Source organism: Convolutriloba macropyga, chromosome 6 (assembly GCF_964194025.1).
Source record: "Convolutriloba macropyga chromosome 6, txConMacr16.3, whole genome shotgun sequence".
In the NCBI taxonomy this organism is placed as follows: domain Eukaryota; kingdom Metazoa; phylum Xenacoelomorpha; order Acoela; family Convolutidae; genus Convolutriloba; species Convolutriloba macropyga.
Genome location: NC_134473.1, coordinates 47,978,926 through 48,042,495, shown reverse-complemented (window position 1 = coordinate 48,042,495; position 63,570 = coordinate 47,978,926). Strand labels below are relative to the sequence as shown.

Below are 63,570 nucleotides of genomic sequence, written 5' to 3'. Positions count from 1 at the left end.
TTGATTTATCGAATTGATTTTCTTGTAAACTTCATGTTTTAGATCATAATATAATGAAAGAAATATCACAAATGGCTAATCGGATTTTTTTCTACCAGACAGATTTTTTGACTAATCTGATTTGACGCGGTTGAATTTCCTTCCTATCGGATACTGCACAATTAAAATTTTGTGTCATAAGTTCTTTCAAATTGTTAAATTTAAAAATTAAAATTCAGATATAAGAATCCAGTATGATCTCCTCTGGGACTTGAGTTTCAGATGCTTTTCGCGGTAGAACAGCATGTTTAAAGAATAAAAACCTAATTTAGTTTTGAAACCTTGCATCAACAAAGTTTTAAAAGTTTCTTATGCGCAGACTCTTTTTGGCAGCTTTTTGTCAATGTGATTAAATTGAAGTCATGAAAATTGACCACACTAAACTTTTCACTTTATAGTCTGAAAAGTACTCATATCCCAAAATTAAGTCTGGGCAGACTAATTGTTTAGCGTGGGTAGCTTATAAGTGATAAATTCTGTAGTAGTATACAAAATTTTTATACTTTAGCTGGCTTGTAGGCAGTTACTATAAAGTCCAATTAGCTTAGTGGTTACGATATGCTGAGCAAGACAAATGTTACAAGTATCCACACGAAAGTTCGAATCTCATGTAAAGCAAACTTGTTGGTGGGAGTTAAGCCGAACATATTATTTTTCATGCTAATAATTTGCTCAAAAATCAAGAATAGCCAGTGCAATTTGTGACATGAACAGATTATAGACCATCCGGAAAAAAAGAGTGCATATAGACTGATTCAGGCTTCAACGCTGATTTGCTCTACGAACAACTCCCGTGCGCTTATCACTACTGAAAAATAATGTAGATAAGGAATCGTTTCCATAGTTCTAGACATTCAAGGTTGACAAGTTTTTCTTTATCTGTTTTAAGTTGCGGGAACAATCAACTCGTTTTGTCAGCAATGAGGGCAAAAGTTAATTTTTTTTCAAGACTCTATTCTGACTTGCTTGTTACACAACACGCTTCAGGCGAAAGAGGGGGCAAACAACACATCACAGTTGTTTGACCAGGTCGTCGAAGAAGGTGTAATCCAAGTTGCCTAGAGAACTCTTTTAAGCAACAAGATAAAAAAACAGGCCAATCAGCCAAAATGCGTGCAAGGGTGGAGACCGGTCGAACGTTGTTGCCATAAGCCGTTTTCAGCTTCACAACAAGGTGTTGGTCATCTCGTCCAGGTTAGATTTCGAGAACACGTCCGATGAGCCAAATTCCACGTGGACTCATATATTTCAGAATTCAAACCATGTCATTGACTTTGAGTGGTGTTTGGTGACTAACAATCCTTTTGGAACTCTTTCGCAGTGTCGAAATGTAATCCTTATCGAATCGTTTCCAGGTGGGAGAGAAGAGAATGAACGGTCTGTTGATTGTTGATCTGAAAGTGGTTTGGCGTGAGGGACATTTCAGTTTCTGGAAGGTCAGCGACAATTGTTAGTGGTTTTGAGTTCAAAGTTCAATATAGCTTCTTTCTCGATCAATATTGTCCTGAACACATCAAGCGACAATCTTTTGGAGCCTAGAATGATCAATAGAAAACGCTTCGCGATCTGGATAAAGCGCTCTCAACTACCGCCAAAATAGGTCCGTAGGGGGATTGGACTTCCAGGTTGTGTTCGCTGCTGCCATTGCTCTGTAGTTTTTGTCGTTGTCACGACGTTTCCCACATCTCCTCAGATACACCAATAAATGTCTTGTCATTGTCACAGAGCATTGTTGTTGGCTGGCATCTCTGGCTTACAGAACGTCGATAAGTGTTTAAACAAATGTCAGTGTTGAGAGCGGGACAAGCCTCTAGATGGACACACCTACTATCTAGGCAAGTGAAGATGAGGCCATAGTGTTTTTCAATCTGTCCTTTGGCATCTTATATATAAAAAGGTCTTAAAGGTCGACTCCGTTGTTCGCGAACGGATACTGGTTCGAGTCTGTCAGGTAAGGGACCTTTGACAGGTTAAATTTTTCGAACGGCAAAATGTCTGCAGAGAAAACGTCTGTACTTCATACTCAAACGTTTTTTTTTCTGAGCTCAACGATGTGGCTTTTTTGCTGCATAAAATATTTCACCTGATCTGTTCCTTGATAAACGCATATTTTGTATGCATGCTCTTTTAGAGTCTCGCTATCTTGTCTTCTGCGCGCAGTAAAATCGTTAATTTCTCGACGTCGAGGATATCTGGCTCAAGTTTCAATCCTCCGCATGAACGAAGGATTCCATTGTGGTTCAAATTGAGTTGCGCAAACGGATTTTGCATTTTGCTTTTATCCTGGAACCAAATTTAAAGGCTTTGATTGTTCGGAAAAAAACTGGTGTGACATTTTGATCAGCCGATTTCTTGCAAGATTGACGTCTTCGGTTAAATACTGTTGATTTTAGATCTTTGCTTTTTGATTCGAAAGACCAAATTGAAAACTGAAACTTTGCTAATTTCAGGAACAACTTGGTCCAAGTTGAAAACCGTGCTGAGTCGATTGTTTGCTCCGGCAAGCTGCATGAAATTTTGTGTGTTGTTAACACATACTTTGAAGAGTTTTCAGGAAAGCTACTCTGCCTCGTGGAAAGAAATGCCGGCGCTGTTAGCCAATTGTCTGAAATTTTGTCTGAATTGAGACCTGGGGTCCCGTTGTCAGCTGGTTTTTTGGTAATAGCGTGTTTCCATTGGTAAGCATCTGTTGAAGCATAGATTTTTTTGAGGCGATTCGGAACAAAAAAAGTTTGTTTCTTGGTTGTGGATAACCAGTCAATTACTCCTTGACTTTCTGTCTAGAGTGCAGAGCGAGTAACGTGAAACGATGACTTTTTCATGATAGTTCAGAGAAGGCGCACTCCGATTGCTGCGGCTTCCAACTCTAATTTGGGTATGCTGACTTGTTTAATCGGGGAAACTTTGCATTTGCTTGTTAAGAAACAAGTTTCAACTTCAGTTGCTATGTTAGGACCTGTTTTCAAGTATGCAACGGCTGCAACTGCTACACTTGAGGCGTCGACAAAAATATGGACTTTATTTTATTTTTCTGGTGAGTGGCAACTCTATTTGAGATTTTTATTCAATGTTACTTCTGTTGAAGAAAATTATAAATTCAAATTCTTTTGAAGTGGTTTAACAACTTGCGGGGCAATTTGTTCTTCCTATTTTCCCAACTTTCCACAGTTCTTGAGGAACTATTTTGAAACAGATTTTTGATGGCCACATTATCCCTATTGTGTCAAAAATTGAGAAGACAAGACTAACGTATTTACGTTGAGTGTACGCTGAGGCATCTTTTGGGACACCAGTGAGATGTTTTATAAGAAAGCAATCTTTCTGAAGATTGCATTTAACACCCAGAATTTCGGAAATCACCTGTTTAGGGACAATGTGTTGTTTCAAGATTTGCCTTACAGGCGTATTCTTCGGTTGCTTGTGATTGGATGTAGTCATCCATGTAAAAGTGCTCTCTGACGGCTTTGAGGGCTTCGGGGAAATGTTGACTGTTCTGTTGGCCGAAGGGTTAAGAACGTATATTGCGCACGAAGGCAACCGTTTTGCTCCAAAGATGAGTTTGGTAAATTGGTCCTGTTGTATCTCAATCTCTGCTATCCAGAGAAATTGAAGAGCGGATCGATCATTTTGCAGGATGGCGATTGGCATAAATATGCCCTCAATGTCCGCAAAGACTGCAACGGGATTTTCTCCAAATCTCATCAAGACACCTGCTCCTGTAAGAAAGTTTGAATTAAGCAATTTACGGCAGATTTCTGAAGCTGCATTTGCAACTCGGTAGACTTTTCCGGGCTTATTGACGTTTTCCACAGGATGGTCTGGCAGGAACCCAATTCTGTCTGGTTGAGGATCCTGCATTTCCACACGTTTGACCAAGTTTTTCTCGAAGTCTGTCAAAAGAGTCTTATAGAGTCTTATTGTAGCTCTCTTGCAACAAATTATTACTTTGAAGGCGTGTGTTGAGGCTTTTCACTTGGTTCAGGGCAGAATAAAAGTTGTTTTCCAAATTATTGTCTGATTTCCAGTGCAGTTTGACTTCATATCCGCCATTGTGATTGATGGAGTTTTTCACAATATCATGAAACTGTTCTCCTTGTTTTGTGTAAATTTGTTCACGGTCTTTCTGAATGACTTCTGCTTCAATATTCCAGAACTATTGAACAAGTTCGTCAAGTCCGGGTTCATCTGTTCTGTTCCTTAACACATGGAAAAATGTCTTCTTCTGCTGACTTCAGGGCTGCTGATTGGTGGCTGAGATACATTTCTCATGTTCACCGGCGAGGATCTGACCAAGTTAGTTTTCACACCAATTGTTGATTATGATTGCCTGGTATAACATGTGTAGAGTAGGTGAATGCGAATGCGTTAACATCGAGGAGTGCACCGGTTTTGTCATCGGCAATATTTGGGAAATGTATGTGAAGCAAACTGTTGAAGACGTCACAAATTTGAAAAAGTTTGATAATGTTTGGAGCTGCGACGTTCAGGGACGGGGTGCTGAACGTTCAACAGTGTTCAAACCATATTTCAGTTAACTTATATGGAGTTATTGTGACTGGCTCAACAACTTTCGAGAGGTACATGCTGTTCTCTGTATTGCGATTTTGTAGTGTTACTGACTGTTGATTATCACGAAGAAAATCAAGGAATTCAGCTATGGCTGCCAAAAAAAGCCTAATTGGCTGCCGGGTTCTATGAGCGCGTAGGTATCGGATGCTTTATTCACTTTGAGGAATGAAACAAGAATAAGCTCATGCAATTTTTCGGGGTTTCCGAGTATTGGTTATTGCTGAACGACTGGTAAAATGCAGTACCGTTTAATTTACGTCTTTGCACTTTTTGATGGCTTTGGTTGTTTAAAGTTTGGCCATAACGGCTGCTGGGGGCTTTAATTGTTTGACTTTTCTGTTGAGAAGATGTATTTGGAGTTTGAATTGAATCTCTACTACTAGATGATACTGTTGGATTGTTACTAGGAAACAATTCAGTAGAAAAAGTTGCTGTTTGTCGTTTGATTTGCTTGGCAGGACAATAAAGAATTTTGTGATGGAATCCACTGCAAACCTGACAACGTTTTTGCGATGGGCACGATCGTTTGTGGTGTTAGTTCATCAAACAATTTGTACACAAATTATTCTAGCTGACAAGCTTGTGTCGATCATCTGGTGAACAAAACTGATACTCACGGCATGTGGCAAAGCTGTTTTTTTGTTTGCACTTCTGATAATGTCGTTGTGTGTTAAAAGTTGTTTTCGGAACTTTTTGTGAAGTTGACGGCTGTTTTTGCTGAGGCGCAAAGTTCCAATGTTTTCTAATTTTTTCTGGCGATGCTTTGTTAATTAACACTGAGAGGTTGCTCTTGTACTTCTTGGCTTGCAGGTTGCTCGAGTTGGCAAAGTTTGATGCATGAGAACTAATGATTCTTTGATTGGTTTCGCGACCCACTTTGTCCAAGATTTGAGCTTGGAGCTCTGACCATTGTTGAAAATCCACAAGACTTGGGTCTTAGCTGGGTTCGGTAAAACAATATTCTGTCCGTTTCAGAACCAATTGATGCCATGTTTTCTCTTTGGCTTTCTTAATGAGTGTTGTAGACTTGAGGTCTTCTGTAAAGCCAAGGTATTGGAAGGCTTGCACAAGTCTGTTCAAAAACAAGGAGAAAACAATGAAGCTTTAGTTGAATTGATAGTTATTTTCCAGCTTTTGAGCTGGTTAATGAACGCATTGACTATTATAGTACGATCACCGAAATGTCGGATTAGTTCATTCAGTACTGTCAGGTAATAAGATGGATCGTAGGAGTAAGCATGAATCAAGTCCGTTGCTTTCCCACTTACAGAATTCTTCAAGTATGTTATACGATGGGTGTCTGTAAGTTAAGTGTTGTTGTGAATCCGTGTCTTGAAATTATCGATCCACTCTTGAATTTGGATATGTTCACAATTGTAATTCTGAAGTTTCAGAGGTGGCAATTTGATTGTGTGTTCGGAATCAATATTTCCTTTTTCCTGTGTTACATAAAATTTCGAGTGTACTGAGATAATGTGTTGATTGAGATTGATTAGTAAACCTTGGTTGATTAAATCTGGCTGAACTGATCTTGTTCAACAGGATTTAACTGTTGATTAATGTATGTTGGGGCATGGATCGTGGAAGTTATGGGAGCTTGGACGATCGATGGAACATGAGAGCCAGGAACAATTTGGTTGATACACAACTGTCTGGGTTTTGCTGCATTTTAGTTAACTGGAAAAACGCTGGCGAGGCAGTGTTGACTGTTCGCTGGTTGTGGAACTTACAGTGGAGCCTTAATTACATTTGATTGTGAAGGTACCTGGTTCGGCAGAAAATTAGGAGCTGCAGGATATAAGACGGTATTTTGATGTTCTTGTTCCATCAGAGGCACTGTAGTTGGAGGTGCACTTGAGGAATATACATCAGTTATAGGATCAATGCAACCATTGCAATGTAGCCAATTGTTTTCTGCAACTATTTTATTAGTGTTACTTGGAAGATGTGCGATTCTGTTTGCCAATTTGGGCAAGCAGGAAAGTTTTTGCAGATCACAGTTCAACAGTTGACTATCTAGGTAATCATTTGTTTCCATTTCAAATTGAGAAGGCTCAACGTTCTGTTGCAGATTGGGAAAATTAGGATACTGAGGATTTCGTTTGGCTGTTGAATCCTAATTGTTTCTTTGATTTGGCAAGTTTAATTTAACCGTTTTCTCCATTGACGAGTTATGGGCAAATACACCACTTGCATGCAGCTGAGGAGTTGGATATGCCAAATTTAAGAGGTCTGAAAGTGAGTTATTACTTGAAAGGTTCAAATTTAAAGTGTTCTGCAACAATTTGAAGTTGTTACTCAAGTTGATTTGAGCTGTTTGATTTTTGTAGATATCCCTATTTACCAGATTGGAGGCAATTTCTGATTTTCGTGATTGCGTTGGAGATATAGGTTCTCGGCTGTTATCTTTGTCAAAGCAGGGAAAGGGATTAGAAGCATTTGCTTTGTTTTCAAGGATATTTTCCGATTTTAGAAGACTTTCATGAAATTTCTTTTTAGGATTTCTTTGATGGGCTTCAAACACATGTTGCATTTAAAGTAATGGTCCATTAGATGGTTGCAGAAAAAGTGATGGTTGCTTTGGCCGTAGTGAAACTGGCGGCGGCTGATTGAAGATGTTACTATTGATCTGCTTATTTGTGGAGCGCACTGATGCTGGATTTGTTCTTCGTCGTCAGTGGGCGCAGGTTTTGATTGCCTACACAAATTTTCTCTGCTGGAGATTATGCTGACATCATCCCTAATGCGACTAAAACAACGACTGAGTTGACCATCATCGTCCTACAGATCGACTTGCAAATCCAGGTCATTGAAGCGATTTGTTGATGTCGTTTGCCGATTCAATGTTGATGATGCAGTGCTTTGACGTGGCTGCTGTCTCAAGAGTTCTTCTGAGATTTTCATGAGCACTTATTTCTGAATATTGATTTTGTTGATCATCAAAGACAAGGATTGGAAACTTTACTTCTGCACCACAGTTTTCTCAAGAAGGCCGAGCCGCTTCTTCATTGGCAATTCTGTCGCTTTGAACATATCGATGGCAAATTGGCATTCAGCGCTGTTCTGCTTCGATATTTTGGTGGCTGTTGCTTTTCCATAGCTGATTGTTGATGCTGTTGAAGAAGAGGCACGTCACTGAAGGTAAAAACGGATTTGAGAACCGGAGCGACGCACATTTTTGATGTAAGAATTTGTTTAAATGCTAATGATCCTGTTATAGTTAAACGACCAATGACGCAATTTTTCTCTAAAATAGGTGCATTAGGAAATGTTTTTGTTTGCCAAATCAGTTTTTGCTCTAAGAAAATTTAAAAAACTTGTCCGAAATTTGGCGCGTTTTAATCGAATTTTGTTTAAGAGAACAGAATAATTGATTGTTTTTTGTATAAATATTCGCTCAAATGACTGCTTCTGGGAGATTTAAGATTACGTTATGCTACTCGGTTTAACAGTCAACTTGTGTTATGCTACAGTTATTCAGTCAAACCAAAATTAGACCACAACAAATTAATTGTTACATTAAAATCCTTTTTTGTAAAGCTTCAAAAACTCGTACATTCCTCTCATGTAGGAACAAATTGCCAAACAAAAAGTCATGAAATTACAGTAAAAATCTGGTAGCTCCGTAATCCTAAGCAAACTCTTTGATTAATAAATACCTCTCACATTGTTTTGCGAATTTAGAAATTTGAAACCATTTTTTTTCTAGGAGTTCTTCTGTTGTTGTGAGGGCTAAATATAAGAAATTTGCAAAAATGCAAAACCATTAGGCAACAAGTGTTACAGAAGGGCTACTGAGTGCCAGAAATTTGCAGGGACGAGCCATATTGCGGAAGATATTAGAATTCTTTGGGATTTTGTCCTTTTCGTGTTTTAAAAAACTTTTTCGTTTTTATTTATAACAGTGTAACTTTATCTGCTCTTTTTCATTCTATGTTCGTTCTTTATAGTATGCATAGACTGTACTAAACTTTCCAAACTCTTCTCGACAGATAATGTCTGAGATCTGACTTTCAAAAAAAAAACTGAAAGTTGGAAAAAGAAAAGTTCAAATTTTCTGTTGACTACTGGAACCAAACTTGTTCAAAAACACATTTTTCTTCAATTTTCTTCTGCTAATGATAACGTCTGAAATCAATGGAGATATAGGGACTCTGCAAACGGCAACGTCTGAGACAAAGAACTCCTGCAAAAAATCAAGCTTTGGAAGTCTTTTTCCCAAAAAAAATTAAAATAGCAGTTGTTTTCGTCGAAAGAAAATTTCGATTTTTGGTATTGGCGCCTAATGATTTTCTATTTAATTCCCTATATTAAGCTGTCAAATTGATTGATAATGACTTGTTTTAGGGTTTTTTTAGTAGAAACTAGAAAAACATAATCTGTTTTCCTGATTTGTAGCTTCTTTTTAAAACACTGGTACTGGGCACTGCTGCGGCATTTACTACCTACCCCGTGTCTCTCATAATAAACTTTACTTTTTTCTCTCGAACCAGAAAAATGTTTTCTTGATTTTTCGTTTCAGGAATTCAATTTAGTCTGATTAGTTGTGGTGTCGGACTGAACTGTTGTATAATCGATTGGGGTTTTGTACTGTAGACCTTTATTGCTCTGAACTCTTTTTTTTACGGCTCTTCCTGTTTAACCCAAAAACAAGAAAATCAAATTTTTGTTTTCTGCTTTTGCGGAGAATTAAAATTTTTAAGATGCGACTGCTCGATTAGTGTTTTGAGCTTGAATAAAAGAAATAATGCGAAAAAACTTATTTGGAGAACAAATAAAAACTAGTTTTCTTGTTTCTGGGAAACTGTTTTATGCACAACGAGAGATGAACCAAATGTTTTGTCAGTCAGAAAAATTTGGTTTTGCAGAGCTCTTTCGATATATCTTTTTGTATGATATTGCAAAAAAACTGCTAGCTGTGTTTTTCTTTTTTGAAAACCGGAAAAGAATTTTTTTTGATTTCTGGTTTTTTTACCAGCAACTCTTAAATTTTTCTTTGTGATGGTCCTAACTGGTAAGACAACGAAGCTTTCTAATTGTTAGATTGCAAGTTGGCTCAACAGTTGAGTTTTCTATCCATTTTTAGAAACCTGTTCTTAGAAAGAGCAGCTCTTGTCTTCTGGTTTTTTCAGAGGACTCTATGAAGGAGCTAATATTTTTTCAATGAGGGAGTTTTTCATTTTCAACAGCAAAATCTTCGGAAACCAGAAATACGACAATTAAATTTCTTGTTTTTCAAACAAAAGTTTCTGAAAATGGGTTATGGTAGACCTTTACAGTTTTTCACTATCCCTTTTCTTTATACGTTTTTAACTGTTTTTTTTTCTGATTTTTGGAATCAGAAAAAGACTAATTTAATTTTCTTGTTCCGATTACTGCTTTTTTCAAACTTTTTTTCGCTAAACAAATCTTTAGTTTTTTTTTGAACAATTGGGAAGCGCATATTGTTAACAATGGATTGAGTCTATGTGGTTCCTAAAGTTTATGAGAAAAAACTTTCTCCAAAACAAGAAAATTGGCAACGTTTTTTCGTGTTTTTAAGTCGCACTCACGGAAAACAAAAGTTTTTTTGTAGCAACCACTCGTTGTATCGCTGACTTATTTTTTGATAATTTTCTTTCCTGTTCATATCTTGATTTTGAACCGTATTTTTTAATCTAGTTTCTTTGAGACAAGAAAAAGTTTTCTGGTGTCTGAATTTTTGATTAGAGTTTTCTCTGAGCTCTCTTCTTTCCAAAATTTATGTGAGTTCACATGAGCAGTTAAGAAGAGCAAATTGATTGTTAATAGACTAGTTTTATCTGTTTTCTGTTATTTTTGATGGCAATTCTCTTGTTTTCAATTTGCGAATTAGAAAAACATTTTTCGTTGCTAATTTTTTGGACAATCTGTTTTCCGGCTCAATCTTTTGGAATTGAATAGTTTTTGGATCCAGTTCCTCCAAAACGAGAAAAAGTGCTTTTTGTTTTCTGGTTTCTTCAGTACCTTCTTTCATGGCACTGTTTTTTTTTAAAAAAAATCAGACTCTGCTTTCATATCAATAGTTGATCCATTAACTTGAATTTTCGTCGTTTGATAAAATCAAACTAAAGTATTGATGTTTCACCTTTTTTCAAAACGAAAAATCCCTAAATTTTTTCTGCTTCTTTGAAGCCAATTTTTGAAACCAATTGAATTATTCCCTCTCGCTTGTTAGTCGGAGAAACAATTTTTAACAACCAATTTTAAGAACTAAAATGCTGAAAAAAAATCGGGGAACTTTTGACAAAAACAGGTTGTCTATTCTTTTCTCTGTTTTTTTTTATTGTCCTCGTTTTTTTTTGTCCAGCTTGCGGGTTCCTTTTGCTGTGGTTGCACTGATCGCTCTCATAGACCCTCTGATGCTTTTACGTGTCTATTTAGTCCATCGCACAAGTTGTGCAACAATAAAAATATTTGCCATTAATAAAGGAGACTTTTGTTCTCAAAATTGTTTTCGGGAAAGAAGGCAGGTTTTGTTCTTTGAACGAGGGGTAAACTATTATATGTAAGAAAAGGTAGAAAAAGATTCAATTACATAGTTCCAGACATTAAAGTTTGCCAAATTTTTGTATCTTTTTTATGTTGCGGGAACAACCAAGTCATTTTGGCTGCGATAATGACAAAAGTTAATGTTTTTTTTCAAGATTAACTACTGGCTTGATTGTTGCACAACAACTGCAATTAGGGATACCAATGCTTCAAATAGTAAACATCTGTTTCTTCAGTGGGACGATGAAGACCTAATAATTAAGCGAACGAACCTTGAGTAAAGATTGATTGCCATAAAGGAAAAATACAAAAAGTTAAATGTGTTTTTTTGGTGTTGGTGTTTGTAATTGTGTGATTTTCTTCGTTTGTGTAATGTATGTGTGTTTCTGGGGTTTGTCTCTGTCCGTTTATGTCTTCGTGAACTCCACCTAATGTCTAGAATACGCTTTTTTGTCCGTCTAAAAATAAAAAAGAAGGCATAGTTTTGTTTCAAACAATACAGGGAATTTTTACCAAGGCATATGAGTTGCTCTCGGATACTCCCAAGGGCTGTCTGACAGGCGGTAATAGTTTTTTCTTACAAACACTAGATTTAGATTGGAATATACTGTGTCTCGCACAAAACCACACGAGCCTTCTTGTTCTGTTTTAGCAAAATACCCTACGTTGATAGTTTACATGCTAATTTGTTCGTACGAAAAATGCGTAGGCGTTTTTTAAGTTTGTTATCTACGCTCATTAAATTACTATTGCATAACCAATAATAAGTTTGTCGTCTAACAGTATAGTTCTTTTAAATAGCGAGAAGAACTATTAACAGGTACAAGGCGGCTTTAATAACTAGTTGAAAACATTTGAGTTAGACCAAAATACAACGAAACGAGTTACGACCTTTACGCAAGTCTGAGTTTTGAAAGAACTAGAGCGCAGCAAAAATAAATAAAGATTCCCCAATAAATCCACATTAGACAAGTATTCAAATGAAGATTTCCAAGTTCATGCATCTGTACTGAAAAAGAATACCAAAAATGGGAATGGGAGGGTTTATCCCACAATGGGATCTTTTATCTCACTTTTATTTAAAAGGGATATAATATCCCACTTTGACGCCTATATAGGAGGCGTAGATTTATACCTTCAGTACTCCAAAATATCAAAGTAAAAGATATACTCCCCTTACTTCATTCCATTTGCTACCCATTCATGATAATCCTCATCATTACTTCTCTTCAATCTGCTACCGTTCCTGATATCCCTCATTTCTAGATCTTTTTTTGTACTCGGTCCTCGTCTTTTTTTCATAATAAAAATTTAAACCCCGCCTCTTCTTCTATCTTTAGAACATCAAAGCTAAATTTCCTTTGTAAACTCTCAACTATACAGCGAATAAAAAGTGATACCACCAGTGAGGCTCACTTACTAGATTAATAAAGTCTATGTTCTGAAGACTTTTACTTTATTTTTAACTGATATAAAATCTTTTAATATAGTTCTTTTAAATAGCGAGAAGAAATATTAACAGGTACAAGGCGGTTTTAATAACTAGTTGAAAACATTTGAGGTAGACCAAAATACAACGAAACGAGTTATGGCCTTTACGCATGTCTGAGTTTTGAAAGAACTTGAGCGCAGCAAAAGTAAAAAAGGTTCCCCAACAAATCCACATTAGACAAGTAGTCAAATGAAGATTTCCAAGTTCAAGCATCTCTACTGAAAAAGAATACAAAAATGGAAATGGGAGGGTTTAACCCACAATGGGATCTTTTATCCCACTTTTATTTAAAAGGGGAATAGTACCCCACTTTGACGCCTATGTAGGAGGCGTATATTTATACCTTCAGTACTCCAAAATATCAAAGTAAAAGATATACTCCCCTTACTGCATTCCATTTGCTACCCATTCATGATATCCCTCATTATTACTTCTCTTCAATCTGCTACCGTTCCTGATATCCCTCATTTTTAGATTTTATTTTGTACTCGGTCCTCGTCTCTTTTTCATACTAAAAATTTAAACCCCTCCTCTTCTTTTATCTTTAGAACATCAAAGCTAAATTTCCCTTGTGTACTCCCAACTATACAGCGAGTACAAAATGATACCCTCAGTGAGCTCACTTACTAGATTAATAAAGTCTATGTTCTGAAGACTTTTGTTTTATTTTTACCTAATATAAAATCTGTTGCGAATCAAAGACTTGGAAGAATATTCCAAGATGTCTCATTTCTATGTTTTGACTTGGATAAGTCGATCTTAAAACGTTTGCTTTGAATTCTGTGTTAAACTTGTGTTAGCTAATTCTAAAAAAACTGTATCTTCCGTCAGTTATCTGATATAAGCAAAAGACTCAAAAAATTTCTAAGTTCTCAATTAAAAGTAAACTGTACCCTGAAGACGTAATTCTTAGACTATCCAAAGTCGTCTCTGGTTCTTCAAAAAAAATTAAATTATAAAAAACATATTTTATCAACGCCCAAAAATTTTTAATAAAAATGATCGATGCTCCTATTTCTGTGAGTAATGTACCTTTAACTATGTTTTCAGGTACTAATCCAAGTCAGAGTGCTCTTGACTTTTAGATTTCTGTTGATCAGAAAGTAAAATGGTCGTTAAGAGTTGTTCCTACTGATGCTGATAAGAAAAAGAATTATGAAATTAGGCAGAGATCATCATTCGGTCCCTTTTAACCGATACCGCATCAGAAAGCCCTTAACTCTGTCGAAAAAACGAAAGTCCTAAATGATTAAAAGATGACTTTATTGATAAAATTTAAGGTCGTGATAAATTAAGCATACATTTGCAGTAGAAAATGCTTCTACACAAGAATGTGAATTAATAAAAATAATTTTAAATAGTCAAGCACATTTTTGATAAAGGTTGGCCAGAAGATTTCACAAATGTAGCTAATGCTAATCGAGTGCAACAAGCAGTAAAGCAATCTAGACAAGGAGAACACAGTTTTTTACGTGAGAAACGAAAGAACGCTAATCTACAGAGCAAAATCAAGTTCTTGCAAAAAGGGTAGATGAATTGGAATGATTACAGAATTAATAAACTTATAAACTTCTAAGCTTTGTTCTGCCCTTTAAATTTTATTGTCGTTTAATTATATCTATTTTTTGCAGTATAATAACATATAAGATTTTTATAAAACGTTAAAACGTGCAAACAAAATATCTAACCTGTTTGTCAACTTGACAACTTTCTATCTAGCTAGTTTAAAAAAATAATCTTAGCCGCCGGATGAGACGTATTGAAAAAGAATACTAAAAATGGGAACTTTTGTCCCAAAATAAAAATGTGAAGTTTTATCCCAAAATGGAAAATGGGAGGTTTCATCCCAAAATGAGATGTTTTATCCCACTTTTATTAAAAAGGGGAGATAATAACCCACTTTGGCGCCTATAAATAGGAGGCGTTTCAGTGCTTCAAAATATGAAAGTACAAACTATACTCTCATTACTTATCTGCCATTTGCTACCCATTCTTGATATCCCTCATCATTACTTCTCTTCAATCTGCTACCATTCATGATATCCCTCATATTGAGATTTTTTTAATTGTATTCTATCCTTCATCTCTTTTTTATAATAAAATTTTAAACGTCACCTCTTCTTTTATCTTTAAATTTCCTTTGCATATTCCCAACTAGACGGCGAGTATACATCTATTCCAGACGATGAAAGCAATTAATTATACAATTGTTATTTTGTATTTGGACTACAGTTTTGTTGATAGAATTTCATCGGCAACTTTTGGTATAAGTTTTCCGTCTTTATCTACAGCAACTAAATACTTCACCAAGTTTGAAGAATAAAAATATTGCAAATCAGGCGGAAGATCCGCAATCCAATTCCCGCATGTTTCCTGATCCAACATTACAGGAACCATTCGCTTTTTGTGCGCATCTGCTAAGCTGTTTTCGCGCATACAAGGTCCGCTTTGCAAATATTCAGTGCTAAACATTGCAAGGAATACTTTAGAGTTGATGATACCCTGGACTATTTCACCTCCTAAGGCCTGACCACCAGAGGTTTGATAAATATCGCGCCATATTATCAAATTTGGGTTTTTCTTTTTCATTTCGCTTTCAATTTTGTCCACTAGGATTTTGTTTGCATGGCAGTAAGATATAAAATAGTCAAATTGTTTCATGTCAGTTTTTGCATTGTTGGTTTCTTCGTTGTCGTCTTCAATGTTTTCGTCCAATTCTTCTTTCACTTTTTGAATAGTCGAGCTGTCTGTCTGCTCCTTGAAAAAGTGTTGCCTTTTTGAAGGTTTCGTGTCTCCTTTTGAGGGTTTTGCGATCAATTGTTTCATTAGTTTTCTGATATCGCCTTTTGAGTAGCCAAGCGCGGTGGTTCCAACCTGAGTAGGGTCAGAAGGGTCATTATCGGGAACCGAGGGGTCCGCACCGTGTTTCATAAGGACACTGACACAAGCCTGTTTGCCGTGAATGACAGCTAAATGAAGTGGAGTTTTGAAGTCGCCATCTTTTATCTCTATATCAAGAGGTGATTTTGAAAGGGTCAGGATATTTTCGAGTACATCTTTGTTTCCATATCTAAATAAACGGAAATATTAAATTAAAAATTTTAGATATGGATGACATGTAAAATACAAAGCACAATAATTGGCAATCAAAATAACAGCAGGTGTTCTTCTCAATTTGATCTAGAAAGAACAATTTAAATCAAAGTTCACACATAACTGTTTGGTAGCACATTTAAACAGAATGCTACTAAAATGGGAAATTTAGCACGGTGAATCAAAAAAGTTAGGCTGTACAGCAGAAATGTTTTCTAGTAATGCACCCACATATTAAAACCACTCGAAATTCCAAAGGCTTAAAAAAATTTACGTAAAATAGATTCACTCAATAAAACTCCGATTTGTTTTCCGATTAAATGGAAACTTTTTGGCGAAAGCCATTTTTTCAGAAAATAAAGCAAAATAACAAACGTTTTTAATCAATTTTTAATTTTTCTATTTGTAAAAGTGAAATTTTAAAACGATTGCGAAATGTTACACTGAAAAGGGTTAAGTTAATTGTTAGGTTGGCCTATCAGCAGTTGAATCACAGAAACTAAAAATGTACAGTAAATTTTGAAAAAGTAATAGGCAGACACTTTAGTACTAAAAAGGTTCTATAATAATTCTTTAACCAGACGATGATTTCTATTTTTAACTCAGAAAAAGAAAACAATAATTCAGCATTTTGTCGAAAAACATTGATTGATTGATTGATTGATTTAAATTCAGATGGTAGATGATACAGAGCATTTTATGCAGAATATTAAGTTTAATCAAATTACCACCTTGGACACCATACGAGTCAAATGACTCTACAAGAGGTGCCCAGAGAAAAAACGTGCAATACCTAAAATAACAAATCGAAAACATCTTTATTATCCAAATAATATGCCCTAAGTTTAGTTCGAATCGAAAAAATCTGTTCTTTAGATACTTGTTTGGGTAATAGACTTTCTTTAGCGAGGTAGTTGAACATTTTTATTATTGAAAATCTCAAGGATTTCTTCTGAGTCTGTGTTTTAAATTTTGGTAAAGGGATGAGTGACTTAATGGATGCCCGCGTGTTCGGCCTGTTACTGTCAACATCAAGAAAATTCAAAGGAGAAACTTTTGCAATCTGATCCAGGATCTCTTTTACAAGAGCGTCAAAATATAAGTCAAAAACTGACAGCACGTTGTAACGCTTGAAAAGATAGCATACATGGTCTCCTCTCTTTTTGAAAAAGATAGTCTTTAAAATGCGTTTTTGTAGACAGAAAATCGAACTGAATTTTGTTTTTTTTTTGCGGAACCGTAAGCTAAAATGCCGTACGATATCATTGGTTTGGCATAACTATTATACATTTGTAATAGAAAAGTTTTCGTAAAAAAGTATCTTGCTCGGAACAGCATTCCGTTGAATTTTGCTAATTTTTTGCCAACATATTCAATGTGTAGATCAAAATTGAGATGCTTATCTATGAACACTCCTAGACATTTGAATGAATTTACTTCTTCGAGCACTTCGCCTGATAGCAGATTTTTTGATTTTTGTACATTCCGGCCAAAACCAACAATTTTACATTTCTTACTGTTAATGACAAGTTTGTTTCTTGAGGACCAATTTTCAATCTTTTTCAAGTCATTATTGAGCTTTTCCTAAATTTCCAAATTATTGCCTGATGTTAAAATTGTTGTGTCGTCTGCAAAAAGTGCTATTTTTGAATTATCTTGAACAATTTGAGGCAGATCATTGATAAACAAAAGAAACAGCAACGGGCCCAAAATTGATCCTTGTGGAACACCTACATTAATTTCCATTTTTCGACTCTTTTGATCCGTGGACTACATATTGTTTTCTATCTGGCAGGAATGAAGCAATGAGTGTACTAATTTTTCCTCGAAAGCCTAGATTTTGTAATTTTTTTTATCAGAAGTGATTGATCAATTGTGTCAAATGCCTTTTGAAAGTCAATGAAGCAAGCGAAACCCATTTTTTGTGAGTCAATAACATTTCGCATCAGTTCTGTAACTGATGCGATAGCGTGTGTGCATGAGCGTTTTGGCCGGAAACCGAACTGTTCGTTTGAAAGAAGTTGATGTTTTTCGAGGAGTTCAACCATCCTTGTATTCAAGACTTTTTCAAACACTTTGCTTAGGGATGACAATAGACTAATTGGTCGATAGTTTGAAGGGTTTTCAAAACGTCCATTTTTAATAGCACCGTTTTTAATTTTTAACTTAAAAAACTACCGAAAACCAATCTTCGAACTTATTTTGTGACGGCTTCTCTTCTATCTGTGAAAAAGAAAACTTCAAAACCTCCCTTTTCTTTCTGCGGTTTCAAATCTGTTCACATACTCCTTTTTTGCAATTAGTTTTTTTATGAACTGTTTTGTCTGCTATTTGTATATGCCATTGCATTAATTGATACTCAGTTAGTCCCAAAAACTATTCATTCAGCTTCGAGGAATAGCGGATATATTTTGCTTGAAATGCCAAATAATCCAAAATTGAAACGATTAAACTCTGCTTGAGTTTTTGAGAATATTTCAAATTACAAAAAAATGAGTCACGTGCTGCTCTCTCGAATGCAGCAATAATTATGCTTTTTAATTAAGTAAAAAAAAATTGAGCGATCTTACATAAAAATTCTTCAAAAAACATTTCTTAATTCGCTTTCATAACCCAAATCTAGTCTCCGATTGGCTTCAACGAAACCAATTTGAAATTAAACTGAGCTTTGTACGTAAAAAACTAGGACGTCAAAATGACTATCTACTTCTTACAAGGCATTTCTTATATAGGAACTTTTTGCCAAGGAAAAGTTGAGAACATCAAAATTTCTTCTCGTTTTTAACAAGTCAAAGTTAATTTAAACTTTGCAACCAATAATATGATTAAAAGAAACAAGACATTTTAACATGTATTATACCACTTTAGAAATAGTTTTTCAGTACGCAGGATACCTTTAGGATAGATTCTTGCACTAAAGAATCATTCAGTAATTTATGAATGCGTGAAAATTATGATTTGGAGACAGAAAAGTAATTCAATTTGAGTTTGAGTTTCACTTCAAGTATGGTATTCATGTACTAATAATAGTTACTAACGATTTGTAATTATGGTTACTAACTAGCTTCATTTTTTTTTTGTTTTGCTATGCTGTATTACTACTTAAAATGCAATTGATTCAGTTTGCTAATTTAGCAAGCTCAGCTCCAAAATATCGAATTAACTTTTATTGCGATGAGTTTTCAATTTTTTGATAAACACTTTGGAAATCAGTAATTGTTGCGGATTCCACTTCCTTTGAAAATTGTTTGTCTGCTTAAATGTTTGCCTACACACAATTTTGCGTTCTCGCGATTGTCAATTATCAAGTTTTAAAAACAAAGTAATAGTCACCAGAGAACGTCTGGTTTCGACAGTTGTTTTTGGCAGTATTGCCAATAATTTTTAATCCGTATAAGTCTCTGCCAATTACGATGTCCCGATTGGTTATTCAACGGGCTTCACAAGTATTACAAAACACTTTTCAAAACGAAATTTTCTTTCGAAACAATTTTTAATACTTTCGTTTTAAGTGAGTTTGTTTTTGAACAATTTTAGTTTTGAGGAGAGTTTGAATATACACATTGGAGTTTGAAGCATAATATTTTGATCAATTAGAGTATTTCTTGCATAATTTGATTTAACAATGTCGCAATTTCATTCAGTAAGATATGACAAGTCAGTTCTTCTACCAAATTGGGAAAAACCTTTTGGTTGGATTCGTCACCGGGATTGCAGAGAGAATATCTATCTTAACATACATGGAAAGAACAATATTATTGGGAATTTGACATTGGACAGAAGATAAAAAATTTTGTTTGGAAGATTCTAACCAAGTGACACCTTGACATCTACCTTTCTGAAATAAGTTGAAAATTTGTTTTACTAAAATTACTCACAGTAACAACCCAAAGTAAAGACTACCAACTAATTGAGTTATTTTTTCAATGTTTATCCACTACGAGTTTTTTGAACATATATTTTTAACTGGCAACTTTAACCAGAATTTCACCATTTTTAACTTTATATGACAAAAAGCAATTACATATACAGTATATATATGCTGAGCAATGTTGCTGTTTTCCGCACAGATTAAGATAAGGAAAGTAGGCGAGAGCGAAGAAGTCCGACACGCTCGCATTTTGGTATAAACGTCCGTATATTTTTTTAGCGTGTGCAATCAAGTTACATTGTTTTTGAATCTAGCGCTTTCAGCTCGTTGCTCGTTTTCTTCCGCACGTTTGACGTCGGCGGCCTCCACTTTTTCACAAAACAGGCTCGCAGCTTTTATGGTCACCAGTTTTTGCACTTTATTTTCGGGCGTTTCGACTTTCGTTCAGTATATATTTTCCGCAGCTCTGAAGTCACCTTTTTTCGCTATTTTGTTGTCGTTGTTTTCAAATTTCGCGGATCAAAGGTAAAATGACTTATATTTTTGGAATTTGTTTCAGCTCACACCCCGACCAGTCCCAGCAGAATCCACTCTCAGATTAAGCACACAGTTTTTCAATTAAAGCTTTTTATGCTCTTTTTTTTAAAATGAAATTAGATGTTAATGGCGCTTGATCTTCTAATGAAACTGTAAAACTGACTATTGAAGTATTTTATTGAAATTAATAATCGACTTAACCTTATTCAGTTTTTAACCGAGGGATGCTCTTAAAATTTTTTCGTCAAAAATTTTTTTGTTTATGGAAATTTTTTCAGAAGTGTTTCATTTTAATTGGCCAATGACCGAAATGCTAGTTCAATAAGGCACCACGTTTGTATACGTGAAACATTCAAATAAGTTAATTTCTTAATAATCATCACGGCTGAAAATTTTTTTGCAATGAACTTTAAGATTGTGACTTCTCTCATTGAAAGTGATGGATGTGAAGGATTTTTCAAAAAAACGGTTTTGATTTTACACTTGATAAAATTGCAAAATTGTTGACATGAGAAAAGATAAAAAAATAAATTGGTCTTTTAGATTGACGCTGAACTGAACGAACGGAAAATATCGTAGAATTTTCCATAAGTATAACGTGAGGGAATTTTGGTCATGGTTGTTCATGGTTCTTTTTTTTTCAGTTGGCTGGCCAACATCACCTTGAAACAGTAATATGGAATGAACTGTCCTCGAAATATTACCCGAAGATATTGAGGGCGCTCAAGCTTCAATGACCTTTTCCCCTAGAAGTGGCGACACTGAGATCAATCAAGCTGCTTTTGAAGGTTTTGACAGGGTCAAAGCTTGGGCCAGGAAACTATGGACATTGGAAATTGAAATCTTTGTGAGGATTGTCAAATCTGGCGAAACGCGCACAAAAAATTTGGCTCCCAAAAAAGTCCTGAGAAAAAGTGAAACTGATTAACTGAAAAAGAGATATAATCTGCTGTAAGAGAATGTAGATAAGGATTCAATTACATTGTTCTAGACAGTTTGTTAAGTTTTTTTATATCAGTTTTAAGATGCGGGATTAACCAACTCGTTTTGGTTGCGATAAGGACAAAATTCAATGTTTTTTCAAGTTTCACTTCTGACTTGGTTGTTGCACGACATGCTCCAGGGGAAAGAGGAGGCCAACTAAATCATCACAGACGGTTGACCAGATCGTCGAAGAGAGTGTAACTCAAGTTGCCTAGAGAACCGTTTCGGCAAAAGGTCAAAAAAAAAATGGGCTAGCAGCCAAAACGCGTGCGAGCGCGGACACCGAGCGAACGTACGTGCCGTAGGCCGTTTTCACCTTCACCACACGGTGTTGTCCATCTCGTCCAGCGTAGACTTCGAGAACACGTCCAAGGGGCCAAATTCGACGTGGAGTCAAATCTTTCAGAATCCAAACAATGTCGTTGACTCTCAGTGGTGTTTGACCACTATCGCTCCATTTGGGCCTCTTTAACAGTGTCGGAAGATACTCCTTGACGAGTCGTTTCCAGAAATGGTTGACCATTTGCTGCACATTCTTCCAAGACTTGAAACTAGCGGGTTCTTGGCTGTCGAACTTTCCTGGTGGGAGAGAATTGAAAGGTCTGTTGATCAGAAAATGGTTTGGCGTGAGAGGCATTTCATTTTCCGGAAGGTCAGCGACAATCGTTAGTTGCCTGGAGTTCAATTTAGCTTCGGTCTCGACCAAAATTGTCCTGAACACATCAAGCGACAATCTTCTGGAGCCTAGAATGATCAATAGAGTGCGTTTCGCGGTCTGGATCAAGCGCTCCCAAAAACCGCCAAAATGAGGTCCATAGGGAGGATTGAATATCCAGGTTGTGTTCGTTGCTGCCATTGCTTTGTAGATTTTGTCGTTGTCGAGACGTTTCACAGATCTTTTTAGTTCCTCAGATGAACCAATAAATGTCTTGCCATTGTCACTGAGCATTGTTGTTGGCTGACATCTGTGACTTACAAAACGTCGATAAGCGTTTAAAAAAGTGTCAGTGTTGAGATCGGGACAAGATTCTAGATCGACACACCTAGTATCCAGTCAAGTGAAGATGAGGCTGTAAAGTTTTTCAATCTGTCCTTTGGCAACTTTTATATAAAAGGGTCCAAATAAATCGACTGCGCTGTTCACGAAAGGATACTGGGTAGAGTCTGTCGGAAAGCGGCAGGCAGGAAGGGGAGCGATGGCAGGTTGAATGTTTTGAGCGGCAAATCGTCTGCAGAGAAAACATCGGTACTTTATACTCAAAAGTGTTTTTCTGAGGCCAATGATGTGGTATCTTGCTAATGTCAGAAGCAACTTGTTCCAAGTTGAGAACCGTGTCGGGTCGATTATTTGCGCCGACAAATTGCGTGAAATTTCATGCGTTGCTAACACATGCTTTGGAGAGTTTTCAGTAGCACTGAGCTGTCTTGTGGAAATAAATGCTGGCGATGTTAGCCACTTGGCTGGTTTTTCGTCTGGGTTGAGACCACGGGTCCCGTGGTCAGCTGGATTTTCTTTGGTGGTAACGCGTTTCCATTGGTAAGCATCATTTCTTTGAGCCCATCATTTCAGGATTTCTTTGAGCCGATTCGCAACAAAAACAAGTTGCTTCTTGGTTGTGGATAACCAGTCAAGTACCACTTGACTATCTGTCCAGAGTGTAGACCGAGTAATGCGTAACGATGACTCTTTCATGATGGTTGAAAGAATGCGCACTCCAATGACTGCGGCTTCCTACTCTAATTTGGGCATGCTGATTTGTTTAATTGGAGCAACTTTGCATTTGCCTATTAAGTAACAAGTTTCAACATCAGTGGCTAAGTTAGGAACTGTTTTAAAAGACGGTTCGCCCTCAACGGCTGCAACTGCTGCAGCTAAGGCGTCGACAAATACATGGATTTCATTTTCACTTTCTGGTGAATGGCAACTCTTATTGAGAGTTCTGTTCAATGTCACTTCTGATGAAGAAAAGTATAAGTCCAAAATCTTTTGAAGTGGTTAAACTACTTGAGGGGCAATTTGTTAATTCCATTTTTTCCCAAGTTTCCACAGTTCTTGAAGAACTATTTTGAAACGGATCGTTGATGGCGACATTATCCCTATTGGGTCGAAGATCGAAGAGACAAGACTAAAGATCTTACGTTGAGTGTACGCTAAGGCATCTTTTGGGAAATCAGTGAGGGGTTTCATAACAAAGCAGTCTTTCTCAAAATCCCATTTAACACCAAGAACTCGAACAATATCTGTCTGGTTGTCTTTGTCTTCTAGAGGGATTTGGTTTAGGACTATTGAGCTGTTTGAAACAAATTTTGGGAGTCGAAACCCACCTGTTTTTAGACAATGTTTTGTTTCAAGAACTGCCTTACAAGCGTCTTTTTCTGCTGCATGTGATTGGATGTAGTCTTCCATGTAAAAGTGTTTTCTGACGGATTTGAGGGCCTCTTGGAAATGTTGAATATTCTCTTTGGCACAATGGTTCAGAACGTATATTGCGCACGAAGGCAAGCAGTTTGCTCCGAAGATGAGTCTGGTAAATTGGTATAGTTGTATCTGATTGTCTGCTAACCAGAGAAATCGAAGAGCAGATTGATCAATTTGATGGATGGCAATTTGCATAAACATGCCTTCGATGTCCGCAAGGACTGCAACGGGATGTTCTCGAAATCTCATCAGGACACCTAAAAGGTTATTAAGGAGATGGGGTCCTGTAAGAAGGTTTGAATTAAGCGATTGGCCGCGGAAATTTGAAGCGTTATTTGCAACTCGGCGTATTTTTGCTGGCTTATTGAAATTTTCCACAGGATGGTGTGGCAGGTACCAAATTCTGTCTGGTTGAGGATCTTGCATTTCCACCGGTTTGACATAGTTTTTCTCAAGGTCTGTCAAGAGAGTCTTATTGTATTTTTCTTGCAACAAAGGTTTACGCTGAAGGCGTGTGTTGAGGTTTTTGACTTAGTTCAGTGCAGAATAGAAGTTGTTTTCCAACCTTATTTCTGATTTCCAGGGCAGTTTGATTTCATATCTCTCACCATTGTGATTGATAGAGTTCTTCAAAATATCAAGAAACTGTTATTCTTGTTTGTGTAAACTTGTTCACGTTCCTTCTGAATGCCGTCTGCTTCAATACTCCAGAACTGTTGAACAAGTTCGTCAAGTCCGGGTTCATCTGATCTGTTTCTTGACACTTGGAAAATAAATTTCTTCTTCTGCTGATTTGCGGGCTGCTGAGTTGTGGCTGAGATACGGTTTACATATTCACCGACGAGGGTCCAACCAAGTTTAGTTTTCATACCAAATGGTTGATTTTGAATGCCAGGTATAACGTGTGTAGGGTAAGTGAATGCGAATGCATTAACACCGAGGAGGGCGCCGATTTTGGCATCGGCAATATTCGGGAATTGTATGTGGCGCAAGCTGTTGAAAGCATCGCAAATTTGATTAAGTTCAAAAATTTTTGCAGCTGCGACGTTCAGGGACGGGTTGCTGAACGTTCGAGAGAGTTCAAACGATATTTCAGATGACTTATATGGAATTATTGTGACTGGCTCAACAATTTTTGAGAGGGACATGCTGTTCTCTGTATTGAGAAATTGTAGTGGTACTGACTGTTGAGTTTCACGGGGAAGCTCAAAAAATTCAGCTATGGCGTCCAATACAAAGCTGAATTGGCTGCCGGGATCTATGAGGGCGCAGGTATCGAATGCTTTATCCCCCTTGAGGAATGAAACCGGAATAAGCTGCAATTGCTCATACCAATTTTTCGGTGTTTCTGAGCATTGGTTAATGCTGAACGATTGATTATTTGCATTGCCGTTTAAATACGTCGCTGCACGTTTTGATGGCTTTTTTGTGGAAATTTGGGCCATAACGGCTGTTGGGGGCTTTGTTTGTTTGACTTTTCTGTTGAGAAGATGTATTCGGATTTTGACTTGAATCTTATCTCTCAAAATCCCATTTAACACCAAGAACTCGAACAATATCTGTCTGGTTGTCTTTGTCTTCTAGAGGGATTTGGTTTAGGACTATAGAGCTGTTTGAAACAAATTTTGTGAGTCGAAACCCACCTGTTTTTAGACAATGTTTTGTTTCCAGAACTGCCTTACAAGCGTCTTTTTCTGCTGCATGTGATTGGATGTAGTCATCCATGTAAAAGTGTTTTCTGACGGCTTCGAGGGCCTCTGGGAATTGTTGAATATTCTCTTTGGCACAATGGTTCAGAACGTATATTGCGCACGAAGGCAAGCAGTTTGCTCCGAAGATGAGTCTGGTAAATTGGTATTCAGCTATGGCGTCCAATACAAAGCTGAATTGGCTGCCGGGATCTATGAGGGCGTAGGTATCGAATGCTTTATCCCCCTTGAGGAATAAAACCGGAATAAGCTGCAATTGCTCATACCAATTTTTCGGTGTTTCTGAGCGTTGGTTAATGCTGAACGATTTATTAATTGCATTGCCGTTTAAATTACGTCGCTGCACGTTTTGATGGCTTTTTTGTGGAAATTTTGGCCATAACGGCTGTTGGGGGCTTTGTTTGTTTGACTTTTCTGTTGAGAAGATGTATTTGGATTTTGACTTGAATCTTTACTACTAGACGAAGCTGTTGGATTGCCACCAGAAACAACTTTAGTAGAAAAGTCTGCTGTAGGGCGTTTGATTTGATTGGCAGGATCATGAAGAGTTGTGTGGTGGAATCCACTGCAAAACTGACATCGTTTTTGCGGTGGGCACGATTGTTTTTGGTGTTTGTCGCTCAAGCAGTTTGTACAGAAAATGTTTTGGCTGACAAGGTTGTATCGATCACCTGGTGAGCCCAACTGATACTCAGGGCATGTGGCAATGCTGTGTTCTTGTTTGCACTTCTCAACAGATCGTTTTGTGTTAAAAGTTTTTTTCGGAACGTTTTGTGAAGTTGACGGTTGTTTTTGCTGAGGCGCAAAGTTCCAATGTTTTCTACTGTTATCCGCTGATGCGCTGTTGACTGACATTGGGAGGTTGCTATTGTATAGCTTGGTTTGCAGGTTGTTCGAGTTGACAAATTTTGAGTCTTGAGAACTGATGGTTCTTTGATTGCTTTCTCGACTCACTTTGTCGTAGATTTGAGCTTGGAGCTCTAACCATTGTTGAAAATCCACAAGAGTCGGGTCTGAGCTGAGCTCGGTAAGACAATGTTCAGTCCATTTCAGAACCAAATGATGTTGTGTTTTCTCTTTGGCTTTCTTAATGAGTGTTGTAGACTGAAGGTCTGCTGTAAAGCCAAGGTATTGGAAGGCTTGCACAATTCTTATCAAAAATGAGGAGAAAACAATGAAGTCCTTTGCTTTCCCACTTACAGAATTTTGCAAATAGGTTATACGATGCGTTTCAGTAATGGAATTGTTGTTGTGAATCATTGTGTTGAAATTATTGAACCACTCGTGAAAGTGGATAGGGTTATCATTGAAATTCTGAAGTTTCAGGGGTGGCAATTTGATTGAAAGTTTGAAATCTATATTTCCTCTTTCCTGTGTTACATTACTGTTCGAGTGCACTGAGCTAATATGTTAACAGTGGGTAGTGGCAGTGGGTAGTAAACTCTGGTTGATGAAAGGCTGGCTTAACTGATTTTGTCCAACAGGATTTAGCTGTTGATTAATGCACATTGGGCCATGGATCGTGGAAGTTACTGGGGCTTGAAGGTTTGATTGAAATTGAGAGCCAGGAACAAACTGGTTGTTACAAAACTGACTGGGTTGTGCCATATTTTGATAAACTGAGAGGCCTGTGCTGACGAGGCCGTGTTGACTGTTCACAGGTTGTGGAAATTGCAGAGGAGCTGCAATTACGTTTGATTGTGAAGCTACCTGGTTTGGCAGAAAATTAGGAGCTGCAGGATTTAAGACGGTATTTTGATGCGGTTGTTCCATGAGTTGCACGGTAGTGGGAGGGACAGTTTTGTAGTGTACCCCAGTTATAAGATTAATACATTGATTGGATTGTAGTCAATTGTTTTCTGCGACTATTTTATCAGTTTTACTTGGAAGATGTGAGGTTCTGTTTGCCACTGTGGGTAAGCAGGGGAGTTTTTGCAGATCACAATTCAACAGTTGACTATCGAGTTATCCATTTGTTCTTATTTGAACTCGAGAAGGTCCAAAATTCTGTTGCAGATTGGGAAAATTATGACATTGAGGATTTCTGTTGGGACTTGAATCCTGATTGTTTCTTTGCTTTGGCAAGTTTAAATTAAAGGTTTCCTCCAATGCCGAGTTCTGGGCAAATAGACCATCTGCATGTAATTGAATAGTTGGATCTGCCAAATTGAAGGGTTAGAAAGTGAGTGATTACTTGAAAGGTTCAAATTTTGGGTTGGAGGCAAAAGGTTCTGCGACGTGTTAAAGTTGTCACTCAAGTTGATTTTCGATGACGAGTTTCAGTTTCGATGACATCTCTATTTACCAGGTTGGAGGCAAATTCGAGTTTCCCTAATTTTTTTGGAGGTGTGAATTCCTGGCTGGTATCTTTATCAAAGTAGGGAAAAGGATTGGGAGCATTTGTTTGGTTTTCAAGGTTATTTTTCGAATTTAGAAGACGATTTCACGAACTTCCTTTTTAGGATTTCTTTGGTGGGCTTCAAGCACATGTTGAATTTGATGGTTGTCTTGGCCGTGGTGGTATTGGGGGCGGCTGATTGATGATGTTACTGCTGGTCTGCTTTTGTTCTATATCGCGCTGATGCTGGATTCGTTCCTTGTTGTCACTGGGCGCAGGAGTTGATAGCTGGGACACGTTTCTTCTGCTGGAGATCATGCTGATATCATCTCTAATGCGGCTGAAAGACTGACTGAGCTGGCCATCATCGTCCAACAGATCGACTTGCAGTTCCAATTCATTGAATCGAGTTATTAATGTCGTTTGCCTATTCAATATTGATGATGCAGTGCTTTGATGTGGCTGCTGTCTCATCACTTCCTCTGAGAGTTTCTTGAGCTCCACTTCCTGGCCTTTGATCTTGTTGATCATCAAAAACAATGATCGGAAACTCCTTTTCTGTTCCACAGTTTTCTCAAGGAGATCGAGCAGTTTCTTCATTGACATTTCTGTCGCTTTGAACATATTGATGACAAACTGACATTCAGCGCTGCTCTGCTTCGTTGGTGGCTGTTGCTTTGTTGAAGCTGATTGTTGATGCTGTTGGTGAAGAAGCTCGTTACTGAAGGTGAAAAACAGCTTTGAGAACCGGAGCGACGCAAGTTTTTGATTTTAAATAGGTTGTCTAAGGTTTGAATGCTAATGATCCTAGTTTTGTCTTGTTCAAAATACCAGCGACGCAACTTTTCTCAAAAATGATGTGCTTTGTGTGCTAAATGAAGGATATGTTTTGTGTGCTAAATGTAGCTTTTTGCAGTAAAAAAAACCTAAAAGCTTTTCCGAACTTTCGCGCGTTTTAAATGTTTTTCGTCCAACAGACCTAAATAATTGCTTGTTTTTTTGTTGAATTAACACAAGTTTCGCTTAAATAGATGGCTTTAAATGTTTGAAATAGTGTGTGTGTGTCTACTGTGGTTTACAGGAAAACTCTGCCTTGCTACAATTATGCAGTTGAACCAATATTAGACCAGAACTCAAGAGACCTACCCAAGAAACTTTTCCTTAGCTCCCTAACCCTAACCGAGCACTATGATTAATAAAAATACCTCTCACAGTTTTTTGCGAAATTGTAACTTTGAAACCTGTTCTTTTTCTAGGAGTTTATTGTTGTTGTGACGGCTAGAGATAAAAAATTTGTAAAAATGCGAACTGTTTAGGCAACAAGAGTTAAACAGGGGCTATGAATGCTAGAAAATTGCACAGACGAGTCATATTGTGGAAATCTTTAGAACTCTTTGGTGTATTGTCTTTTTTCGGTTTTTGCAAAATCTTTTTCGTTTTCTTTAAAACTGTTTAACTTTATCTGTTGTTTTTCAATCTTTCTTCATTGTCTTTAATATTCATTGACTGTACTAAATTTTCAATGCTCTCTCCGACGGATAACGTCTGTGATCTGCCTTTCAAAATAACTGAGAGTAGGAAAAAAAATATCAAACTTTCTGGTGACTACTGGAACCAATTTTCTTCGAAGACTCCACTTCTGCTAATGGTAACGTCTGAAACCATTAGGGATAAAGGGACTTCGTAGACGGCAACGTCTGAGACCGAGGACTTCTGCAAAAAGTCAAGTTTGGAAGTTTTTTCCAAAAAAAAGTAAAATGAAATTTATTTTCATCAAATGAAAGTTTTGATATTTGGTGTGGCGCCTAAGGACTTTCTATTTGCTTCCCTATACAGGTCAAACTATCAAAATGACTGACAATGTTTGTCTTAGGGGTTTGTTTAGTGGTTTATTTGGCAATTCAAATGAATATATCGTCAGAAAACTAACTTGTGTTTTTGAATTTTCTGAATTCAAAAAGTTTTTTCTGACATTTCTCATTTATATGATACTGATTGGATAAATCTATGGAAATAGCTTTCTGTTTGGTTGCCAACTATTTCAAAACAGTGTTTTACTGGTTTATTCCGCAATTGAAACGGATACGGATTGAGAAAACTAAATTGTGTTTTTTGAATTTTCTGAATTCAAAATTTTTTTTGACATTTCTTATTGATATGATGCTGATGTGATATATCGATCAAAGTGACTTTTTTTTAATTGAAAACCAATTCAAAAGAGTGGTTTAATAGTTTTTTCCGCAATTCAAACGGATATGTAGTCAGAAAACTAATTTGTGTTTTTTGAAGTTCTGAATTCAAAAAATTTTTTCTGACATTTCTTATTGATATGATACCGATGAGATATATCGCTCAAAGTGGCTTTTGTTTGATTGCAAACGAATTTAGAAGATTGTTTTATTATTTTTGTCCGCAATTCAAACGGATATGTAGTCAGAAAACTAAATTGTGTTTTTTGAATTTTCTGAATTCAAAAAATTTTTTCTGACATTTCTTATTTATATGATACCGATGTGATATATCGATCAAAGTGGCTTTTTGTTTGATCGCAAACCAATTCAGAAAATTTTTTTAATAGTTTTTTCCGCAATTCAAACTGTTATCTAGTCAGAAAACTAAAATGTGTTTTTTGAATTTTCTGAATTCAAAAAATTTTTTCCGACATTTCTTATTGATATGATACCGATGTGATATATCGATCACAGTGGCTTTTTGTTTGATCGAAATCCAATTCAGAAGAGTGGTTTAATAGTTTTTTCCGCAATTCAAACGGATATGTAGTCTGAAAACTAATTTTTTTTCGAATTTTCTGAATTCAAAAATTTTTCTCCCATATTTCTTATTTATATGATACTGATTGGATATATCGATGCAAATAGCTTTCTGTTAGATTACAAACAAATTCAAAAGAGTGGTTTTATAGGTTTTTGCTCAATTCAAACGAATATCTAGTCAGAAAACTAAATTGTGTTTTATGATTATTCTGAATTCAAAAAATTTTCACCGACATTTCTCATTTATATGATACTGATTGATATATCGATGCAAATAGCTTTCTGTTTGATTACAAACCAATTCAAAAGAGTGGTTTAATAGTTTTTTCCGCAATTGAAACGGATATGTAGTCAGAAAACTAAATTGTGTTTTTTGAATTTTCTGATTTAAGGAACATTTCTCTGATTTTTGTGTTTTTTTTCGCAGACTTTTCTTTAAAAATGAGAAAATTGCCTTCACTCGCTTTGAAAATAATTAAACTAGTCAAGGTTTATGAATCGAGGTGTTATAGTAACAAAAAGGTTTTTGGGGGACAAATATCAGTTTTTTGGAGGCTTTTTGTCGAAAAAGAAGTAGAGATTTTGGACGGCTCTAACCGGGGAACAGGACATCAGAGGTAACGTCTGAGACCTCGGGCGGACTTCTGCTGGTGACGTATGAAACCAGTAAAAAAACTAGATCCTCTCGTCGGGGTGACGTTTGTAACCCAAACTTGGCTTCGTCGCTGAAAAAATTGCTTGTCTTTTCTTTTTTTGTGTCTTTTCTGTGTCTTTTCTGTGTCTTTTCTGTGTCTTTTCTGTGTCTTTTCTGTGTCTCTTCTGTGTCCTCTTCTTTGTCTTGACCGGCTGACAGCTTTTGGATTCCGTTTACTGTGCTCGGCGCTTGATGGTTGCACTGACCGCTGATGCTTTCTTCAGTGCGTCGCACAAATTGTGGAACAAAGAAACTATTTGCCGGTAACAGGGGAGACTTTTGTCCTCAAAATTGTTTTGGGGAAAGAAGGTTTTGTTCTTTGAACGAGGAGTAATGATAAAATGTAAGAGAATGTAGATAAAGATTCAATTACATTGTTCTAGACAGTTTGTTAAGTTTTTTTTATATCAGTTTTAAGTTGCGGGAACAACTAACTCGTTTTGGTTGCGATAAAGACAAAAGTCAATGTTTTTTCAAGTTTCACTTCTGACTTGATTGTTGCACGACATCTGTTGCTTTAATTACGGTATATTTATTCCTCTCCTCTTCGTCCCTCGCCTTCTCAACTCACTATTATCAGTCCATTAATTTTATCATTATAACCTTCATAACCGTTCATACCTTAGTTTGATTATCCTTCCGTTATAACACTGTCATCGTTAGTTGTTCTAGTTTGAATGGATTGTCTTTTTAGTAACATGATAAGCAAACGTTTTTGGAATGGTGATAATTGATTTTTTGCTCTATCAAAACAGACAACCTCTAAAAAAAATTGAAGTAAGAATCAAGCAAAAAATTACTAATCTATATAGTTCAATTTAATACTTATCGTTAAAACTTTAATACATTAATAGTTATTTTTACTTCAAAGTTACATTAACTTATGTTGTTTAAAACGCTTAATCTAGCCAGGATGTCTCAAACTGGATTGAATGAGTTCAGGTTAAATACTAAATCTCTTTTAAATGAGCACGTAACGCAAAGAAGCGGTGCAAATCCCTGCGAGACACAGGGACGCGGTTTTGGGGAAACTGTCGAAAATTTTTGCATTGCTATTGTAATTAGAGTGTACATAAAGGTACGTGTCGAAATTAGCAACGAAGGAACGATATATTGGTGGGTGATATTCGCATTGTCGCTAATGTTTACAAATTTTGCGGAAATGTCAAAAAGCAATGAAATGCTTCAATAGTTTCTTAGTGTTGTGAACTAATCTGACCAAAAAAAATGGGTTTTGAAAATTGGCAGCTGTGCGGAATAATATCAGAATTAAAAATGTGTTATATTAACTCTCAAGGTTAGTGCAACTATTGCGCTCCGTGTTTTTGATATCTATCCACTGAAATTACCGGATTAAAAGGTTTTTCATTTTTTGTTACAAAACAATCTCTTGCTTTCTCTATCAGAAGGCTTCATAACTTGCTAGTGAATCTCTTAAATGCTCTATATTGAACAAACCCTAATAGTAAATAGCTTGCAGTAATTGATCAAAACACCAAAAGTGAACAATCGGTAGAGTAAATTAACGAAATAAACGATAAACTTAAAAGGCGTTTTCTATACAATCTGCAAACAGTTTTCCAGTTTTAAAGTTTTTTGAAACTCGTTTTAGCTTTATTTTTTTCTTTTTATTAAAAGTTCTTTAATTAAGTTATGAAGAAACGCAGTAAAAATTACTTTTTAATATCTCAGTTTTCTGCTTAACATTTAGCAAAAAACCTCAGATCGATCAGATCACTTTGGTAAACAAGGATTCATTTAGTAGTAGATAAAACAGGGAAACCAGCCACCAGCAAAATTTGTTCCTTTTCTCCTAACGCTATTCGCGCACGTCGAATGGAACAAATTTTACTGCTTGCTGGTTTCCCTGTTTTATCTACTACTGTATATTCACTCTATATTCACTTCTTATACAATTGAAAACTATCCTTTCTTGTCTCACTTAGTGCAAACCACTAGTACAGAGTTAAGCTGGTAATTAACCATTATCAGACGGATAGTTCGGGTTCTATAGACCTTCGGTCATGCTTCACCATCCCCACCGACTCCGGTGGACGTATCCCAGTACTAGTATAAAACTAACAAGCACGTAAAACCAACTTGCGAAAATGAACTTGAATAAAAAAGAAAACTTGAACAAAAAAATGAAAATATTGAAATAATTAAAATTTTCTTATATTCCCCTAATCAATATTTAACCAATCTAAAACTAAAACTTCCTGTCTCACTTGGCGTAGTGGTTAAATCATCGAGTCTAGTTAAGTTGCTTTAGCAAACGGAAGGTTTGGGGTTCCTTCCTCACTGACTCCAGTGAACGTCCCCCGATAGGCGATGCCGCCTTTCAGGATTCTGATGAAAAAAAAAACTATGAAACTAAGTGAGATAAAAAAAAAACAAAAAAAAACCAAATTCACAGTTCTTAAAAAGGATGATCAGTGAAACTGCTTCGCAGATCCCTGCTGTGAGACTGTATATGGACACACTATGATGGGTATACAGTCAAAAAAACTGAGATCGGTGGAAACACAGTGATAAGTGTTTTTTTTTTCAATGTAACTTGCGAAAATTGGTGACGCCTCTGCGGGGATCGGTGTAAGGACCTTCAATCTTGGTCCCCCAACCGCTTCACGGATAACTTGTACACAAAACCGGCGTAACTATAAACTTTTATGTTAAATCTTTCAGCATATTCCTTGAATCTATCTTTGGTGAGTGTATATCTATATCTATGTAAATAAATACATAATCACTTAAAATTTTTAAATCTAAATCCACTGATGTGTTGATTTTCTTTACACATAATACAAGTTATATATAGACCAGGATCATTATAATGTATATTCATATGATTAATATAATCTCTATTCTTAAAGTAACCTTTACAGATATAACATCCAAATAAACTATCTAAACATTTATCACAACATTTTCTCCATGATTTATCTTTACAATCACTACATTTTACTGATGTAGACATTTTCAATTTGTATGTTTTCAAAAATGAAATTTTTGTCTATAAAAATAAAGATGTCTAAAGTAGAAAACGTAAACTTTTGTTATATTTGGGATTTGGCCTTTGAAACAAGGAAACAATTTGCCAAACATAATTTAAGTGATGAACACTTAAATATGGCAAGAAAAGAGTATGAGGATGAAGTGGAAGATCCGCAAAGCGGCTTCTCCGATGAAATCTTGGAGAGGGTTTATAATCCGGATGAAGATGACTATGTTTTCAAACCCAAAGATAATACTAAGGATATTATTAGAACTGAAGCTAAAACTAAAACTAAACCTAAAACCGTAGACAACATCTACACCAGAATTAAGTATGAATGTAAAGAATGTCATGAAGAATTTAGGAATAAAATAGCTCTAACTACTCATTCATATAGTCATAATCGCAAGTATTTAGAAAACACTGAATACTTTGATATAAATTCTAGCCAGAACATGAAAGAATTTTATATTACTGATAAAGCTGGAAATTACATTGAAGATATAGATGAAGCCATTAATAACTCATTAGAAGGAATTAAAAACTGTTACCAGTAAAGAAAAGTTAAGAGTTTTAAATAAAAGATCACGGCTGAATGTGATTATAAGAAGAGAACCAAAGAAGAAATTAAAACCACTAAAATATTTTTCATTACTGACTATATTAATAATAACGCAATTTATGAAAATGGAGACTTCACTCAATGGCTAAAATTCGAAAAGGAAATATATGAAGGCTATGGTTATGATTTCGAGTTTCTTGGAATAAGAAGTATTCAGTTGAACATTGAACCAACTAAAGCATCTATTGGTACCCATATAGATTTACCAGCTGATCTCAAAAACTCTAAATCGATATTGAATATACGAAGTTATAAATACAATTGCTTGCAACTAACTATTACTGCTTGGCTATATCCTGCCACGCACCATACAACTCGAGAAAGTAAATATGTAGATAAACTTATTGAGCCAAGACAAAAACATGAAGGTGACTTCGGATATATATTAAGAATACAGAAATTATATATTATTAATATTTGGTTATACACACCTTGTGGTGGGGGTAAAGTAGAAATGTTTAAACCAGTGGATGACTTTAATAAAGATAGAAAAGATGTAAGAATACTAGTTTGGAGTAATGGACAAATAGAACACTGTGCTCTAATTAAAAACATAGAAACCTTGTTAGATCGACCAAATAGAATGAATCACAAATTCTATTACTGTGATAGATGTACATATTGGTTTGATTCAAAAATTAAATATGACAAACATGAATGCAACAACTCATTCAAACCAGAGATTGTTTGTCCTAAGAAAAAACATATTACTTTTATAAATGAACACAAACGTCAGAATATAAAAAATACTATAACTGCCGATATAGAATGTTGCATTGTTGAAGTCTCAACTAATGATTGTAAATATGTAATAGCTGAACATATTCCAATAGCTGTGGGTTACACCTGGCAAAGTAACTTCAAGCACTACTTCGGTCTTGATTGTATCAAAAGATTTGCTAGAGATCTATTAGAGATAGAAACAGAAAACAATTTCAAACATAATGAAAAGATGATATTCACAGAAGAAGATAAAATATACCATGAAACTAATAACACTTGTCATATCTGCAGCAAAACATGTATTAATCCGCGAAGCGGTTACACCGATAAAGTAAGAGATCATTGTCATGAAACTGGTAAATATAGAGGACCAGCATGTAAGATATGTAATCTGAGGTATAAACAACAAAATTTCATTCCTGTAATATTCCATAATGGCTCTGGCTATGACTTCAACTTACTATACAGTGAACTCTTCAAACAGAATAATGATAAAAGAGAAGTAGATAACATACCACTAGCTGCTGGTAAGTCTAAGATGTCTAGCATTGGTTGTCTCAAATTCTTAGATAGTTATAACTTCTTAGCTATGCCTCTAGATCAAATGGCAAAGATATACGGATGTAAAACTAAAACATTATATCCATATGAATACTTTGGTTTAGATGATTGGGGAACCACGACAAAGTCGTATGACAGCGAAGCTGCCAATGGTAGCAAAGCTACCTACCAAGAAGTTATAGGTAATTTGAAAATAGAAGACTTCAAATCCTCACTACATAATAAATTACCAACACAAGAAGAGGTAGATAATTTTAATAATGAAAACAGTCATAAAACTGGTAAAGATCTAACTATAGAGTATTTACAGAATGATGTTGAAATATTAGACTATTGCATGAATGAATATGTTAAATTAAGCATGAAAGAATTCAAGCTCAATCCACTACATTACGTTAGTCTCCCAGGTTATAGTTTTGATTGTTGGTTAATGTCAAGTGGTGTTACACTAGATACATTGCAAGAAAAACAAATGTTAGATGATTTTGTTGGAGCAAAGAGAGGTGGTATATGTGGAATAATGGGTGATAGATATATTAATAATCGGCGAAGGTCCATATGGTACATAGACGCAAACAACCTATATGGTTATGCAATGATGCAAAAGCTACCTTATAAGGACTTCCAGTTTACTACTACTACTCTAGACACTATACTAAATACTCCAGATGATAGTAATCATGGTTATTATATAGTTTGTGATATTGATTATACTAATGAATGTAAAGAGAGAACAGAGCAACTAGCACTAATGCCTAATAAGAGAAAGATAAATGATAATGAATTAGGTTACAAGGAAAAAGATGGGAGCGAAGCAAGATCCGCGAAGCGGTTACACCGATCAGGGAAACTGCTTCACCGATCAGAGAAATTAATCTTAGATCAAAACAACAAAACAGAATATATGGTTCATTATAGGATGTTAAAGTTCTATGTTAAGATGGGAGTAAAAGTAACAAAAATACATAGAGTAATTAAATTTAAACAAGACTACATATGTAGAGATTATATGCAAAACAATACTAACAAAAGAGCAACAGCTAAAACTGAAGCAGAAAAGGATGTAAGGAAATTAATGAATAACTCACTATATGGAAGAATGGGTATGAATCCTCTGCATTTCTTTCAAAGCAAGTTCTTGCATGATGAAGAAAAAATAATGAAAAGTCTAAGTAAACCAACATTTGAGAATATAACTAGATATAGAGATTATAGCCAAATAGAATACATAAAGAAAAAAATGGAATATAGCTCACCTGTATATGTGGGAGTAACAATACTCGAACTAAGCAAATTACACATGTATGATGTATTCTATAATATTCTACAACCATCCCTCAAAGATCTAACACTTCACTATATGGATACAGACAGTTTTGTATTAAGTTATAGTGAAGGTAAAGTTAGTGATGAGCATATGGATCTATCCAATCTCGAAAAACCAATCAAGACAAATAATAAAGTCCCCAGCAAGTTTAAGCACGAGCTTGGGAGTAGGATTATTGAGGAATTTATAGTCTTAACACCTAAGACTTATAGTTTGGTTACCCACGGGCAGAGCCCGTTTAAAGATAGCCCAAAGAATACTAAAGAAAAAGGAATAAAGAAGCATAATAATGCTAAACATGAAGAGTATTATGATGCATTAATGAATAATATACAGAGAACAGTAGATGAATGTAGAATACAAAAAGTTGGTAATAACATGACAACAACAAAAACAACTAAGATTAGTTTAAATATATTTGATGATAAAAGGTTTTATGTAAATAACATTAAAAGCTATCCTCACGATGAGAATCTATATCTATTCAAAAGAGATCTAGTAAATAAAATCTGGGCAGCAGATTTAAATTTAAACAAAGACCTACTTATCTGTGAAACAGCTTCGCTGATAAATAATATTAAAGAGCTAACCATTAATGATGATAGAAAGTTAATCCTTGCTGCAATTACACTATATAATGATTTATTATAATTATAAAAAATGACTTAATTAGATAAACTTATAGAATTAAACAATCTAGAAAAACAAAACAGAAGAAATAGATTAGACGATAAATTAAAACAACAAGAGTATTATGGTGAAATAGAAGCGTTATTTGATCCTTTAACTAAAACACTAAATGCAAACAATGAACAGAATCTAGCATTAAGTGAACAAACATTAAGAGCAATAGATTGGCAAAATCAAGAGTTAAATAAACAAACTAAGATGATCAGTGAAACAGCTTCACAGATCAGTGAAACTGCTTCGCAGATCGAGCAAGCTGGTTACCAGTTTAATGAAGCTTTAATGAAGTCCAATGGCAAAGCTGTAGAGGAAGCTCGAGATAAACCAGGAATGTTAGTAGATAAAGACACGGCTCAAATTATTAATTTGATGTCAGTTCAATCTAATCCCCAATTAAATTTAAAGTTCGGAAATTTAGATATTGGTGAATTTGAAATGAATGGTGTTAAACTAATTTACCAAGAAAATTCATTTATAGTTAAGGATAATATATATGAGTTGTCAGATGAATTTATAAACTTTCTTACTAACCCTAATATAAAACATGGTGAAATCGAGGAAGATGAAAAAAAATAAAAAGGTTTTTAAAGGATATTAGATATGATTTAGGAAAAGGGGATAAGAAAAGTGCTAGATATAGAACAATAAAACGTATAATGGGGGCAAAAGATGATGTATATGGTAGGGGACTAAATAGCAACCCAAATAATTTAATAGAAAGACTAGAATTATTAATACTAGAAACAAAAGCTTGTCATGATGGATTATATGACGAAATGCTAGATATATCTAAGCGAATATTATCTATGAATATTATTAATCAAGAACAACTAGATAATTTTGTTTTTAACTATGGTAAATGAATAATGATGGAACAACAACAACTCCTAGCTAAAGAAGTATTTAGTCCTCAAATAACAAAGTTTAGAAGAGAAAGAATAATACCATTATATAAAGATGAAACATGGTCAGCTGATTTAATTGATAAGTCATCTTTAAGTAAATACAATAATAATTATAAGTTTATATTAACAGTTATAGATATATTCACAAAATATGCATGGGCTATTCCATTAAAGAATAAATCTGGTTTATCTATAACTAATGGCTTTAAATTAGTATTAGGCGAAAATCCACAAGGAGGCTCTCAACCTAGAAAACCAGAAAAGTTATGGGTAGATAGAGGTAGTGAGTTTTACAATAAAACATTTAAATCTTTACTTAAAGAATATGGAACCGGCAAAGCCGCTTCAGGGATAGAACTATATTCTACTTATAGTGATTTAAAAGCTGTGTTTATAGAGAGATTCAATAGAACATTATTACACATAATAAATAAACCTATGTTCATCAATGGTGATGGTAATTGGGTAAATATATTAAATGATGCAGTCTTAACATATAACAATAACATTCATTCAACAATTAATATGACACCAGTTGATGCTTCTAATAATCCTGATAAGGTTAAATACACTTTTAATTTTAAGAATACTAAGCCAAAATTTAAAGTTGGTGATTATGTTAGAAACGCAGATAAACGTAATATCTTCTCTAAAGGTTACACTTCTAATTGGAATAGAGAACTGTTTAAAGTTAATAAAGTTCTAAAAACACAACCACCAACATAAAAGATAGAAGATATTAATGGAGAGATAATAGAAGGAAAATATTATGAACAGGAACTATTGAAATCTGAGTTTGATTTTGAATCTAATAATAAAGTTTTGGAATCATTAAATATATTTCTTAAAATAAATAATGACAAGAAACAGATTCAATCAGGCTAAAAACCAATCAGGGAACTCACTTCTCGGATTAACATCAACAAACAACCTAACACTAAGTAAGGCTCGTGGGTTATTCCTAGAAGATAATGATAATATTGACATGAAGGATACCTATAAAATTACAAATGTACATCCTCCGTTAGATGAAAAGGATGTGGTTAATAAAGAGTATTGTGACAATAACTTATTATCCTCTTCTAATAAAATAGAAATTTTAAGTAGAAACATAACTGAACTAAGAAAAGGTGATTTTGATAAAGTTACAGCTAAAACATTACAACTAAATGAAACACAAGTTAATGAAAATCTAATTAAAGAATTCATTAAATCAGCGAATGAAGTCACAAATGTTGTTAACTTTTGTAATAAAGTTGCTGCTGATACTATCTCTAAATATAATCAATTAAAACAAGAGATTGATAATAATAAGTTTAATCAGAATGTTACCAACATACATTTAGATGATATGTTTACTAATGGTCTAAGGGAAATGAAAGAATACAATAAATCTCTTAGAGGTGTTATAGTAATATATATAATTTCTATACTTTTACGAAGTAAGTTACTTGATAATAAAGAGAAAGACAGACTTGAGATGCATTATGGATTTAAACAAGAAGATATAACGAAAGAAATAGAAAGTTTTTTCACTAATGAAAATGACCAATCTACGAAGTAGTTTCACTGATCCAACAGCACTGAGTGAGAGCTTACTGTATCCAGATTTATCATCAGTATTGGAACGGTTGATGCGCGAAGCTGCTGCTGTCAATGAACAGCAGATAAATGAAAAGATTCAAGCTAATAATAAATTTAACAATAATATTAACATTATAAAAGATATTAGAAATTATTATGAAACTGAAACTAATAATTATAATAAGAAGTTAAGTAGATATAAAAAATATATTAGCGGAGCTGAGATAACAGAAATACTATTATCATCAATTGCAACAACAGCAACAACAACATCAGTTGCATTAACAGGTATAGGATTACCTTATTCTATACCCACAGCTTTTGCTACAGCAACTGTTTGTGGTTCATTATCAAAAACAATTAATACTAAAATAAGAAATAAAATTATAAAGTATTCACAAATGTATATTCTAGCTAAACAGTTTAGTGATAAATTTAATAAACTATATACTAAATCAATGAATGATAATAAAATAGATAATGATGAATATAATGAATTAGTCAAGGTATATGAGGATTATAAGAAGAACAAGAAAAATAAATTAAGTGTTTTTTTAAACTAAAGTTATTAGTTTTTAGTAATAACAATGTCTTTAGTAATAATAATATAAGTATAAATATATACCGATAATCATAATCATAAACATAAACATAAATATAATCATAATCAAATAATTATCTTTTCTTTGTACCTAAGTATAAACCTCTTCCTTTTTGTACTACCTTTATACCTTCACCAGTTGTTGCAAATTTAATTAAATCAGGTGTGGCTGATAAAGCAGCTCTAGGGTTTCTAGATGCCGCTGCAGTTCCTATTTTACTTGCAATCTCTAATGCTCTTATTGGATTATTAGTAACTTTCTTTCCAAAGTTAACTGTAGCTCTACCAACACTTTTAAAGAAATCTTTCAATCCCTCTGCTTCTATTGTTGCATCAGATACTGTCATTGATTTATTCCTTCCACATTTAGTGCAGGATCCTCTTAACATTTTAGTACCTTTTGGTGTAATAGCTCCTCTTATGTTATTAGTGCCACTATAATGTCTGCCACCAACACAATATGAATTGGTTTTGAACTTATTTAAAAGACTCATTTCTATATATAAAAAATAATGGAAGTTAAAAAGTATAATCCTTTTGTTGTTATGAATAAGTCTACGGGTTTCACCCGCGAGCGAAGCTCGAAGACTAAGCCTAAGACTGAGTCTAAGCCTACGGGCTCTGCCCGCGAGCGAAGCTCGAAGACTAAACTTGAAGCTAGAGGCTTATGGCGTAGCATGGACGGAGTCCTATCTCTAGAGAATAAAAAGAAATTAGATACTATTTGTGCTAAAGGTTTTGTTAAGACTAGTAGGAAACAATGATAAGGACTTTAATTATAATTATAATTATATCTATGATATGATAAGCCTCTGGCTATTAGTCTCTACGAGACTATATCAACCATCTTGTTACCATCACTATTAACACTAATAACCTTTCTAGTTAATACTAATGCATGACATATAACATCGGCAACTGCAGCACTAAATTTAAAATTAAGTTGTATTGGTTGTGGACCTATATGATCACTTTGATATCTAGTATCAAATACATATATTCTATAACTACTTTTGAATGTTCTATGATTTATATACGGTTTTATATTATATGGTAGCCCATTATAATCTTTATTAAAGCTAACAATCTCTTTAAAAGCCTCATTATAATTATTGGTACCATAATTAATATTCATTCTATCTTCAGGATAAAACTCACTACCAATCTTACAATAACATTCAGTAACATTCATTATATGAAATGTACTTGCATCATGAGTTTGTTCATTAACATTATTATTTTCAAAACCAACTATTATATATTGTGGTCTTTCCATACCACTTTCCATACCTAAATCAAACAAGAAGTTAGTAGCATTAAGTACGTTCTTATAAAATGTCTTTCTTTCATAATAACTGAAGTCTATATTATTCTTTTTATTTAATCCTTTCTGTACAATAATTCTATTATCATTACTAGGATCAATACTAGGCACACACCATGATATATCTCTAATTTCTATATTACCATCATTAGCTACTGCATCAGCACCAGCATTAATTCTATATAGAGCTCTATCATTATTATTTCTTTTTAATATTAGTTTAAATCCTAAACCCTATATAATCTTTTTTAAATCATTCACAAAACCAAATAGATCACTCATCTTAACCATCATATACATATGACCTCGTTCGGCAGCAGCTTGATCACCTTTAAGTTGACTATCCCTATTACCTTGATTTCTAACGAAACCACACTCATATTCATCATCAGTACTAGTTAATAACTTATACATCAATAGATTAGGATGACAATGATCTATATATTCAATGGTCCTACCACCACTAGTTTCAAGTTTAACTGAACTAAACAATGCCATCATACCATAATTAACTAATCTAATATTAGCATTATTAGCAAATACACCCCCAGCATCATCTGATACAACAAACTCTATCTCTAGATATGAATCGTGTATATTTAAATGATTCTCTTCTCTATTGAGTATAATATTAATGTTAGTATTGATTGTATTCATTGTTGCCAGATTATTTGGTTTATACTTTATAATCTTACTTTTGTGTATATCATTATTATAACCATAAGTTGCATCCAATTTAAAATCCATTTTTATAAACCAAAAAGTTTAACTATAATTATCAGGGAACCTGCTTCGCAGATAATTATAGCTATGACTATAACTATGACTATGGGGCTTCACAGATGTTTCACCATAACCAAAGCTATCAGGGAACCTGCTTCGCAGATAATTATAACTAGAAATATAATCTTATATTTGAATATAAAAAAATGACAGACAATTTAATCACCGGAGGTGCAACTTCGTTGATCTTATGGGAACTACAAAAGATACATGAAGCTTTAACTAAAACAAAGGAAGAACACACACTTAACTTTAGAATGATAAAGCCAACAGAAAAGTTTAACTTTAGTGAACCTATACTTAATAAAACAAAATTAGGTTTAATTAGATTATCAGTTTATAACTCAGTGTTTAATGTGAATAGAATGAACAATCAACTCATATATGATACCCAAGGTGAAACATGGTCAAATACCCGTCTTTTAGGTATTACACCAGGTGCATATGAATTATATGAAATAGCAGAATTAATTAAAGAAGAAACTAATGGTAATGTTATAATAGAAATTGATAAGAATACAATGAAAAGTTTAATGGAAGTAAAACAAGGTGCAATTAACTTTGACATAGAAAATTCAATAGCCCCATTACTAGGATTTAGAAAAATAGTTTATAATAAAGGTAAATATACATCTCAGAAAATTGTTGATATTATGGGTTTTAGTAATATTAACATTCATTGTAATGTGATATCTGGTGTTAAAGATAATGGTAAGGATACAGACATATTATATACTTTTAATCTAACTGAACCACCAGGTTACTTGATAAATATTATACCAACTAATACCTTATATCAAAATGTAACTAAAGATAGAATAGAATATATAGAGTTTCATATTAAAAATGAGCATGGAAGACCTATAGACTTTAATGGTGATGTATTAAGTTTTACTTTACATCTGGTGTAACCAGCAACAACTTCGTTGATCTAATATAGTTAGCAGACCGAAGGTCTGTTTGATTTAGTTACAGACTTAGACTTAGACTTTACTTAGACTTAGGCTTAGACATAGTCATAGATTTAGACTTAGACTTACACTTAAACTAAACTACAAAACTCTCCGATCCCAATTAATTCTTAGTTTACCATTAATATTTTTATTTTTAGTTATATCAATGACAATGTAATTATAAGGCTCTTTCCATACCTTATTACATATATTAGCAAAATCATAATAACTAAGTTCCACATTATTAAAGAAATCTTGATATATAGATATGAGGGCTTTACCTCTCTGTTCAAATAAAATAAATAGATTACAGTTCTCTCTAACACTCTGCCTATCCAGAGAGAACAGGTTTTGATTAAGATATATCATATTGCAATTGTTATGTCTACCCCTACAAAAGTATTCATTAATAATTGGTTCTTTGGCTCTAACATAATCGAATATCATTAGTTTCTTTAAGTCTTTAGGTAGTTTATCAGGAGAGGGTAAATCTTTTATATCTTTAATAAACTCTACATTTGCTTTGCCATTATCAACACCTTCATCTGCGAAGCAGGTTCCCTGATATTGATCACCAGTAGGACCAATGATGTATAACTTATCAAAATATATACTAGCTAGAAATAGTTTTTTTAATAAGAATGTCTTACCACATTCACTAGGACCAGATATTATACATCTAAAGTTAACTGGAAATTCAGCTTCAGTAATTATATCATCATCATTTAGCCATGATTGTAGATCATTATTTATATTAATGGCAATAGGACTTGTTTGGATTATATTACTTCTTGGTGGTGATATATCCACCTTATCAGGGAACCTGCTTTGCAGATTAGGACTACTTCGCGGATTATAACTACCCCCTTGACTATAACTACTTCTCTGATAGATAGTCTCATCATTATCATTATCATAAACATTGACATTATCATTATCATTATCATTAGCATTAGCATTATTAGCAAAGCTACTTCGTAGATCATTATCATTATCATTATCATTATCATTAAACTTAACATTATCATTATCATTAACTTTATCGTTATCATTAATTTTATTGTTATCATTAACTTTATCATCTGTGAAGCAGGTTGGCATGCCACGGACGGAGTCCGTTCCCTGATTATCATTATCATTAACTTTATCATTATTAGCAAAGCTACTTCGTAGATCATTAACTTTATCATTACAACCCAAACAGAAACACTCATTATACATTCCTGGATATTTACATTGATTAACTAGAATATTTAAAGCATTGTTAATTCTAAATCCTCTATCAATAAGATAGATCATGTATAAACAATAAGCCCCACAATAAGATTCATCATATTGTTGTATTCTTTCATTAGAGCCTAGATTGACATACTCTTCTAAGAATAATGGAGGAGTTTCTATACCAAAACTATCAAAGTAATACACTGGACCACCTTCTCTTCTTATAACTAAAACCCAATGTGTACCTTCAGTTGGATGTAAATTTACAATAATGTTGGAGTTGGGTTCACTTACGTTTTTTGGAGTCTGATCTCTCATTACAATTTCAATTGGTGTTAGACTTATATCTTTACCTATATCTTTTATTCTGATATCACTCATAGCACTATTATCAATATTAAATTTATTATTGAATTCCTCAAAAGTTAGGATAAGCATTTTCTTATAAATATTATTAATGTTTAATTATAACTCTAATTATTGCGAAGCATCGGTGGAACCGTTACACGGATGGTCGAAGACCCATAAGTCTAATTATAAGTTTAATTATAAGTCTAATTATAAGTCTAATTATGGCTAAGCATAGTCGAAGACCCATAAGTCTAATTATGTCTATATTTATCTATGTTTTCATTTATAAAAATGGAGACAGGTGGCGTGGTTATAATTTTTATTTTCTTAATTATTTTTTGTTTTATAGTATATGATTCAATACCGAGTAAATATGCAAAACTAGAAGAAAGCTTTGGTGGATTTATGAATAGGAGTCTAGTTAGATTTGAATATGAAAAGTCACCATTACACACTATTGTCTATGGTGGAACTGGTACGGGTAAAACATATTTTGTTAGACAATACTTAAAATTATACTCAGTCCAAAATCAAGATCCGCGAAGTGGTTACAGCGATCAGGATCAAAATCAAAATCAAGGTCAAAATCAAGATCAAGATCAAGATCAAAATCAAAATAAAGATCAAAATCAAGATCGAAATATAGTTATAGTGTGTAAAGATGACAGAGACTGGATAAATCCCGAGACTAATAAGTTTTATACTGGATTTAATAAATGTGATATGAATATGATCACAAAAAACAATATGCAAAAATTTCTAAATTGTGTAATAGTACTTGATGATATGGGTGATAAGTTAAATAAAGATATAGACTATTATTTTACTGAAGGTAGACATTATAATATTCAAATGATTGTAATGTGTCATAAACCAGCTCAAATAAATAATACAGCAAGAATGAGTTGTGATACTATTTATTTAACAACTTATAATGGATCTGATCTATTTAAAAACTTTAATGAGATATATAAATGTGAACATGACTTTAGTAAAATAATTAATGAGTTAAATAGTAACCATTATAATCGTACAGACGGAATGTCAGATGAACTTCGTTATGGTATAATTAAATATAATAAGAAAGAAAATACTTTTATTATTATTAATAGTAATAGAACAATGATATATGATTCAAGAGTTGGTTTCCTTGATTTAAAAGCTCTCAGTTTAAAAGATGAGTTAGGAAGAGAAGATATAAATAAACTTATAGCATATATGAAACCACTCATGATAAATGCAACAGATAGAAATACTATTAGTCATGATAATTATCAGTTTTATTTTAATAAACTTCTTACATTAAAAGGTATTAAAATACAGAATGATGTTTCAACTCAGGAAGTGGTTAAAGCAAATGGTCTTAGATTATTTTCAACTATTTTAGGTATTATAAGTTCAGGTTTAATGATATAATTTCATGAGTCCTGATATAACAGTAAGAAATGCCGGACATGTGGCAACTGCAGCGAGTACTATGTTGAATAGAACAAGTACATTATTGAACTATGGATATGGCAGAAATCAAGATCAAGATCAAGATCTGGAACATGAAAGGGAATATACAGATGGAGAAACATGGTCGAAGACCCATCAGCGAAGTTGTTACACAGATCAGCGAAGCTGTTACACAGATCAGCGAAGCAGTTATACACATAAATATACTGGAATTTTAAATAAAGAGGGACGAGAGAATTTAAACAGTCTATATGTAAATAATGAAGAATTTAGAAATGAAATTATAAATTATGTTAAAAGTAAAATGCAATTAAACCTTGAAGCAATTTTAGATAAGAGATGTAAAACTAATATACTCAAAACGTTAGGAAATAAATATTTAGCAGAGTGTATCAAATCTAAAGATAATACTAAAGATGTAATTGAGATATTGGCTAAATATATATGTTGAGTATAATTGAAATCAGTGAACGAATTTTGTTCGTGGTTTACCAAACTGTTCAACGGAGTTGTTTGGTTAACCACGAGTGAAGCTCGTTTGCAAATTCGCAGTTTTGACCAATTATAAATGGTTATAAAATGTTTAGAGTGTAACTATAAATGTGGAAACATTGCTTGTTTAAAATATCATTACGAATCATGTCATAAAGATAAAATTGATAAATGTATATGTGGTAATATAACAATAAGTGCTATTTGTGCTAATGATTTTTCTCCATGGGGTTGTTCTTTAAAAAATGAATCTAGCTCTAGTTCTGGTTCTGGTTCTAGCTCAAGTTCTAGCTCTAGATCTAACTCTAGTTCTGATTCTGGTTCTAGCTCTAGTTCTGGTTCTGGTTCTGATTCTAGTTATAACACCAGTTCTAACTCAGACCCTAACCCTAACTATAACTCAGTCCCTAACCTTAACCCTAACCCTAATCCTAACCCTAACTATAACTCAGAAGTATTAATCATTGAAAGGGACGAAGTCCTTGGTACCCCAACTGCCCCCGCAGATCCACGAAGTTGTTACACCAATCAGAAATTGTAATAAATGTAATTATATAAAACCAAAAACCACTAACTGATTTTGATGAGAGTATGTATACATGTAGAAGTTGTACTTCAGCTAAAGTTAATTGTCCATATTGTGCTTCTATTGTGAGATATGATGGGATACGGGCTCATGTAAAGAAACAGCATCCAGGTGTAGAATTAACTAAAGGATTTAGTAGAAATCTAACTGAAAAACAAAGTTCTAGAACTGAAAGTACTTTAGCCATTAGACAAAATGAAGAAGATTGCTCATGTAAATGTTATGGTTTTGTATTATTTCTTATTAATAATGGAATAAATATAGAAAAAGTAAAAAGAAAATATAAATTTATTGAAAAGTATAGATAATTTGAAATAAAAGTATAAAAAATATAAAAATTTATAAAAAGAGGGAATCACTCCTTAAGAGTGAAAAAGAGCGATATTTTCTACTGGGGGATCACTCCGAATAAGAGTGAATCGCTCTTAAAGAGTGAAATGTAAATTTTGCTTTATTTTTTTAATTTTTTTATCTTATTTTTAATTTAAATTATATTCTGATTAATTATTGATCCAATATAGAGAGAATATAGAGAGAATATTCAAGAAGACATTGAAAAAAAACACTTATCACTGTGTTTCCACCGATCTCAGTGTTTTTGACTGTATACCCATCACAGTGTGTCCCATATACAGTCTCACACCAGGGATCTGCGAAGCAGTTTCACTGATCATCCTTTTTAAGAACTGTGAATTTGGTTTTTTTTTGTTTTTTTTTTATCTCACTTAGTTTCATAGTTTTTTTTTTCATCAGAATCCTGAAAGGCGGCATCGCCTATCGGGGGACGTTCACTGGAGTCAGTGAGGAAGGAACCCCAAACCTTCCGTTTGCTAAAGCAACTTAACTAGACTCGATGATTTAACCACTACGCCAAGTGAGACAGGAAGTTTTAGTTTTAGATTGGTTAAATATTGATTAGGGGAATATAAGAAAATTTTAATTATTTCAATATTTTCATTTTTTTGTTCAAGTTTTCTTTTTTATTCAAGTTCATTTTCGCAAGTTGGTTTTACGTGCTTGTTAGTTTTATACTAGTACTGGGATACGTCCACCGGAGTCGGTGGGGATGGTGAAGCATGACCGAAGGTCTATAGAACCCGAACTATCCGTCTGATAATGGTTAATTACCAGCTTAACTCTGTACTAGTGGTTTGCACTAAGTGAGACAAGAAAGGATAGTTTTTAATTGTATAAGAAGTGAATATAGAGTGAATATACAGTAGTAGATAAAACAGGGAAACCAGCAAGCAGTAAAATTTGTTCCATTCGACGTGCGCGATTAGCGTTAGGAGAAAAGGAACAAATTTTGCTGGTGGCTGGTTTCCCTGTTTTATCTACTACTTCATTTTCGGTAAAATTTAAGCAATATTTCAATTCAGCAGGCATTAATCTATTTTAACGGTTTCACGTTTCTTGTTTAGCAATTGACAGAGCGTAGTGTCGTTTACGTAGTAACTGATCTGATCTTTATACAGCGCTATGCAAGTCAATTGCGCGATATAATTTCAGTTTTCAGGAATTTTGCAGTTAAAAAATAATAAAATAATTGCTACGCTTTGTAAGATATTCTGCATTTTTTTTTCAATTTGTAAAATTTTTTTAACATTTTTAAAAAGGCTTTCTAATTGTGGCGTGCTACTTGATACAGTTAGCGTACATGCAGATCTGTGGATACAAAGAAGCGCCTAATAATTCTTAGCCAATAAGATTATAATTTCCCTTGGACTGAATGCGGAGACAGTTTTACTTCAGGATTTCTTTATCTCAGAAAAAGTTTCCGTATATAGCTGTTCTCGAATTAGCCAACAAATTCTCGGAAAGATGAAAACATTTTGCGTGGCAATTTTTATGCTCTTACTTGGCTATGAAGAGCATGGTTAGTACTGAAGCCAGCAGCTAAGTAAGAATTTTAACAATCAAATTAAATCATTATAACCAAAAACTTGCCCTACGCGCATGCATATAAACAACTTGCCCTAAGTTGAGTCGGTTTTAATGGAATTGCTTGCATCACTTCAAAATTTTTGTAAATATATTATTTTGCTCCACCGCTACAAAATGCTATAAAACCATTGTGTAATTGGCAGAAGAATGAGTGAAACCAAAAAAGTTTCACAAGAGGGGAATCCCAAGTTCAAAATGGACCAAATTGTCCATTTTCCATTTTGTAGGGGTGATATAGGCAGAATTAGTGTTCGGGGCCAGAAAGCCAGAAACCGCTGATAAGTTGATCTCCCAGACTTTGCCGCCTAACCACCATTGCATTTTTTGACTAAACGCAATTCACTCTATTTTGTTTTTGATGACCCTAAAGAAAGCTTGAAATATTAACGCTGATTTTCGTACCTGGCCGCGGCGTGAAGACTTGTCTGTTTCTCATTATTGGCCATCATCGGATCTGCACCAGAGTCTAACAACACCTGTGCGCCCTCTGCAAAGCCCATAATTGAACTCCACCTGACAAAATATTTAGCTTTCCAGTTACCGTTGCATCAATTAACATGTTTATGGAATCCAAAAAAGAAAATTCGGAGCCCCCTTTTTGTGGATAATTTAATTCCGTCGATTTTTTTTTGAACTGAAATCCAGCAGCCTGCTGGTCTGAATATCGTTTCTTTTTTCGGATAATATACGTGCAAGGTTGTCGCTATCCGCTTAAGACGGTTACCCTGCAAGAGTATTGCTAAGGAAAGATCATCTTTAGCAAGACTCTTACACAAGGCCATGGAACATAAACGTCATCCGCAGAGATAACCGTCGGATTTCGACTGGTTTGTGCGAGCCATTGATTGTTTCTTAATTGAAATTTGTTTCTCAGATACGACTCTGAAAGAGACGGAGTTTAATTTTTGTTGTGATCATCACCTGAGAGGCACGGATCCCTCGTTGTCCGGTTGGTTCACCACAGCCCCATTGGCCAGTAGCAGTTTGATCATACTGACATACTTGGCCACAGTTTTGTTCCTCGGCTCTGAAAAGTATAATAGTTCTTATTGTTTAATTTGGAGTGTTTCAAATAACCCTTGCAGCTGAAACCGATGGCAATGAAATTGATCAAAATACGGACTTCCGCAAATGTTAAAAATCTTGAACGACGGCATTTGATCCAGTCTTGGGCAAACTCGAATGATATTTCAAGGCAAGATTGTAAACTTAGAACGCTCTCCGGCTCTATCATATAACTGAAATTAGGACTGGTAGCGGTCAAGCAAGTCAATATTATCATTATTATTATTAACTGTGAAATGCGTTTCAGACTGTATTTTGTGGAAAACTGCTAAATTATGATTTTGTTGGAATTTTTCTGCAAATTATTTTGGCTTTTCTTTTTTAATTGCCATTGAAAAACAATGAAGTGCTGTTTGAAAGATATTCGATCATTAATATCTTTTTAAAATTCCAATCATGTATCCAATATATTTCATCAGTTAGGAAGACCATTTACTTCAGTAATTGTTCGTAAGCATTAAATTCTAACAAAAGAGACACTGGCACTTACTGTAAACGGGTTCGAACCTCTCATCTGCATGTCAATAACTTATTACTCCACTGCGCCGTCTGTCACTTACCTCTATAAGATTTCTTGTGAATTTAAAGCAGATTCAATAAGGATAATGGAAACAAATGCGTTAATTTTTTGTAATATTTGCGTGTTTTAGCAAGACTTGTTTTTACCTTAAGAGTCTGGTTTATTATCAGAACCTGGTTGGTACAAAAATATGTTTTAAAAAGGGCAAGTTGAGAGTAGTGAAAAGAAATGAATGGGAAAATCATTTTTCTTAAAAAATATAAACGACCTTTGTTTCCAGTGCTGCTGATGCGCACGATTCAGTGAATTATAATGCAAAACGCTTCAAACGTTTTTCCCTTCAAAAATTTTTTCCCGAGTTTTTCTCCAGCGGTGAATTATTGTATGATCTGCAGTTCTTAGCGGTGAACTCTTTTCTATTTGCCGTCTTCCCCGCATTGAACGCCTAAAATTGCAATTCTTTCATGTTTTCACCGTAATCACAGCAATTCTTAATTTTTTTAACCGATTTTTTAATCGTTGTCGGCTCGACCCGGGGGTTTCTTCTACAAGCCTTTCTGTTTCTTTTCAACCATTACAATGCAATAACTACATTTGCTCCATTAGATTTAATGAAGTTTGTCACTGTTGTGAGCAAATACTCTTAACAAGATACCGGTTAGAAGCATGTTTGCTGTCCACGGAAGCTTCAAAGAGTACATTTTCCATCGTAGTAAGTTTTCCGTTCATTTCTTTCTCATTTTAATCATTTTTGAAGTATAATAAGGTGACAAAATTGTTGAAGTATTATCTACAAGGAGCTAGTGAAGCCTCATGGAGACGTTTTTGTTAAGTGTTATATCACATTCTACTTAACCCTTTTTTGTGATTTTTTCAATTACTATCAGTTTATGGCGGTTTTGGAGAAATTATGCTACATCAACCATGCCAAATTCCAAATCATTTCATTGACTTTAGCAGCACACTTGACGCCAACAATGCTATCACAAAAATCTTCTAGCAACAAATTTTTGTATGATTTTTTGGCCTTCTCTCCGCATCGTTTATTTCCATATATTTTGATAATTTGTGTACTCTGGAACTCACCTAGGGTCATGAAATGATTTTCTTTCAAGCAAAACTAACAACATGCTTTCAAAGTATTGGTTAACTCGCGCACATTCATCAGATCAATTGCCAGTCTTTGTAACTATCGTCTTGCGCAAGAATCAAATTTTTTGGCAAAATTGAAGTTGTTTTCTCATTAAACAGAAATTTAGTTTTTATGGACTTGCATTATTGAAGTTATATACTTTTTAGCAAAAGAACTTAAAATACTTTAAATTGCTAGAAGGTTGAGAGAGAACAACCTAATGTAATTTTTGCGTATTATAAGCCTGACATAGCGCAAAAAAAATTTCGACTTGTTCAACGTATACTTGACTACAGAAATGATGCCTTGAGAAACAAGGAAGAATATGAGAATGGGTTAAAAGAGATGTCCAATTTAGTGAGTTTAATAGCAGTTAGTGTAAAGGTTTGCTCACTAGCCTTGCAAGTAGGAGTTGCTGGTTAGAATCCAGTAGTAGTCCATTTCTTAGTAGTTGCGCATGCTTAGACCCACTAATATAAATCAGCAATCTCGTATTTTAACGGGATAGTAGGGATAAATTTTAATTTTTTGTGCATCATTACAGGCGGATTGCACCCAGAAATAGCACTTCAAACCTTAAAACAACTTGCCACTGAGGAGTTTGCATACAAGGTTCATCATGCTATAAACAATCATCGCGCCGCAGATAGTGCTTAATTGAGTTGATACTAGAGCTAGTCTTTTCCCACAAAACTGATTCAACTAGCCTAAAATTTGTCTTCTTATTTTCTTAAATTGACTCAGCTGCAGTTCAGAAACCAAAGTTACCTTAAGCGTCTTCAAATGGGCAAATGTTAATCTGCATTTTTTCTTAATCGGCCATTAACATTGCGAGGGTCTTACGCAATCAATATCAATTAAGTTTTCTCATGCTTCCCGTTATACTCGCCTTCTGGTTGGGAGTATACAAAGGAAATTTGACTTTGATGTTCTAAAGATCAAAGAAGAGTTGGACTTCAAAATTTTATTAAAAAAGGGAGTTGAAGAATATAGTATAATAAAAGATCTCAATATAGGGATATCATGAATGGTAGCAATTGGAAGAGAAATAACAGGAGTTTAGTTTTACTTTGATATTTTTGAATGCTATTTGAATACTGAATTGATAAAATAAACGTTTCCTATTTATATGCTACAAAGTGGGACAATATTTCCGATTTTTATAAAAGTGGTATAAAAGATCCCATTGTGGGATAAAACCTCCCGTTTTAATTTGTAATAAAACTTCCCATTTTTATTATTTCTTTTTTGTACACCGTTTCATTGACAGTTTGCTAAAAAAAACTACCAAAGAAAATGGATACAGCATAAAAATTTTATTTAAATACGAGGTAATATCATTGCAATATGAACCTTGCCGTTAAAAATCTTGACATCTTGACTATAATTTTTTAATGCAAAACTGCAGTGCATTTTACAACTTTCAAAAAGGGTCCATAGACCACTAGGTCAATTAGTCGAAAAAAAGATACCGATCATTAGGATACAATAAGGTGAATAAAAATGCAGACCTTGAACTGTTGCTGTTATTCTGATTGGTTTTCCAGATGCAGCCTTGTGAAGAGGTAGCACCCCGTAGAAATTAGCCTTGTTCACGTCTACCTACAATGAACGATTGCATCATATCAAGCCAAATTATTTTCTACTTACGCAATATACCTGAAGGAACTTTTTTACATGTCATTGCATGTGTTTATGTCTGGCAGATAGGCGAAGCCTTTCCAGCTATTTCGCTGGCCAGCAGTATGAATACAGTACTCTTGTGTAATCTAGTTAGAACTGTAAACTTTTCTGCATCTCAATTTCAAAGTTCTCAATCGTCCAAATTAATTGTCTTCGAGGTCAGATTTCTCAAAAAAACAATACTTCAATATGCCCCTTAAACAATGCATATATAAGACTCGATAGCCCCAAGTGGTCGAAATAATAACCAATTGATTTGTTTACCTTGAGTACTTCTACCAGGTACTTGACGACATCCAAATTGCCGCTGTGACATGCCAGGTGCAATCCAGTTGAATGCATAGGAAAGTGTCGTTCGAGGGTTTTGTAGTTGCCATCAGTGCCCAAGTTGAAGTCTACCTTCTTCTCCTAAAAACAATAGTCAAAACAGTTCATCAAAGTTAGTTGCATTTGGTAAATCTCGTTATTCCCTCCCCCACCCCCTTCTCACCCCACAAAGTTATGTCCCCTTTATTTGTTTCTGTAACGAGAGTACGGGTTATAATGAGAAGGATCCAAATTCTGAGTTCGATTTGCCATTTAATAGAAGAGGTCATGATTTTTGTTGAAGCAGAAAAGATGTTTTATGTTTTGTAAGTATTTGAAACTAAAATCAGAAAAACCAATAAATATATTTTCGAACTAAATCATAAAAAAGACAAAATCATGAGGACAAAAACACCAAATCATAAGGAAAAGCGGATCTGTTCCGTTAGTGCTCCCCTCCTCCCGTATGCTATGACCCCCACTTACAGAAAACGTGACATTACATAGTAATTCATAATGTAAACATATGACACGCGCGTGATCTGGGGTGCAAATAAGATGCACCCACTAAGAGGGGGGATGGGGGTGTAGCACAAACGGAAAAGATCCAGGAAAAGCTAAGCGTCGTGTATATTGGACATATTGGACTAGGGATAATAACAGAATTTGAAATTTGGGATAACCTTAAATTTCTTCATGTTCTCCTGAAGTTGTTTGGGTGTTCCTTCCTCACACAGTCTGAAGAACTGATGCTGAGGACTCAAAATTGAACGCACATTGGATGCCATATAGCTTCAATCACTCCCAATAAATAAAAAACAACTACACGTTTTGATACAGGCTTTAAAAATATATTACGTTTGGTAGCGTATGCATAGGTGAATATAATGTACTGCTGCTTACGTTTGCCGTGTATAACGATTTGACGCAAAAAGAACAAAAATCGCTTAAAAAATATGCTTTTTTCTGAATGCATACATTATTATTTATGAAGAGGATAGTTAAACTAGAAATGGTGAATTTAGTACAACTATAGTCTCACTGCTAGTTTAATTTAAAATACATTTTCTTAGCGTGCAGTTCCTTTTCTGGACTCTTCCATTTTGAATGTTGCCTTCAAATTTTGACGGGTATTGTAATCGCCTTTGCAACGTAAAGCTCATACAGGTTTCAGGGTTACTTTGAAACCTAAACCTTACGTTACAGAAGTCCAAAGTTGCTATTCACGATGAAAAATGGTTACGTTAATTGCAGGGAACTTTTCTGAAATTAAATACTAGTTAGATTTTCTTTCAATTGGTCTTAATCGATAATTTGTTAACTGTCGCGGTTAGTAGCAACAAGAACCAGTGACGGCGTTGATAAGCGTGACAATGAGTGTGGGTATTAAGACATGGTCGTGGAAAATTGTGACAAACTCTATCAGTTTTACGCGAGAAAATGGACTTTTACTACGTAATAGTATAAGAACGTCATTAGTTTTATTAAAAACGATCAGTTTTCTAAAAACTTACGTAGGTGTCAATGACAGTTGAATTCTAAACCAGCATATCTTCTGAAAAATCTTATTCATTGAAAAAGGGATGTTTCTTAATGGTAAAATGATCAATTGTTAACAGTTACATCTCAACCCAAGCGTACACATTAATCTTTATTTAGACCCAAAAAAACGTATAAAATTCAAGTCAAGATTAATAGGTGCTTTGCTACGATTGAACAAACTTTAATATGTTGCTGTAGGGATTAAAACAGCCGGAAAACTGTCGAATACTCCCTACTCAAGTAAGTAAACCGTCTTGTTGAGTCTACGTCCAGTACTTTTTAAAATTGACAAAAGATCTCAGATGAAAACCTTTCGATTTCAAGAAGAAAAATTTATCATCTATTGAGTGTCGTTTATTTGTAAGAAATCTTACAACTCAATAAAGTGACCGACCAAAGACTTGTTTTGCCATGGAATCGACTTTTTGAAAAAAAAAGAAAAAATATCTTGATCATTGTTATTGCTGGTATATTTTTAAGAAAAGAGCCTTCATCTAACAGTAACAATCAAGTAACGGTTGGTTAAATAATATTGCTTTTTCCAAAATTATCCTTCCCTATTCAATTTGAAAAATTAAGGATCTTTCCGCTAGCGCCCCAAGTAAATTAGGCACCTCCCATTTGTATATGTTTTAACATTACATACGCATTTGTGTTATTACCTTTGCATACGTGTGAATAGGCATTTAGAAATATTCAAAAATTTTAGACTGGAGGTTTGAAAATAATTGGTATACAGTAAAAAGTCGCTGCATATAATGAAAACATCAACCAAAAACTTGTTATTATTGCCTTTTTAGCAAAAACGAGCTTTCTAAATGGCTCTACTACTATAAATTTCTTGAAAATTCAAAACTTGTTAAGGTTTATTCAAAAAAAGTTTCACAAAGTTATTCAAGTGGACTAACACGAGCTATACAGTACCAGTAAAAACCTGTTATAAATCAGTTCAACACAAATTTGTTCAAAAATCAGTACATATAATAGGAGAAGTTAGAGTAACACAAAATGGCTAACTGTGGTGAGCATAAAGTAAAAGTACATTTAAACATAAGAAAATGTAATGAGTTTCATGAGTTTTATCGAAGTTCCCTTGGGCCAGGCAGCTCCTTCACCACATACCCCCGTCGGTGAAAATTTTTAGTCCACTTAAAATTCTGCAGCATTGTAGAAATTGCTGGCATTCAGGCTGGAAATTGAGCTCTTCGCTGGCGAAGTTGATAGTGGTTCGGGTTCTTCTTCCATGTCTGCTTGAGGGGTTTTTGGAGGTGCTTGGTTGGTAGGCTGTTCTTCTTCCATTTCTAATTTTGGGTTTTCTGGAGGTGCTTGGTTGCTAGTTTTTGTCAGTCTCGATCATCCATATTGTCCATGCGTCCAGTGCTGTCCAAGTATACAACCTCGATCTTTTTGATGGGTGGTTGTTCTTGGTTGTCGTCTGCCGAGCTGTCGTCAGGCGTTGCTGTGGTGACTTGTTCGTGGTTTGGTTGTTGCCAGATTTTTGGTGACAAATTTGTTCAATTTTGGTGTGGACTTCATGATTCCTTTAGGGATTGTCTTAGGTGCGGGTGAGTAGGAGCAGGAATGTTGGTTCGATTATATAGTTGCTTGTGGACGCCTTTCGGATTTGTCGTTCACGAAATCATCGGGATTCGATGATGTAAGTATTTCGAATGGGGGAGTCCTTGGGGAATCCGATTCTAGGTTTAAGACTTTTAACGTTGGGGAGAAATTTAGTTTGTTCTTGTTTTTTGCTGTATAGCTTTTGTTATCAGAAGAGCTTGAGTAAAAGATTTTTCTTGGTTCCTTGTCTTGCTCTTTTTCCTTTGTTTTTTGTGGGGCAGCAGCTTTCGATTTCCGATCAATTTCATTTGCTGAGGACGGTTTGATTAGACGGGCTTTGGCGTCTTTTAGGCACCGCGGTCGTTTTGTGCTCCCCGGGAATTTTGTTTTAGGGCGCTGCTGATGTTTTGGCTGCTGTGTTTGCTTGGGAGGTTCTCTTTGGGAGCAACGAGGTCGTTTTTGGGCTCGTTGGTTGCGACGTGCGAGGGAAACAATTTCAGAGTGTCCCAGGGGTTGTCTATTCACCACATTTTGATTTGATGGTGCTGGGGCTTCTTGGAGAGGGACGGATCTAGCTTGTATTGCCCTTGCTTCTTGCTGTCTTGCTTGTTCGGTTTTTTCTTCTAAGCAAAGCTTTTTTATTTTTTCTTGAGTTCGTTTGTAATCACCGACCGTTTTTCATGTTACCATGTGTTTTAACCGGGGTTTTGTTTCCGGTTCGCGTGATTTTGTTTTAATTACTATGGCTAAATCGTTTTTTCCCCACTTACTGTGCTTTTGCGGTTATCAGTGTCTAGCGTAATTGTGGGGGGAATAGTTCATAATTATTCCATCTGGAATAATATTCTATTGGGATTTTAGTGTTCCCCTAGATTGTGATGGTTTTCGCGCTAGTGTTTTGCAAGCTACATTTTTCTATCGCATACTGCCGTAGAGGTCTTATCACCGAAGCTTATTTCGCGACGGTCAGGTATTATCTTACCAGGAACGCGCGTGTGGCTAAGCAGCTTCGCGTTCTCTGAGTCATCGGAATCCGTTATCGCCTGTGGGGTAGGCTGCGACTGCGCTTTGTACTCGATGTCGAGCTCGGGTTCGGAGTCGTTGTCCCAGTCCCACATTTGTCTCCCTGGGGAGAGCTGGGTGACGGAGGGTCGCTTGATCTGAAGCACATTTGTTTATTTTATTGTATGACAGGTTTTTGTTTGTAGGTCTAGTAATGATATTAGATAGTTCTGTATTTGGGGATCTGCTGAAGTGGGCTCCGAATGGTTTTATTTTAGTAGTTGTGTTTGGAATCAGTCTTATGGATTCAATTATTTTAGCTACTATTGTTGCTTAATCTGACGATGATCAAAGAGGATCACATTCCATTACGGCTAATCTCCGTTTTATTGTTTGGATTAGTCTCTCTACCATACCGATGGCTCTATAGTCTCCCGCGGGAGCTAGGGTTAGTTTGATATTTTTGTTTTTGCAAAAGATTTCGAATTCTCTTGCTTTGAATGCTTGGGTTTGTTCACACCGGAGAGAACTTGGTATGCCATGAAATCGGCGGTATTTTTCCAGGTATTTTAATGCTGCTTGAGTATCACAATCCTTAAATACTTGTGCGTGGGGATAGCGTGTTAGAAGATCTACTGACACTAGAATTTGATAGTTTTGTTTATGTTCCCTGAAAGGGATAGGTCCCGCAAAGTCTAATTGAGCCTCCTTGTTGGGTTCGGTTAGTTGTGGGAGCATCCCTAGGGATTGTTTTGTTAAAACTGGTTTTAGATTTTTGCCCTTTTTGATACAATCGCCGCACGATTGTGCTTTGGTTGTTACGTCCTTATGAATTCGTGGGAACCAAACCAGGTTCGCGAGGCGTAGCATTCGAGTTTGGCCTGGGTGTGTCTGGTGGAAAGAATCTATCACTAGTATTTTGAGTGATGAGGGCACCATTAGGCGGTTGTCATAGAGAACACACCCGGATGGTGTGACCGAGACATCTCTTTTCAGGGAGTAAAAATAAGCGCTTAAACGTTTGAGTGTTTCTCAATCCCCTTCCCGAATTAGTTCCAAGATTGGGGCCATTTGGCGATCTTTTTGCGTTGCCTCCGCTAGGAATTCCTCGCCAAAAACTTGGCATATGTTTTTTCTGTATTGGGGCGTATCTTTCAAGTTGCTGAGGGGGTAAATCGGGTCGGATGGGTTCGGTCTTAACGCTGCTCTACCTAGGCCCTTATTTGTCTCTTCGTCTGTTTGGGTGGCAATAGTTGTTTTGTTAGATTCCATTTTTTTAATGAGTTTGCCTGGTCCTCGCTTTTTTTCTGACAATTTTTTGTTCAAAAGTGTTGTGTTTAGGGCGGCTTCTGGTAGTAACGTAAATTATATTGTATCCCTGGGGATCTTCTTGAAAGTAATTAGTGGAAATCGAATTAATGGGTTTGAAATTATGGGCTTGTGATGGCAATCCCGGGGGTTTTCTGTTGTTTGATATAATATGAAATGTTTTGTTTCAGAGGTGATTATGAACTAAGTGGGGTTGAATCAACTTTGACGAAATAGATGTGGCAGAGTGCGACTGAATTTTGTTTGACTTAAAGCAAAAAGCGCTCTCGCTATTATACGCGTGCTTGAATTTATCTATTTTCAATTTAATTGGCTGGTATTTTGCTGGGAGAGTGCGCGTAGACGAAGTGTAAGTCATCGAATTTTGTGTCAGCATGAAATTAAAGTCACTAATTAAACTGATTATAAACAGTGTATCGTCGGCTGACGGTGGGGGCGCTTGGTGTTTAGGATGGCGGCTAAGGTAAACGGCGAACCCCATATTTTTCCCCGGGATATGCTCCAAATTAAACTTAAATGTTAGTAGTCTATCTACCCATCTGGTTAGGCGGCTTTGGTAAGTTTTATTTCCGCAACTTTCGTTTGGAGCTGTTAGTAGATCTCTGTGGTCAGTTTGTTGTGTGAATTCTGTTGCATACAAAAATGTTTAAAGTGTTCAAGGGTCCACACGACGGCTAATAACTTAATTTGGTTTGTGCTATTTCTGAGTTCGTGGATATTTAAAAATCTGCTGGCAAATGCAATTTTGTGCCATTCATCATTATGTTTTGTTCTATACTAGCCCCGTCTTTTTGCGCTTGCGTCACATTTGGGGCGTGTTTGTTTTGTTGTATCGAAATGTTTATTTTCGATTATGTGATGTATTTTGTTTCTGATTCTGTTAAATGCAGAACTGTGTTCTTCGTTCCAATCTAGTTTTAGGTTTTTTGGTTAAGGATTTTTCTTCAGTAATGGTCGTAGTTGCTCGGAAAGTTTTGCGAGGTTCGAGTTGTTAGGTTGTGTACGCTCCCTAGAAACGACCGAAGTTGTTTTAGTTTTTTTGGGTTGTCGAAATTCATTATGGCTTCTGTTTTTGTTATTAGCGGTGTAATTTTGCAAATTCACACTTTTGGAGACTAATTGCTAGGCCTTCGTCATCTAAGTTTTTCATAGTTTTGTCTAAAATGCCGGCCTATCAGTCAGACAATAAAATACATTTAGGAATCTATATTTTCCTGTTGCTCTGCCTCCTAGGATGCTAAAGTTGCAGTGTTTTGCTATTGAACTGTCCAGGGGGATTTGGCTATACGCATACTTAAGGCCTATTTTTGAGAACCAAAATGTCCATGGGGATTGTTTTCTTTGAGTTATGTATAGGGCTACTGCGTCCACTAGGTGATCGATGCTCTGCATCTGATAATTTTTTTAATGTGTTGCTTTCTTTATTTTTCTTTTGGAATCGAGGGCTATTTTGACTGATTTATTTTTCTTAACCGTTGTTACTACTGGGCTAACGAACAAATCATCAGGGCATTTCTCGAGTTTTATGATTTGTGTGTCTTGTATTAGTTTGTCGAGCTCTGGTTCTACTTTTTCGAGTAAATGCAGGGTTAATCTCCGCCCTTTTTGTTGCTTTGGGATATCGTTTTGTTTGAAATTTGATTTGTCGATGTGGTTTTTTGATTTTCCTAGTCTATTGCTTAGGTGAGGATATTTTTTATATATCCTTTTTATCATGTTCTTTTCTCTTTCGATAGTAGAAATTGAGTTAATCCAGTAACCTGGGGCTGGGTTATTTCGTTGTTGAAGTAACTTTCCCAGCTTTTGAGGGACGTCTCTCCCATCAAGTTGTTGGTTTTGTGGCCGACTACTAATATCTGACAGTTGAGTGCGGTTCATGATCCAGATTGTAGTTTTAGATTTAATGATCCTTTAATCTTTATGTTGTTGTTGTTGAAACATCTTACTTTGGTTTGGCTTATATAGGGTCGGAGTGTTATCCTCGGGTTGTTTTTCATTATTTTGTTTGCCTGGTCAAAGGTGATCAAACTCCTTGGGGATCTGGTGTCAGCCAAACAGTGGATCTTGTATTTGTTCGGGATTGCTGTTCCTATCCATATCTCTTTGGGTTGGGTTAGGTTTAGTTTGGTGTTTTTATCTTCAGCGACTGTTGTTGGGGCAATGTGATTTACATCAGCCCAGTCCTCAGATAATTCTTCGATGTAGAGCACTGCCTCTGGGTATATTGACTCTGTGTCGTTTTGTTCTTTTTGTTCTTCCTCTATGAGGTTTTCCTGTATTTGTCGAACTCTAGTTGACTTCCTTGTCCCTGGGGGTGTTGGTATGCTTCTCTAGGTGGTGTTTTGCGCATGGGTATGTGTGGTACCTTTGATCGGCACATCTTGGAGAAGTGGCCTGTTTTTTTACATTTACTACAGGTTGCTTGCTTTGCTGCACATTGGTTCATTTGCCCTGGGGAGAATATTCCACCGCATCTCCAGCATTGTTACTTTTTTGTTTGTTTGTGGTGTTTGTTGTTGATGTTGTGATCCTGGGGCTGGACGTCATGCGTTGTTTGATATCGCGTTCAATTGGTTGTTCCAGTTTGGTGCTCAGGTGCGCAAAATTTCGTTCTGATTTTCTTGTCCTCTTTCTCTAGACAGCGCGAAATTTAATTGTAGAAATGTGGTTCGGACTTCTGATAGCAATTCAATTTGAATTGTTGTATTATTCATTTTGGCAATGAAGAAGTCTTATATCAGGTCTTCTTCCACATTCCCCAAGGCTGCTTTTGAGCCGAGTTCTCTTAGGCGGCTGGAGAAAGTTTAGAGGCTCTCGTTTGTGTTCTGTTGAACTGTAAATAATTGAAATCTATCAAACATTAGATTGCGTGGTCGAGTAAAGTTGAGGCCTAATTCGTGCACTAGTTCGTTTGTTGTGCAATGATCGATCAGTGTATGTGGGTTTCTTTGATGGAAAATGGGGGTTGCTTCTGTCTCGAGGGAAAGGTATATTACGCTTCTCGCTCTCAAATCTGCTTCGTCCCATGTGTATCTGTCGATCATTAAACCTCTATTTCGAAAGTGTTTGCATTCGTTTTCCCAATCGACTTTGCGTCTTTCATTTCTTATTTCTCTTTTATTTCCTCTTCTTCGCTTGAATTTTCTATCCTTTCTTCGTATGTGGGAAATGTTGGGTAGAAGAGGTCGTTTGGGGTTGGTTTGAGGTGGAGAAGGTGATCGACATGCATGTTCTCTTTTGCCATGACAGCCATCTTGAATGTGCAGAACCAGGTCTGCCACTCGA

The 63,570-nt window shown here is 35.1% G+C and overlaps 1 protein-coding gene across 1 annotated transcript; it reads right to left on the bottom strand.

The window, feature by feature from the left end:
* Positions 1-14,723: 14,723 nt before the first annotated feature.
* Positions 14,724-55,799, bottom strand: LOC142341720 (uncharacterized). The gene is made up of 6 exons (XM_075392886.1): positions 55,536-55,799; positions 54,811-54,954; positions 54,375-54,465; positions 51,068-51,173; positions 50,549-50,659; positions 14,724-15,680 (listed from the first exon to the last, which is right to left on the bottom strand). The coding sequence occupies exons 1-6, from the start codon at positions 55,638-55,640 to the stop codon at positions 14,837-14,839; spliced, it is 1,401 nt and encodes a 466-aa protein (XP_075249001.1). The 5' UTR covers positions 55,641-55,799; the 3' UTR covers positions 14,724-14,836.
* Between the last annotated feature and the right edge of the window lie 7,771 nt (positions 55,800-63,570).

Coding starts and splice junctions, on each gene's coding strand:
- LOC142341720 (XM_075392886.1), bottom strand. CDS start 55,640: ATGGCATCCAATGTGCGTTCAATTTTGAGTCCTCAGCATCAGTTCTTC. Junction 54,955..55,535: donor AGAACATGAAGAAATTTAAG/GTTATCCCAAAT, acceptor TATTGTTTTTAG/GAGAAGAAGGTAGACTTCAA. Junction 51,174..54,374: donor AATAACAGCAACAGTTCAAG/GTCTGCATTTTT, acceptor TATACTTTTCAG/AGCCGAGGAACAAAACTGTG.